The sequence below is a fragment of the Scyliorhinus canicula genome, chromosome 28, assembly GCF_902713615.1.
Source record: "Scyliorhinus canicula chromosome 28, sScyCan1.1, whole genome shotgun sequence".
Classification (NCBI taxonomy): Eukaryota; Metazoa; Chordata; class Chondrichthyes; order Carcharhiniformes; family Scyliorhinidae; genus Scyliorhinus; species Scyliorhinus canicula.
The window spans coordinates 1126196-1192708 of record NC_052173.1 but is presented as its reverse complement, the minus strand read 5'-3'; the positions used below and the strand labels follow the sequence as shown (position 1 = coordinate 1192708).

Below are 66513 nucleotides of genomic sequence, written 5' to 3'. Positions count from 1 at the left end.
GGGGGTTGCGTCCTCAGGCCGTGCTGGGGGGGGGTTTGCGTCCTCAGGCCGTGCTGGGGGGGGGTCCTCGGGCCGTGCTGGGGGGGGGGGTTGCGTCTTCGGGCCGTGCTGGGGGGGGGGGGTTGCGTCCTCGGGCCGTGCTGGGGGGGGGGGGGTTGCGTCCTCAGGCCGTGCTGGGGGGGGGTTGCGTCCTCGGGCCGTGCTGAGGGGGGGGGTTGCGTCCTCAGGCCGTGCTGGGGGGGGGTCCTCGGGCCGTGCTGGGGGGGGGGTTTGCGTCTTCGGGCCGTGCTGGCGGGGGGGGGGTTGCGTCCTCAGGCCATGCTGAGCGGGGGGGTTGCGTCTTTGGGCCGTGCTGGGGGGGGTGGTTGTGTCCTCGGGCCGTGCTGGGGGGGGGGGTTGCGTCTTCGGGCCGTGCTGGGGGGGGGGTTGCGTCTTCGGGCCGTGCTGGGGGGGGGGTTGCGTCCTCGGGCCGTGCTGGGGGGGGGGGGTTGCGTCTTCGGGCCGTGGTGGGGGGGGGGGGGGGTTGTGTCCTCGGGCCGTGCTGGGGGGGGGGGGTTGCGTCTTCGGGCCGTGCTGAGCGGGGGGGGGGTCCAAGCTCCGTCCTCGGGGGGGGGGGTTGCGTCCTCGTGCCGTGCTGAGCGGGGGGGTCCAAGCTCCGTCCTCGGGGGGGGGGGGGGGGGGGGGGGGGAGGTGGTTCCAAGGTTCCGGCACCTGTCCCTGGCACATTGAAAAAAAAACTGCCGGTACGCCACATCAGATATGAGCAATCCCTATTTGCACCTTAAACTGCACAAGGCCTAGAGAAAATATGTTGCAATACTCATAAAGGCTTATACGAGTACATACAACTTCCATTTGCCGTCTCTTCGGCATGTGCTGTGTTTCAGCGTGTTATCAAAGGTATATTGTGAGGTTTCTAGTGCGTTGCTGTCTATCTTACATACATACATACATAGACCATATAGTACAGAAGGAGGCCATTCGGCCCATCAAGTCTCCACCGACCCACTTAAGCCCTCACTTCCACCCTATCCCCGTAACCCAATAATCCCTCCATACCTTTTTGGTTTAAGGGCAATTTATCACGGCCAATCCACCTAACCCGCACGTCTTTGGACGTGTGGGAGGAAACCGGAGCACCCGGAGGAAACCCACGCAGACACGGGGAGAACATAGGGGCTGGTTTAGCTCACACAGCTAAATCGCTGACCAAGCAGGCCAGCAGCACGGTTCGATTCCCGTACCAGCCTCCCCGGACAGGCGCCGGAATGTGGCGACTAGGGGCTTTTCACAGTAACTTCATTGAAGCCTACTTGTGACAATAAGCGATTTTCATTTTCATTTTCAACATGCAGACTCCGCACAGACAGTGACCCAGCGGGGAATCGAACCAGGGACCCTGGTGCTGTGAAGCCACAGTGCTAATCACTAGTGCTACCGTGCTGCCCTGTAACATCAAAGATGTCCAAATTTGCATTTGATATTAGATTTTTTTATAAATAAGAGGTAAATAAATAACATTGGTATGTGAAGTAATAAACATGGGGATTCTTATTTTTTAAATTTAGAATACCCAACTAATTTTTTCCAATTAAGGGGCAATTTAGCGTGGCCAATCCACCTAGCCTTGCACATCTTTGGGTTGTGGGGCGAATCTCACGCAAACACGGGGAGAATGTGCAAACTCCACACGGACAGTGACCCAGAGCCGGGATCGAACCTCGGGATCGAACCGGGACCTCGGTGCCGTGAGGCAGCAGTGCTAACCTCTGCGCCACCGTGCTGCTCCCGTTGCTGTCTATCTTGGTGATGTATTAATTAAGGGGAAAACTGAGGCAGAAGAGCTGAAAAACCTTGAGTCAGCTGCAGCGGTTTTCAGAGTCCGCTTGTGTAAAGTGAAGTGCGTCTTCAATGCAAAGGAGGTGGTATATTTAGGGTACCAGGGTAGCCTCCATCCAGTTGCTAACAAGGTTACAGGTAATCAAGATGGCCCCCACACCACGTGATGCTACGGAGCTTGGTAAATGTGAAGCACAAATGAGGAATGCTGCAGCATCGATCAACAACCTGTCTCACTATCAAGTGAGGAATTCTGATGGCAGGCCCAGGCAACTACATGTAGCTGAATTGTTGATGAAGCTTTAGTTGTGTAACAATATGGATGCAATCTTGGAGGCCGCCCAGGTCTTTGGAAATCTCTCTCGCTCTAAGGAGTGGATAAATTTATTGTCATTTTGTTTATAAATTTAGAGTAGCCAATTCATTTTTTCCAATTAAGGGGCAATTTAGCGTGGCCAATCCACCGACCCTGCACATCTTTGGGCTGTGGGGGCGAAACCCACGCAGACACGGGGAGAATGTGCAAACTCCACACGGACATTATGGGCTGGAATCGAACCTGGGACCTTGGCACTGTGATGCAGCAGAGCTAACCACTGTGCCACTGTACTGCCCATAAATTTATTATCATGACTGTGACATGCGAGAAGTCTAAAATGGACTATATTTATGTGATGTTTGCTTGTTTAAAATTATAAAATAAAAAGAAATGTTTACTGTTAAAAGGGTTTTAGAAAGGGCAGCACGGTGGCACAGTGGTTAGCATTGTTGCCTACGGCGCTGAGGACCTGGGTTCGAATCCCGGCCCTGGGTCACTGTCCGTGTGGAGTTTGCACATTCTCCCTGTGTCTGCGTGGGTTACGCCCCCACAACCCAAAGATGTGCAGGATAGGTGGATTTCCCACACTAAACTGCCCCTTAATTGGAAAAAATAATTGGGTGCTCTAAATTTATTAAAAAAAAGAAAAGGGTTTTAGAAAATGAAGCCATCTGTTTACATTGCTAGTTCATTTTTTCAAGGGGGAGATGTGACGATTGGAGGATTTTAGGAATATTGCCTTCTAAATATTGGGGCAAAAAGGATTTTGTTTTGTTTCTAGGGAATAGCAGGTGAAATAGATGAAGGAATGTGTTTTCAGTCTCGGCTAATGGACTGGGGTTTGACTGGGGAGATCCCAGGGGAGTTAATGTGCTTTTTCAGCCTGCAGAGATCATTTGTTTTTTTAGCTTGGAGAGATGAGGTTAATGCTCATAGAGCTCAGCAAGGCAGCGTGGCAATGAGTTTGGAGAAGCTTTGAGAGAGAGAGAGAGAGGAGCTGAGTTCGGAATGCCTGACTCCGAGTCCACAATTTGTTCCAAGTAGGATAATAAAAAAATAGTAATAATATTTTAAAGCAGAGCAATCTTGTCCGAAGACGAGGAAGAGGCTGAAAAAAAAACCCAGTGGAAGCAGCTATTTGAAGACATTCACCCAGAGTCTGAAGGGGTTTTGAACCAGAGCCAGAATCTGTTGCGTACCGCAAATGTTATTCTATGTCCTGCAGATTTTTAAGTTGAATTGAGAGTTGTATGTTTTTATTTCTTGTTGTTTAACGGGTAATTGAGTGTTATGGGTAATTGTATGTTATTTTTCAGGTGTGAAAGTAAAAGTTTAATATTACATTTATAATAAAGTTTTGTGTTAGCAATACAAAATTCCTATTCTTTTCATGCAATCAGTCCTGGAGCAAATCATTTTTTCCGCATAGTCCTAAAATAGTGGGGTTGCATTGAGCTTTCTAGTCACTGTTGGAGTTTGGCCTGAGATTCTAATAAACCGCTGTGCTCCCTGCTGGTGTAGATACACCCACAGTGCTGTTAGGGAGGGATTTCCAGGATTTTGCCCCAGTGACAAGGAAGGAACAAGGGGGTCACGATTTCAAGGTGAGAGGGGGAAAGTTTAAGGGAGATGTGCGTGGAAAGTTTTTTACGCAGAGGGTGGTGGGTGCCTGGAACGCTTTACCAGCGGAGGTGGTAGAGGAGGGCACGATAGCATCATTTAAGATGCATCTGGACAGATATATGAACGGGCGGGGAGCAGAGGGAAGTAGACCTTGGAAAATAGGCGACAGGTTTAGATAAAGGATCTGGATCGGCGCAGGCTGGGAGGGCCGAAGGGCCTGTTCCTGTGCTGTAATTTTCTTTGTTCTTTGAACTGGTCCATTCTACCACCCCTATACCTGTTCTGCTATTAACACACGCTGCTATCTGACCTTTATGTAACTATTAACACCTGCCTAAGACATTAACACTCCCTTGAAAATGAAAATGAAATGAAAATGGCTTATTGTCAGGAGTAGGCTTCAATGAAGTTACTGTGAAAAGGCCCTAGTCGCCACATTCCGGCGCCTGTCCGGGGAGGCTGGTACGGGAATCGAACCGTGCTGCTGGCCTGCTTGGTCTGCTTTACTAAGCCAGCGATTTAGCCTTGTGAGGTAAACCAGCCCCTTTGTCTCGGGTTCATGACATCTTTCCCTGACCTTTTATTTTGCTTCACCTCTCTACCCCGTCTCTTCAACATTATAAACCCATCACATTTCCACCTGTCTTCTGCTCTGAATAAAAGTCACACAGGCTCGAAACATCTTTTTAGTGATTTTGGTTTTGAGAAACACATTGGCTAGGACAACTCCCCAGTGTTTCTCTGAAATATTGCCACAGGATTTTTTCCATTCCTGAGAGGGCCTTTGCTTAATATCTTATCAGAAAGATATTGCAGCACTCCCACGGTACAGCACTGGAGTGTCGGCGTAGAATTTTGTGCATAGGTCTCGGGAATGGGACTTGAACCTGTTACCTTCTGCAATGAGAGAGCTAACAACGGACCCACAATCTACAGATTAAATTAGTGATGTTGCGAACCCCAAGAACTCAAGCAACTGACCATGTTCTGCATAGCCTCATTTGAAACAAAAAACAAAACTCATTTAAGGTGAAATAGCCAAATCGCTGACTTCAAGCAGGCCAGCAGCACGGTTCAATTCCCGTACCAGCCTCCCCGGACAGGCGCCGGAATGTGGCAACTAGGGGCTTTTCACAGTAACTTCATTGAAGCCTACTCGTGACAATAAGCGATTTTCATTTCATTTCAAAAAGTAGTCCATATTGAATTTTAATAATCGGGGAGAGTTTCCATTTTAACTCAAACATATAAATTAAAGTAAAAAGTCTCTCAACACCAGGTTAAAATCTTACAACACCACGTTAAAGTCCAACAAGTTTGTTTCAATCACTAGCTTTCGGAGCATTGCTCCTTCCTCAGGTGAATGAAGAGGTGGGTTCTAGAAACATATATATAGACAAAGCCAAAATCGCCAAGCAGAAACTTATGGCCAAGTTCCGCACACATGAGTGTGGCCCCAACCGGGACCTGGGATTCATGTCGCATTACATTCACCCCCCACCATCTGGCCTGGGCTTGCGAAATCCTACCAACTGTCCTGGCTTGAGACAATTCACACCTCTTTAACCTGGGGTTACCCCTATCTCTGGATCTGTAAAGACTTAATTACCTGCAAACGCTCGCATTCAAAGCATCTTGCATAGAATCATAGAATTTACAGTGCAGAAGGAGGACATTCAGCCCATCGAGTCTGCACCGGCTCTTGGAAAGAGCACCCTACCCAAGCCCACACCCACACCCTATCCCCATAACCCAGTAACCCCACCCAACACTAAGGGCAATTTTGGACACTACGGGCAATTTAGTGTGGCCAATCCACCTAACCTGCACATCTTTGGACTGTGGGAGGAAACCGGAGCACCCGGAGGAAATCCACGCACACACTGGGAGAACGTGCACACTCTGCACAGACAGTGACCCAAGTCGGGAATCGAACCTGGGACCCTGGAGTTGTGAAGCAATTGTGCTAACCACTATGCTACCGTGCTGCATCTTTGACTTTGTCTATGTATGTGTTTCTGGAACCCACCTCTTCATTCACCTGGGAAAGGAGCAGTGCTCCGAAAGCTAATGTTTGAAACAAGCCTGTTGGACTTTTACCTGGTGTTGTAAAACTACTTACATGTGCCCACCCCAGTCCAACGCCGGAATCCCCACAGCACGTATAAATGAAACAGAAAAACTCTCCTCCTCTTGCGCGAGGCTCAGCCTGATACAATTTAAGGTGCTGCACAGGGCGCACATGACTGGGGCAAGGCTGAGCCAGTTTTTTGGGAGTGAGGACAGATGTGTGAGGTGTTCGGGGAGTCCAGCAAACCACACCCATATGTTCTGGGCATGCCCAGCGTTGGAGGAGTTCTGAAGGGGCGTAGCGAGGACGGTGTCAAGGGTAGTGAATTACAGGGTTAAGCCAAGCTGGGGGCTCGCAATATTTGGGGTGTCGGATGAGCCGGGAGTGCAGGAGGTGAAAGAGGCCGGTATTCTGGCCTTTGAGTCCCTGGTAGCCCGGTGAAGGATTCTGCTTCAGTGGAAGGATGCGAGGCCCCCAAGCGTGGAATCCTGGATTAACAGCATGGCGGGGTTTATTAAATTGGAGAGGGTGAAATTTGCCTTAAGGGGATCTGTGCAAGATCGTGTTTGGCTGGGGAATTGGTTAACGTTTATTTTTTCATTTATGCACTTTTGTTCTTGTTGTTTTATTATTTGTCTAAAGGGGGGGGGGGGGTTCTATTTTTCCTTTCTGTTATTTATAATATGTGAAAAGTTTGAATAAAAATTATTTTTTAAAAAATAAATGAAAGACAAGTTTTCTCTTTTTTTTAAATGCCTTTATGAATTTGGCAGTTACGAAGCTAGACTCATTTGTGTGATAAACATGTCACTCCCAGTCCTGTCCACTATCTCTGGAAATACTTTGCAGTTGTGGATGAAGGTGATATGTATTTATCAACTTTAACAGTTTAATAGATAGGCTATTGATGCCTGACTATTTTGCACGCAAACCGTTTCAATATATCGTATATTTGAGTGTGTTGGCATCCTTATCAAGTCTTCTTCCCTATTGTGAGCAGTTTCTCAAGATCACTTGTGGACCATATTCATTCTGAATCTACAGTAAATTCAGACAATGTTCATTGTGTTAGCGCTACACTTAATGCTTCTTTTGGTTAACCGAATAAGCCACATCAACCAACTTGTGGGAAAAATTAAAAATGCAGTTCCTTAACGGGATACTGCATCTAAGTTAACAGAATCTTAAAGGAAACTTAAAACATCAAAACAAAATGTGCTTCAAGGGGCCAATAAAACACCCCAGTCCCTGCAGTGCCCATGTGGCACAGAAGGGATCGATGGTGCCGACAGACACCAGGGACACCTGGAAGTGAACATAGCCACAGAAAAGTGGCAAACAATCGGGACGGACAACCCCCTTGGCCGCTCACTGCCTGAACATATTAATGGCCAGCTTGGGCTAGGCCCAGGAGCAGGCCCACAGTGAGGTCCTCCTCCCTCCCTGCCCCTCTCCACACTGGGTGACTGATGCGACCATCAATTCACTCAAGACACGAGTAGAAGTAAACCGTGGCTTTAATCGACTTACAACTGAGCCTGCCTGCGACCAGATGAACTGAAGGCAGGCTCGCAAGACCGCAGCACTTTATACTACTGGTTGTGGGAGGAGCCATGGGCGGAGCCATGGGCAGAGCCAAGGGTGGAGCCCTGTACATGCTCCTCATCTCCCCCTGTGGGCAGAGCCGCGCAACGGCTCACAGATGGAGCCAACAGGGACACAGTGACTGCGTTGAGTTGCGGGTAGTCAGTGGCTTGATCAGCGGTGCTGGAGCGGCCCCGTGATGACTGTCCACGGAAATGGTAGTCGTCGATTTGCATATCGGGGATTGGCAAGATGGCGGCCCCCGTTGATTGCACGTGGCGGGCGGTGAGGAAGATGGCGTCCAAGATGGCCGCCCCATTGATCACACGTGGCGGGCGGCGAGGAAGATGGCGCCCAAGATGGCGGCCCCCATGAATCGCACATGGCCAGCCGCGTGGGGGAGGATTGCCAAGATGGCGGCCCCCATGAGTCCCACATGTCGTGCGGAGGCGGAGTCGGCAGACACGCTGCCACATTGCGGGGTCTGCGGGCCTGTGAGTTGGAGGGGCGATTGTTCTGGATAGCGTTCGAGTTTGAGGATTTGGTTTTTGCCAGGCATACCTTCGCAAAGTGTCCTTTCCGTCCACAGCTACTGCAGGTCGCGTTGTAGGCCGGGCAGTGCTGCCGGGGGTGTTGGGGCTGGCCGCAAAAGTGGCACGATGGCGCTCCGTGGTGGGCAGGTGGGCGCGCGGCGCAGGCCAGGGGTAGTCTCTGGTCGGGAGTCCACGATGGGGTCGCGTGGTCGGCTGGGAACGAGTTAACACTTTGAAAAGTGACCTCCAATGATGTCGCTAGCGTTACTGTGTCCTCCAGGTTCTGGGCCCCTTTTTCGAGGAGACGCTGGCGCATGTAATTGGACCAGACCCCTGCAACATACACATCTCGGACGGCGAGTTCCATGTGCTGGAAGACTGTCACAGCCTGGAAGTTACATTCCCATGCTTGAGCTTTTCGGTGGCGCAGGTAGTCTTCTAGCGACTCTGAAGGGTGCTGGCGGCGGGTAGTAAAGATATGCCGCGCGTAAACTTCATTTACAGGCCGCATGTACAGGCAGTCGAGTATCGCGAGGGCCTCAGTGTCCCAGTCGGTACTATCAAGTTGAGTTGAAATGAGATGGCTCACCCGTGCGTGTGGAAGACTGAGTTTCTGCTCTTCAGTAACAGCGGAGGTAGTCGACGCAGCCAGGTAGGCCTTGAAGCACCGAAGCCAATGCAGAAATATTTCCTTCGCTTCTGCGGCCTGTGGATCGAGTTCCAGTCGATCAGGTTTGAGGGCTGATTCCATGGTTGTTTTGTAAGTCGATTAAATTGATGCGACCATCAATGCACTCAAGACACGAGTAGAAGTAAACCGTGGTTTTAATCGACTTACAACTGAGCCTGCCTGCGACCAGATGAACTGAAGGCGGGCTCGCAAGACCGCAGCACTTTATACTTCCAGTTGTGGGAGGAGCCATGGGCGGAGCCAAGGGTGGAGCCCTGTACATGCTCCTCATCTCCCCCTGTGGGCAGAGCCACGCAACGGATCACAGACAGAGCCCACAGGGACCCAGTGATACATAGAATTGACAGTGCAGAAGGAGGCCATTCAGCCCATCGAGTCTGCACCGACTCTTGGAAAGAGCACCCTACCCAAGGTCGACACCTCCACCCTATCCCCATAACCCAGTAACCCCACCCAACACTAAGGGCAATTTTGGACACTAAGGGCAATTTATCATGGCCAATCCACCTAACCTGCACATCTTTGGACTGTGGGAGGAAACCGGAGCACCCGGAGGAAACCCACGCACACACGGGGAGGATGTGCAGACTCCGCACAGACAGTGACCCAAGCCGGAATCGAACCTGGGACCCTGGAGCTGTGAAGCGATTGTGCTATCCACAATGCTACCGTGCTGCGCTGTGTGAATTTATATCAGGGGTGGGGCTAAAGTGCAACCAAAAAGAGAGTAACAGATTTTTTAGAAAACTCAAAAGGGGGTGCAGGCTAGGACAGCAAATATGCATGGTCCATGGGCTCCACAAGGCTACAAAAGACACATGCATCTTGGAAGTCCATGAACCAACGCAAACTACAGTTCTCTGGGACTGCTGCATGCAACATCGTCTACCCCAAGTCCTGATGGTACGAGCACATAAAGAGCCTGTCATCAGGGACCTCCACTGCCGGACAGCATACGAAGGCATGGGGGTGAAAGGTGTGCAGCAGCAGCCCATACAGCAAACCCCTCCATGCTGTGTCGAAGGACATGGAGGGCATTTCCGCAAGGTGATTCAAGGGAGGGTTCGAACTGCCCTTTGTGAGTGCGCTGTTGATGTACTTAATCATCCCATGCCATGCCATGAATGGTGCAGAGGGCAACATTATGCATTAGTTCTGGTGGCTGTGATCTTGTAAATTGTGCACCTTAATGGGGCAACATGGTGGTGCAGTGGTTAGCACTGCTGCCCCACGGCACTGAGGTCCCAGGCTCGATCCCGGCTCTGGGTCACTGTCCGTGTGAAGTTTGCACATTCTCCCCGTGTCTGCGTGGGTTTCGCCCCCACAGCCCAAAGATGTGCAGAGTAGGTGGATTGACCACGCTAAATTGCCCCTTAATTGGAAAAAAAAATGAATTGGGCACTCAAGAACTATTGCACCTTAATAAGGCACCACCTCGACTGTCTTTGTGCCCTCTGGCAAGCTGCCAGTAACACAATGCAGTGCTGCCATGGTGTGTTAGATATAACAACTGAGAAAATGTAATAAGGACAAGGGGAGTCCACACTGAGTAAAAACAAGAACAACATTTTATTTACAATTTAAAAAAAAATTTGTTCATGGGATGTGAGCATCGCGGGCTGGGCCAGAATTTATTGCCCAGCCCTGAGGGCAGTTAAGAGTCAACCACATTTCTGTGGGTCTGGAGTCACATGTAGGCCAGACCAGGTAAGGACAGCAGATTTCCTTCCCTAAAGGACGTTCGTGAACCAGATGGGTTTTTACGACAATCGACAATGTTTTCGTGGTCATCTTTTGACTTTTAATTGCAGATTTCTTTTTTAAAATTCAGATTTCACCATCTGCCATGGCGGGATTTGAACCCCGTAGCCCAGAACCTGACTCTGGGTCTCGTGACAATACCGCTGCTCCCGCTACACTTCCTGTTGGACCCTTACCGGTTCCTCCTCCTTGGTTGGTGCCTTACTGGTTGACCTAATATGCATTGAGAAATTGAGATCTACCTGCCCTAGCGGGGGAGCTTGTACTCTGGAGCACGGGGAAGACAGGCAATCCCACCCTAAACATCCTGTGCAGGCTATTACAGAACACACCAAACCTTTTTTCCCCCTGAGTGCTCTTGTGTTATCTGTCATCTGCAAAGGCCAAAAAGGCCAGGAAGTATGCTACTGTACAGAACCCTGGTTAGACCATACCTGGAGTACTAATAATAATAATAACCTTTTATTGTCATAAGTATGAAGTTACTGTGAAAAGCCCCTAGTCACCACATTCCACCGCCTGTTCGGGTAAGCTAGTACTTGGAATTGAACCCACGCTGCTGGCTTTGTTCTGCTGCATCACAAACCAGCTGTCTAGCCCACTAAGCTAAACCAGTACTGTGTTCAGTTCTAGGCACCACATCTTATCAAGGATTTATTAGCCGAAGAGGGCGCACAGCATAGATTTACCAGAATGATAGCTGAATGCCAAGGGTTAAGTTATAAGAAGAGATTAAGAGGCTACTTCTTAACCCAATGTGGAGCACAAGAGGAGTGCATGTATGGGCAGCACAGTGGTTAGCATTGTTGCTTCACAGCACCAGGAACCCAGGTTTGATTCCCAGCTTGGGTCACTGTCTGTGCGGAGTCTGCACATTCTCCCCGTGTCGAAGTGGGTTTCCTCCGGGTGCTCCGGTTTCCTCCCACAAGTCCCGAAAGACGTGATTGTTAGGTGAATTGGACATTCTGAATTCTCCCTCTGTGACCCGAACAGGCGCCGGAATGTGGCGACTAGGGGCTTTTCACAGTAACTTCATTGCAGTGTTAATGTAAGCCTGCTTGTGACAATAATATAGTTTATCATTATATTACATTTTACGTGGGCAGCATGGAGACGCAGTGGTTAGCATTGCTGCCTCACGGCGCTGAGGTCCCAGGTTCGATCCCGGCTCTGGGTCACTGTCCGTGTGGAGTTTGCACATTCTCCCCGTGTTTGCGTGGGTTTCGCCCCCACAACCCAAAGATGTGCAGGGTGGGTGGATTGGCCACGCTAAATTGCCCCTTAATTGGAAAAAGATATTGAAAGGAAGGTGATATGGACCACTTAGTAACAACACAAAGTAATATTCCAATCAGGAACGTGCAGGGCTGGATGTAACAGAAAGCATTCTGATAAAGAGCCAGAATTGATAGTTATCAATGCCTGATCAAGAAATGGGAGACAGCACATGATTTTATTGATCGCAGGCAGGGTTCGGCTCAAGTGTGATGCCCTCATTGTTGAATTAGCTTCTGTAAGAGTAATGGCCACTTGGTTAGGGACGTATTGGAGGTGACTACTGGCCCCCAGCAGAAGATTTCAGGGGGAGGTGAGGAGAACAGTGACAGGAAATTCTGGGTTTTACTAATAAGTGACAGTCAGATACTTAAAACCAAAGTCGTAATCTCTGGTATCTGACTTCTGTGATAAAGTGAAGTAGTTGGGGAAAGTTAATGATTGACGTCATAAATCAACAGGTGTACTTTCTAATTCTGTTTATAGTTTTATCACTGTCAGCTCTGGCACAGTGAATAGCACTCTTGCCTTGGTGTCAGAGAGTTACAGCTTCAAATCCCATTCTCGGGCTTGAGCAGAAAATCTCATTTGAGAGTCCGGTACAGTACTGAGGGAGTGTTGCAGTTAGAGATGTTGTCTTTCGGATGAGACGTTAAACTGAGACCTCATGCAGGGCCAGGGAGAGAAGTCATGGGCCTTGGTGCTTCTCCTGTTTCTAGGCCTCTTATTTCCCGATGCTCCCTCTCAATTAATCATGATATATTTTTCTCCTTTCACGATTCACCAATCAATTACCGTATCCAAAGGTACCTGTTCGAGAGGGGGTGTTGCACGTTTTACTTGAGTGTAATTCGCGTTTATTGGAGTGTATTAACACGCCTCCGTTTAAAGGCCGTGTGCTTAACACTGCTAGGCTCTGTGTGTGTATTTTCAGCTCGGGAGTCGCCAGGTGTCATATAACACCTCACAAATATTCCAAGGTCAGGTTCAAAGTAATAAAACGATACACCGATTAGTAAGTTCCAAACGATTAGTATTTATTATTACAAATATAATAAATACGCATGCACACGCTAAGGGACTAAGCTACAACTAAACTAAGCGATCAGAATACTTAACTAAACAGGAACAGGCAAGGTCAGGGAGCGAGGCCTTCGTTTCGATCTTGGTCTGTAACCTTCAGAGAGTGTGCTGGTCGCTGGGGGTCTAGTGGGGCTGGTTCGCGTAGCGAGCGTCGTATTGTCACTTACGGTTCGGCGGCTGGTGCTCAACGGCTGGAGTCAGGATACAAGTCGAAGTTCTGGGTCGAAGTCAAAGCCGGAGCACGAAAACAACAGACAGGACCATGTGTGGGGGTCTATCTTTATAGGGCCCCAATGTCCGTGCCTTTTTTGGGGCGGGCTTTCACCTTCAGGTATCGATTGGATCAGATCCCAATCGATATCTTTTGAATTCCCCCAATGTGAGGGTCTCTCCTCGATGGAGGGGGCGGTCTCTATGGTGGATACTTCTGGTGCCGCTCTGTCTGGCCATCCACTTAAAGTATCTATTCAAAACCCAAATGTTGCCATTGTGTGTGCCCAGATCTGGATTGCCTCATTAATATGCAAAGCGTTTTGCTATTAACACCTTTGGTTGAGATCTTCCACCTGGCCAGAAACTAGTTTTGCTGCGTGAAGAATGCTAATCAGTCTTTGCAGACTGCTTGTCTTGGCTAAACTGCTTTTTCCCTGCAGTCTTAGCAATTCTCCATTTTGTTAGCCCAGTGTCCATCTTAGGTGGCTACATTCCCTCCTTGTGATCCTCACAATCAAAAATATTGTGAAGGATCACCTATGCACGTTGCTTCGAGTGCTTCTGGGTGCCTTCTTTGTGTTCCCTGACCTCGGCAAGTTCCTGAGCGTCTACTCTGTCCTTGACTATGGGAAGAAAATTTTTTACCTGACATCTCTACTTGGCGCTATGTCAAAGGGGACATGCATTACCAAAAACCGGGAACCTCTACCTATCACAACTATCCTTATCTTACTTTAAACATTTCATTACAGAATAAACCTCATCCATTCATACCACATCACATAACATTTCCTGACTCGGCAGTCGAGTTCAGGACAATATAATACATGGGTATATTTAATTTATTCACACAGTGCTTTTTATTCATTGAGGAGCTGGGGGGATTGGTGGAAACCGAAGATAGGAGATTGAACTCCATAGATGGTTGAGGGGCAGGAACGGGAGGCTCTCCTCTTCCACTTCCTCAGCCTGAGGGTCTGTACGAGTATGCAGAGGATTGCAATCACTAGCAGTGATTCAATCACGTATGACATGGAGTACCATGTCATAAATTTTGTGCACCAGGTCTGAACCTCACTGATCAGAGCTGAGCACGGGGGAGTTGTTGTGAGTGAAACATTTACGGCGGGGGTTGTGGGGGAAACTTGTCTTGCTTTGACATAAACAAATACAACATTTAAGAGCAATAAGTAGGCTTCCATCATCTTCTCTTCGTTCTTTTTCTCTTCCTCCTGTATGGCTGATCCTTGCTGTGAACCCTTTTTCGTCCTTCGAAAGCTATGGGATCAAGCACAGTATCTGTCAATACAGTTTAATATCCGTACTTGTTAGTGTATCTGTCCTCTAATTCCAATTGACCCATTAAAATGACTGGCCAAGTCACACCCTGTGACTCCCCTCATTTTTTTTTTCAAAATGCGAATTTATGAACCAGAATACACCTAACAACTCTCCTCCTGCGAGCCGTCTCGCAGGCTTTGCTCATTTACCATCCGAATGTTCCTGGATGTAAATAGCATGTGGGATGGCGGCCTAAGGGCTGCCTAACGAAAAATGAAAACAAATTTGAAAGAAAAGGTCGAATGGGTTGCGTATGGGCCGCTACGGGTACGATTTGAATGGGATCCCCGGGTAGGGCGTGCTGTGCCATACCCGAGCTTGGCTGACCAAAGTGGGTTCTCAGACAGGGCGGGTCCTCAGTGCCGTTTGTCCACTGCCTGAGTAACCTGGAGTAAACGGGCAAGAATGTGTTTACCGTGGATTTGCAGCCTCTATTCGCCGAATAGAGGGGCACCTAAAAACAAGGGAGGAGCCAAGATGCTCCTTTTGAAAAATGAGCTGGTCTTCAGATATTGTAGCCGATAAGGTGAGCTGCTCACCATAGAAAGTTCTCAGAGGTATCTGCGGACAAACTAAAGTGCGTGCGAGGTGGTCACAATCTTTTCGGCTGAAAAGATCTGCAATCAAACCCTTAACATATTAACAAACAAACATAAACTGACAAACAAAACATACGTGCAGGTTCCATCAGAAAGGACATCGCTTCCCTCAAGCGGTTCCTATTTTACATCATCTGGACACCTCACTTTTCCTCTGTCTCTGTGAACAGGGTCACAAAGGGGTTGCCGTATCGGGGTTCAGACACCGTGTCGTCCTGCTCTCCCGGATCCCACACCCTTGTGTGGATCAGGCATGAAATCTTTGAATTGTGTGACCGGGGGTCACTTTCGTCGTTGCGGACAAGTCGGTACGAATTGTCCCTGTGCCAGAGTGTTGGGTCCAAAAGTGAATGGGTATTGTCGGGGTCGTCGGGGTCAGGTGGTGGGTCTGGGTTTTTAATGTAAGTGACTTCCATGGGGTCACTGGAGTCGGGGTCATAGTCGCTGCAATGTGGGCTGTAGTGTGGTGTGCTGTGGCTGTCTTCAGAGTCAGTGTCTGTATCGCTGTCTCTGCTGCGGCAGCTTGTGGGCGTTTCGGGGCGTGGTCTGTCGTGGTCAGTGGGCGGAGTCGTGGGCGAGTCCGATGAAGAACTGGTCTGTGAGGGGGATGGTGGAAACGTGTCTCTAGTGGGTGGGGTGAGGTGTTCTGCTGCGTCTAGCAGGACATGGTGTGCATGGTTGGCCTGTGTTCCATATGCCTTTAACTGGTTGATATGGAACCACGCGGTCTTACCATTAGGATATTTTATCCTATAAACTGAGGGGCTAATTTTATCCGAAATTGAATATGGGCCGGAATATTTTGGTGCCAAAAAACTGCTGGGGTTGTATACAGATAGCATTACCTGTTGCCCAACCTGGAATTCTGTGGGGTGTACGGTCTTGTTAAAGCATGCTGTGCGTTGTCTACGCCGTTTCCCTAGCTGAACTGCGGCTGCGATCTGTGCAGACCTCACAGTCTCAACCAGGTCTTTAACTGCCTTTTCATGTGTGAGGGCCGTCACTTCGGGGCTAGTCATGTCCAGTCCTAAAAGGAATTCTGTACCTTTCATAGGGCATCCGGTCATGAGTGTGTGTGGTGTGTATCCTGTGGAAGTTGAAACTGTATTTCTGATGAACATGAGTGCAAATGGGAGCACTGAATCCCATGTGGAGTTGTTTTCTTGTACCATTTTTCTAAGTGTGGATTTTAGGGTCCGATTCATGCGCTCTACAATCCCGCTGGACTGTGGGTGATACGCAATATGAAAGTTTTGTTTTATGCCAAATATTGTCAGGACGTTCTTCATGACCCGTCCTGTGAAGTGAGATCCCTGGTCCGAATCAATACTTCGGGGTAAACCCCATCTCGTGAAGATGTGGTGGGTCAGGATCTTTGCAGCTGTCTTAGCTGTATTCGTTCTAGAGGGGAATGCCTCTACCCATTTGGTAAAGGTATCGATTACCACCAGAACGTATTTATAGCCATTCCTACAAGGGGGCAATGGTCCTATAAAGTCAATCTGGAGGTTTGTCCAGGGGCCATTAACTGGTCGAGTATGCCGAAGTTGTGCCTTTTTAGAATACCTCTCCGGGTTATTCTGGGCGCAAATAAGGCAATTCTCGATGTAGTGACTTACATCTGTCCTTAGGTTAGGCCACCAACAGAGCTGCCTGAGGTGCCTCGTGGTTGCGTCGATCCCTTGATGCCCGTGCCCATCATGGAACAAAGCAATCATTTCATTCCTGTCCTGCTGCGGGACCACATAAAGCTGATCCTTTATGATCACACCCTCATGTGTGGTCAGTGCGTGTCTGAACTTGTCGTACTGGGGCACAAAGTTGCCTTTGAAAATCTCCCTGAGATCCTCATCCTGCTTCTGTGCTTCAGCTAAATCCCTGATATCTGTTTGTGAGACTTGAACTGCGCTCACAGGGGCGCTAGCTGGTGCGCTAGCTGGGGGTGTCCACAAGTGTCCTCGCCTGGAACCTGCCTTAGCCAGTGCGTCGGCTTTTACATTCCCAGGGGGGGATGACCTATGGTGGCTTCTCACTTTGATAATGCCGAAGGTCCTGTCCTTCGCTTTCTCTAAAATGTGTTGGAGTAAAGGGGCTGATGGAAGGGGTTTCCCATCTGCGGAGACAAAACCTCGTGTCCTCCACAGGGGCAGAAAATCTGTCAAACTATTGCAGACATATAGACTGTCCGAATATATATCCGCTGGGCTGGGGAAAGAATCGGGGTGGTCCACTATGTATGCTATGGCCGCGAGCTCTGCTGCCTGCGCGCCTAAGTGTCCTGGCAATTTTAATGCTATCTCTTCGAGAGCGCGCCCCTGCGCGTCCTCGACATAGATGCCGCATCCTGTGATACGCTCACCTTCTAAAACCGTGGATGAACCGTCTACGTATATCCGTAGTGGTCCACACGTTTCTGTGTGTTGGGGGCTTTGTCTGGGGTTCCCTATCTTCCTGGGGGGTGTCTTCGCTATAAAGGGTCCTGTGTTGTGTAGGGGTGCTACAATTTCACAATCATGGGGCTGTCCTGGGTATTGGAGGTTGTCAGCTAAAAATTTGTGTGTGCGTGTCCGTTTTACTGTAATGTCCCGTCCTTGTAAGAGTAGTGTCCACCTAGCTGCCCTAATCTGGCTAACTGAACCGTCCTTCAGTCGACAGTCTAGGAGTAACTGTGTGGGGGTGTGCTCGGTCAAAATGGTGATGGGGTTGAGTCCGGTAATGTAGGAAAAGTATTGTACTGCTCAGAAAACTGCAAGGAGGTGCCTCTCGCAGGCTGAAAATCCTTGTTCCACTGGGTCTAACAGTCGGGAGGCATAAGCCACTGGTCTTAGCTGCTCGTGCCGTTCCTGAAGTAACACGGCCGAGAGGGTCAGATCTGTGCTCGCTACCTCTATTGCATAGGGGGAAAGTTGGTCTGGGACTTGTAGCGCGGGTGCTGCGCTAAGGGCTTTCTTTAACTCTTCCACAGCCTCTGTATGCTGCGGAAGCCATTCCCAGGGGGCTCCTTTCTTAAGGAGGTCTGAGAGTGGGGCGGCTTTTGTCGCGAATCCGTCGATGTGGTTCCGACAATAACCAACCAGTCCTAAGAACGACCGGAGGGCTGAAACATTCTGGGGAAGGGGCAATTTGACAATCGAATCAATTCTTTTGAATTCGATCTCGCGTTTGCCGTGTGTGATGACTGTTCCCAAATACATCACTTTGTGTTCCAAAATCTGGGCCTTTCTTGGGTTAACTTTACAGCCAATTGAGGTTAAAAGTTCCAGGAGTTCGGCCAGAAGCGTAATGTGCTCTGCCTTTGTGTCTGTCTGCAGTAGTAGGTCGTCCACATACTGTACCAGACATTCGGGGCGGGAAAATTTTTCTAAACCATTCGCCAGCTGTCGGTGGAAAATGGAGGGGGAATTGTGGAATCCTTGTGGAAGGCATGTCCACGTATACTGTTGAGCTTTGAAAGTGAAGGCAAATTTGTACTGGCACGCCTTTGCCAATGGTATTGACCAGAAGCCATTGCTAATGTCCAATACCGTGAAATATTTGGAGTTGAGTCCCTGCTTGAGCATGGTCTCGGGACTTGTTGCTACCGTGGGGGCTACTGCTGGGGTTACTTTATTGAGTTCCCGATAATCAATGGTCAGACGCCATGATCCGTCGGGCTTTCTCACTGGCCAAATAGGGGCATTATTGGTCGAGGCTACTGTTCTAAGCACACCTTGCTCCAATAAGCTACCTATTACCTTCTCTATTTCTCCCTCTGCTTCTAGGGGAAATCTGTACTGTTTCTGTGGTCTGGGGTCAGGTCCGGTAACGTGAATTTGTCCAGTCATTCTGCCACAGTCGTGCCGGTGACTGGCAAATGCTGTCCTATGTTTGTTTAATACTGCCTTAACTTGTCTGTCCGTGTTTAGTGTAGTCAAGTCAAATGAATAGTCTCCTACTGCGCTAATCCTATTAGCGTAGTCTCCTACTGTGAGGGTAGCGGGTGCTCTGTCCGATCTTGCCATTCGCCAGACACACTGGTTCACTGGGTCGAACGACAGGCTATGTGCATTCATGAAATCTATCCCTAGGATGTGTTCTGCTGTCCGGGGAAGATTTACTAATACTACTGGGTGTCTGGTGGAAATGTTCCCTAGCTGGATTGCTACGGGTGCTGTAATGTGTCCCTGCTGCGAGTGTCCTGTGAAACCGCTAAGTGTGATGGTGGAGGTGGTCGGCCACGTGTCTGCCTGTGCCGTGGTGGTGGAGTTAATTGTGGTGCGGGACCCTCCTGTGTCCCAAAGTAACTCTATGGGCTTCCCTCTTACCTTTGCCGTGACTACCGGTCTTCCGGATGGATCCCATAGTGTGTCACAGACCCAAGTGGGGGAGCCCGAACACCGTCAGTTTGTTCCGTCCACATTGGTGGGTCCTGACTGTACGCCTATACTGTGAATTGGTTTGACTTTATTGCGATTCAGAGTGCCTGTCTGCTGGCCTCTCTGTGATCTCTGGGGTGCGTTACATTCTTTTGCCCAATGTCCTAACTGTCCACAGTTGTAGCATTCCTGCGACTTCTGTGGAGGGCTGCTCTTTCCTTCATTCACCCACGCGGGGTTTTGGTGCTCTCTCACTGCCTGTATGTCTGCTGCAGCCTGAGCTTCTTCTGGGGATTTCACTTTGCCTCTGCCCTGAACTGATTGCTCCCAAGCGCGGGACAATCTTTTCAGGACCCACTTCTCATTATGGGCCTCTTCTGAGGGGTCATAGCTGTTGCAAGCGCTTTGTCCTGCTTCTGTTGCATGAGAAATTATGGTGCGCGTCCATTTAACCATGTTTTCACGGTTCAAATGGGCTCTATTTAAATCGCCAAATACTGCGTTAAAATGGATCCACAGCCTTCCTGCAAATGCTGTGGGGTGCTCGGTTTTCTTCTGTCGGCACTTATTAAGTCCTTCTACGGGGTCACCTCGATTATACCCTATGGCATCTAAAATGGAGGTGTGCATTTCCTCTAGGGTGCCTCCGCCAACGTTCTGTGGGTCGGGGAGGGCTGCTACAACCGATGGGTCTAAGCTCAGAACTGTGAGTTTAACCTGCTCTCTCTCGTCCAGGCCGTACATGGTTGCCTGTTGCTTTACCTTTGCGAAAAACTGGTGGGGGTCTGTGGTGGGGAGAAACGGAGTGATCTTTTCACACGCGTCCCTTAGTTGGGTTACAGTTAAGGGGGTGGTGTAAGTAATATCGGGTGCGCCTTCTGTGGTCGCTTTCCGTTGGGTGGTGACTGGATTCATTGGTACGGTAATTATCTGATCTGTGGGGGGTTGGGGTGCTTGTCTTTTCTGCTGCGCTGCTGGCGCACATGTTCCCTGAACATAACGCTGCGCTGTCTCACTTAACTCTTTCCAGTCTGGGGCATTCTCCTCATCTAACTGCGTTCCAAAGGTGCTTTGAAACCCATTTTGTACTGAAAGCAGCGATTGCAGCTCCGCAATCTGCTTCCTGCATTTCGCATGGTCTACAGTACTCTGTCTTTGTTCTGTGGTGGCAGCATGGAGTGCTCTCAAAGCTGCTTTAAGGTCAGAGCATTGCCTCTGCAAAGCCTCTACCTGCTTCTCTGATTCTTCTCTTATCAGGACGGCACGTTGCACGTCCTGATAGGCCTTTTCGTACTGGGTCTGGGAACTGCTGAGATGGGCTAGACAAGACTGATGTGCCCTCTTGGCATCATCCACCTCTCTACCTTTCTCTGCCAACTTCCCTCTAAGATCCGTATTCTCTTTCTCGATGTCCCTGACATCCACTTTACTCATTCTATTTCTCTCCTCTAACTCTGCCCGGAGCGTCTGAACGACCTCCTCTGTGCCTCGCAATTGTGCCAAACAGGACACAATCGCCATCGGCTTACGTGCTTTACTCATATTTTTCTTGTGAATTTGAGAGAGGTTCTCCCACCAAGTATGTCCTATACTTCCGGGACCTGTCTCCTCATTCAAACAAAACTCTTTCCAAAGGGGCCATCCCTTTCCTTGCAGATACTTGCGGAGTTCCAGCTCCCACACGGGACACTGACCTACTCGGCTACTGCTGGTCGCTGCGACCACAAACCGTCCTGGGTTCATGAGGCGTTCCATTGCCTGCATGGCCATTTTTCTGACTCACTTTAATTTGGAACAGGGGGTGTTGAGGTTATGTCTCACGAAACGGGTAAGGCTTACGCTATGTTCCGTTCACAAAACTACCGAAAGTTTGTCGCAACAAAAATGCTTTCAGGTTTTCCTTACAACCCTGTTAGTACGCATGCACTAAACACACTTCCGAATTACGTTTATTCCTTTGAACACCTTGAATATTTGTGATTTCTTTCCTTTTTCTTTACCAGATTTCTAATTCAAATTTCAGGGTCCTCGACGGAGTGGGGGTACCACTTGTAACCGCGTCCCGTCAGGATGTCGCCACTAAATGTTGCACGTTTTACTTGAGTGTAATTCGCGTTTATTGGAGTGTATTAACACGCCTCCGTTTAAAGGCCGTGTGCTTAACACTGCTAGGCTCTGTGTGTGTATTTTCAGCTCGGGAGTCGCCAGGTGTCGTATAACACCTCACAAATATTCCAAGGTCAGGTTCAAAGTAATAAAACGATACACCGATTAGTAAGTTCCAAACGATTAGTATTTATTATTACAAATATAATAAATACGCATGCACACACTAAGGGACTAAGCTACAACTAAACTAAGCGATCAGAATACTTAACTAAACAGGAACAGGCAAGGTCAGGGAGCGAGGCCTTTGTTTCAATCTTGGTCTGTAACCTTCAGAGAGTGTGCTGGTCGCTGGGGGTCTAGTGGAGCTGGTTCGCGTAGCGAGCGTCGTATTGTCACTTACGGTTCGGCGGCTGGTGCTCAACGGCTGGAGTCAGGATACAAGTCGAAGTTCTGGGTCGAAGTCAAAGCCGGAGCACGAAAACAACAGACAGGACCATGTGTGGGGGTCTATCTTTATAGGGCCCCAATGTCCGTGCCTTTTTTGGGGCGGGCTTTCACCTTCAGGTATCGATTGGATCAGATCCCAATCGATATCTTTTGAATTCCCCCAATGTGAGGGTCTCTCCTCGATGGAGGGGGCGGTCTCTATGGTGGATACTTCTGGTGCCGCTCTGTCTGGACATCCACTTAAAGTATCTATTCAAACCCAAATGTTGCCATTGTGTGTGCCCAGATCTGGATTGCCTCATTAATATGCAAAGCGTTTTGCTATTAACACCTTTGGTTGAGATCTTCCACCTGGCCAGAAACTAGTTTTGCTGCGTGCAAAATGCTAATCAGTCTTTGCAGACTGCTTGTCTTGGCTAAACTGCTTTTTCCCTGCAGTCTTAGCAATTCTCCATTTTGTTAGCCCAGTGTCCATCTTAGGTGGCTACAGGGGCAACCACAGGGGATTCCTGCACTGACTGCCTTCCCCTTCTGGTGGTCACTACATTTACAAAACTATTCAACTCTGTTGCTGAAACAACTTCACCATTCTGATTTCTGGCACCAGTCCACAATATACCATAAATGGTATCTGCTCCTTTTATGATAGCAGTAAGAAGTCTTACAACACCAGGTTAAAGTCCAACAGGTTTGATTCAAACACGAGCTTTCGGAGCCCAGCTCCTTATGATAAGGATGCTATCCCCAGTATTTGTCAATCAGACATCTATCAGCAGCTCTGGAAAAATGTAGTTTGAATTGTTGATTTGAATGATACATGATACATAAATTCAGTATGGTCTCAACTTAAGAACAGATTGTCTCCCCTTGCCCCAGAAACTGTCATACAAATTACGTTGTGCACTGTGAATTTACAGACTATATGGGGTGAACCTAGGATGGTGGAGAGATTTTCAAAACCTTTCTTTCAGTAATCTTCTAATGACAAATAGGGAGTTAATTCCCAGTCAACACCCTATTTTGCATCAATCCTGTTTTTTTGTTTCTTACATTTATTTTGATGAGGGGCAAGATTCTGAAGTCTCTAATAATAATAATCTTCATTATTGTCACAAGTAGGCTTACATTAACACTGTAATGAAGTTACTGTGAAAAACCCCTAGTCGCCACACTCTGTTTGGGTCACAGAGGGAGAATTTAGAATGTCCAATTCACCTAACAGTGCGTCTTTCAGGACTTATGGGACCCAGAGGAAACCCACGAAGACACGGGGAGAACATGCAGATTCCACACAAACAATGGCCCAAATGGGAATTGAACCCAGGACCCTGGCGCTGTGAAGCAACAGTGCTATCCACTGTGCTACTGTGCCACCGATATGACTTGCACAGGATTAGGTCACATGCAAAATAAGACATTGTTGAACATTTGCCATTTTGCCACTGCAGTTTAAGTTATTGTAATACCTGAGGACAGCTATGATGACATAGCTGCTGCACTGTGCCTACGACTGGTGAGGGAACTAAAGGAAGAAAAAACCTACCAGACCTTGTCTTGACCAATCTACCTGCCACAGATGCATCTGTACATGAGAGTGTAGGTAGGAGTGAGCACCACAGTTCATGTGGAGAGGGTCGTGACTTCAATCTGAGCATACCCTTGATTGTGCTGTGTGGCACTAGAATCATAGAATTCTTGTAGTGCAGAAGGAGGCCATTTGCCCCATCGAGTCTGCACTGACCCTCCAAAAGAGCACCCTACTGAGGTCACTGCCCTGTCCTACCCCTGTAAACCCATCTAACCTTTGGACACTAAGCGGCAATTTAGCATTGCCAATCCACCTCATCTGCACATCTTTAGACTGTGGGCACATCTTTAGACTGTGGGCGCACCCGATGGAAACCCAGACAGACTTGGGGAGAACTCCACACAGAAGTCACCCAAGGTTGGAATTGATCCTGGGGGTGCGATTCTCCGCACCCGCAAAAAATCGCGAAATTGTCGTAAAAAACAGGCACGTTTTACGACGGTCGGGAAGGGTCCATTTCCCGACGTATTCACTTCCGGGAAATGGGCTAGTAACGCGGCCGCGTCAATCACGTGCGCGATGACGACGGAACGCGGCGACGACACGATCACGCCCACGTGACGCCGCCCGACGCCGTAAAAAGGCACGGGCGAGCACAGAATCTGTCGGCCATGATGTCGGAGCCCAGGAGAGCTGCAACTCGTTTTGTGGAGGCTGATGTGGATACGCTGCTCGATGCTGTCGAGCAGAGGAGGGGCATCATCCGCCCGCGGAGAGGGCATCGCCAACCTGCCAGCGCGGTACGCCAGGCCTGGCGTGAGATGGCCGCTGCCGTCAGTGCTGTGGGGCAGACCCCTCGCTCTGCAGAGCAATGCAGGAAAAAGCTTCACGACCTCACCAGGGCTGCCAGGGTAAGGGCCAAGAGGGTGCCCCCTGGTCACAACCATCCCTCCCCCCTTTACGTAATCACCCACCTCCCCCCCCGGCACGGGAGGGGGGGGAGGGGGATTGGGGCAGAGTTATTTGAGGGTGGTTCACAAAGTTGTCACAGACCCAGCGCTCTGGCCCCGTGGAGAGATGCAATCGTCTTATAACAACCCCAAACTGTGCCAGTATCTGAACGGACTGCTGATCCCTGCCGTATTGTAATGATCTACCTATGTCCCCTTCCCCCAACAGGCCAAGTCCGCTCACAACACCCGTGAGCGGCACAAGACTGGAGGGGGTTCGCCCAACCTGCACCCCCTCACCACCTTTGAGCAGAGGGCACTGGACCTTGTTGGGGGGTCTGCCACCCGGGATGTCGCGCTATGCGAGGTTGGCGGAGCTGCAACAAGTGAGACAACCCTCCTTGACAAACACCCACCCCTCCCCCATCCTCTGTCCCTTCACACACCCTGCCCACTGGGGTACCTCCCCCATCCTCTGTCCCTTCACACACCCTGCCCACTGGGATACCTCCCCCATCCTCTGTCCCTTCACACACCCTGCCCACTGGGATACCTCCCCCATCCTCTGTCCCTTCACACGCTGCCCACTGGGACCGTCCAGCGGCCTGCCGAGCAAATCTAAATAACCCGTCTCATTCTCTTCCCTAGGACGTGATGCCGAACGACCAGGGCCGTCTGGCTGCAGACGGACACAGGCATCTGCCGCCACCTCACCCGGGGCCGCACGACAGAGGGTGCCCGATCAGCGGGGAGTCCCATCCTCCCCAACCCAATCTGCGGATCAGGACGCCCAGAGGGTGGCGAGAACACAACCCACGGAAATGGCCAGCGATAACCCTCCGGACTCTGAGCAGCCCCACACCATTGAGGAGGCGCTAAATTGCGACAACATCGGGCTTGCGGCACTGCTATCTCCCACAACATCCATCATCCCAGAGACACTCACCCCGGTTGGGCTATTTAGTGATGAGTCTCCTGGGTCACAGTCTGGGTCGCACATCACAGCTGAGCAGGTACAGCAGGTGGAGGTCGGAGCAACCGAGGGCCCGGACTCGCGGAGGCCAGACCAGGCCAAGGATGCAGCTGGCTCCCAGACGTTTTCGGAGTTCCTGGAGTTTCTCAACCCACCCGCACAGCCGATGCCTCAAGAAACCCAGGGAAACAATGACGGGATGAGGGCTGTCTTCCAGACTCTGCAGACGCTGTTAGAGGAGTCGAACCGCGTCCACGAGCAGGGAGTGGTGCCGCTCATGGCAGAGACCCAGTCCGACACCACACGGATGGCATCCGCGGTGGAGGCAATGGGTCAGGTTATGCAAGGCGTTGGGCTTAATATGCACGCGTCATCCTCGGCCCTGGACAGGGTTGCCCTCTCACAGGCAGCAATGTGCCAGAGGCAAAACGACATTGCCGGCGCCCTGCAGGCCTTGGCCCAGTCTCACCAAGTCATTGGCCAGTCGCAGCAGTCAGTCGCCGAGAGCATCAACCGCCTGACACATGTGCTGGATGGCGTTGTGCACTCACAGGTTGAGGTCGCACAGTCCCTGGCGGGAATGTCTAACTCCCTGGACTCCGTGTCTGCAAACCTTCGGATCCTGGTGGATACCGTTGCAGGCCTCCAGGACTGGCAGCGCCAGGTGTCGGTGGCGCGACGGGGCACCTCCCCGCTCGCACCTCTGTCCCAAAGTGAGGCCCGGGGGCCACCGGGCTCCCCGAGGTAAGAGGAGGTTTCGGGGCCCGTCCCATTAACTCCATCACGGGACGTCCCGGAATTCTCGGCCTCCCCCCGTCCCATCCCTGGTGCATCGGGTGGGCAGCAGGCAGAGCAGGGTGGCACAATGTCACCCGAGACGCCCGCAGAGCAGCCTGGCCCATCAAGGCCGGGTCGCCCCAGGAAACGCTTGGCCAAGGAGAGACGAGTCGAGGGGGGCGATTCGCAGCAATCCTCCTCCACTCCTGCTGTATCATCTGGGGACTCACGTAGACGTAGTGTTAGGGCCCGTAAGGCAACTAAGATAGACACTGAGTAAGTTGGCACGGGTGAAGGGCACAGTTTAGTTGTAGGGGCTAGGGCACCTGTAAATAATTGTTAACATTAAACGCACTGTTCCACCTTACTTGTAATACCGTGTGATTGTTCCACAGCCACAGGAATCGTGATGGTGACCGAGTGTCGCCGGGGTTGACGAGCGGTGAAACTTCGGTGCCGGGTGTGCAGTCCCTGCCCCTACCCCCTCCCACAGCTAGCCCACGCGGGCACGTGATAGAGTGTCAGTGACGATCTCAGCGGCCACCAAGGTGGATGGTTCAGCTATTGCCATGGGTCAGACTATCTCTAACGATTCTGAGCTCACAGCTCTTCGCAGAGCGGGCTGTCATCATTCCACATGGCACTGATCACACCCGCTGACACAGCCATCAATGTTGTGCCATACCGTCTGGACCCAATGGTAAGGGTGATGTCTAAGTGGAGCAGTGTACACTGAGAGGGGGTTGGGGGGGGGGGGGGGGGGGGGGGGGGGGGGGGGGGGGGGGGGGGGGGGGGTGTTGTGGGTGGAAGTTGTGTTTGACCCTCTGCTCGACTAGCGATGCAGGTGGTGGTTTGGTGTTCAGCGGGGACGTCACATGCGATGCGTGAACCGTGCTGCCACCAAGGCGTCGCGTGCCCGCCGTCCTCGCCGGGTCTGTCGTGCCGCCTCCTGGACATCACCAGCACCTGGGTCGTGTCTGCGTGCTGCGCCTGCCACTCCGCCAGCCTCCTCCTCCTCCTCCTCCTCCCTCTCATCCTCCTCCTCCTCCTCCTCTGTGCTGGCACCACTGCCACTGGCTTCTCCCTCCGCCTCCTGCAGCAGGTCATCTCCCCTCTGCATCGCGATGTTGTGCAGTGCACAGCAGACCACAACAATGCGAGCGACCCTGTCGGCCTGGTACTGCAGGGCCCCTCCGGAGCGGTCCAGGCACCTGAATCTCATCTTCAGGAGGCCAAGGCAGCGCTCCACCACACCCCTGGTTGCTGCATGGGCCTCATTGTATCGTGTTTCCGCATGTCTGAGGCCTCCGTATAGGCGTCATCAGCCAAGACCTCAGCGGATAACCCCTGTCGCCTAGCAACCAGCCCCTCAGCCGGGGGGGGGGAAGTCCCTCAAACATCGCAGGGATGAACGACTGCGCCGTTATGTAGGAGTCATGCACACTCCCTGGGAATCTTGCAGAGACATTCATGATCCTCATGTGGGGGTCGCATACCACCTGGATATTCATGGAGTATGTCCCCCTTCTGTTTGTGAACACGTCCCTGTCCCCTGCAGGCGGGCGCATGGGGACGTGAACACAATCGATTGCCCCCTTGTTGCACGTTTTACTTGAGTGTAATTCGCGTTTATTGGAGTGTATTAACACGCCTCCGTTTAAAGGCCGTGTGCTTAACACTGCTAGGCTCTATGTATGTATTTTCAGCTCGGGAGTCGCCAGTTGCCGTATCTAGACAACTCACAAATATTCCAAGGTCAGGTTCAAAGTAATAAAACGATACACCGATTAGTAAGTTCCAAACGATCAATATTTATTATACAAATATAATAAATACGCATGCACACGCTAAGGGACTTAGCTACAACTAAACTAAGCGATCAGAATACTTAACTAAACAGGAACAGGCAAGGTCAGGGAGCGAGGCCTTCGTTCCGATCTTGGTCTGCAACCTTCAGAGAGTGTGCTGGTCGCTGGGGGTCTAGTGGGCCTGGTTCGCGTAGCGAGCGTCGTATTGTCACTTACGGTTCGGCGGCTGGTGCTCAACGGCTGGAGTCAGGATACAATTCGAAGTTCTTGGTTGAAGTCAAAGCCGGAGCACGAAACAACAGCTCAAGCCGGAGCACAAACAGACAGGACCATGTGTGGGGTCTATCTTTTATAGGACCCCAATGTCCGTGCCTCTTTTGGGGCGGGCTTTACCTTCAGGTATCGATTGGACCGAATTCTAATCGATATCTTTTGAATTTCCCCCAATGTGAGGGTCTCTTCTTGATGGAGGGGGCGGTTTCTATAGTGGATACTTCTGGTGCCGCTCTGTCTGGACATCCACTTAAAGTATCTATTCAAACCTGAATGTTGCCATTGTGTGTGCCCAGATCTGGATTGCCTCATTAATATGCAAAGCGTTTTGCCATTAACACCTTTGGTTTGAGATCTTCCACCTGGCCAGAAACTAGTTTTGCTGCTTGCAAAATGCTAATCAGTCTTTGCAGACTGCTGTCTTGGCTAAACTGCTTTTCCCTGCAGTCTTAGCAATTCTCCATCTTGTCAGTCCAGTGTCCATTTTAGGTGGCTACAGTGGCTACATTCTGCACCCTCGGTATCCCGGCCACGCTGGCAAATCCACGAGCTCGTGAGTCTTGACTTGCTTGGTCCTCGGGAAAGGTGATGTAGCGGTCCGCGATGGCATAGAGGGCATTGGTCACATCCCGGATGCACCTGTGCACCGATGACTGGGAGATCCCGGAGACATCCCCGCTCGGAGACTGGAAGGAGCCGGTAGCATAGAAGTTAAGAGCGACCGTCACCTTGATGGCAACCAGGATCGCGTGTCCTCCCCCGTTCCACGTGGGGTGAGGTGCGAAGGAGTTGGCAGATATGTATCACCGTCTGCCTACTCAGCCGGAGTCTCCTCCTGCAGATGATGTCCGTCATTGTTAGGAAAGAGACCCGGACACGGTACACCCTCGGCCTTGGTCGTCGCCTCTGGCGCCGTGGCTGCACCCTCACTCTCTCCTCTTCCTCTTCTTCCTCCTCCTCCCCATGCTGCTCGATGACTGGCAACCCCTCGGCCCTTCCCTCTGCTGCTGCAGCTGGCCCTGCATCCACTGCGGGTTGTGGGTGTGGATGCTGCTGCATCGCCACATGCAGTGCAGCGGCCCCAACCACTGCGCAGAACATAGCCGTTCTGTTCACATACATTGTGCTAACCTACAGAAGGGTGGTGGGGGCAGAGAAACGGGACATGTTAGACGGAGGTTAGTCGACAACTCGGCAGCCGCCTGCCACGGGATACCTGTGTGTCCCGGTGGCCTGGTCGCGCTGCTGACACGCGGGCAGCCTAACCCCTGGTCACTTTCTGCATCCAACGGCCAGTAAACTATGTCCTCCTCACCGGTGTGTCAGTGGCCTGTGGCCGTAAGCCACAGGGGAACCAGCGGCCGTGTTCTCGTGACCGGCACGCCATGGCATGGTGGCAGACATTTTGTTACGGGGTTGGACGGCTCACTCTCTACCTAACCCCCCCCACTCCATCTCCCCCACTCCCCCCTCCATCTCCCCCACTCCCCCCCCCTCCGTCTCCCCCACTGCCCTCTCCGTCTCCCCCACTCCCCCCTCCATCTCCCCCACTCGCCCCCTCCGTCTCCCCCACTCCCCCCCCTCCGTCTCCCCCACTCCCCCCCCCTCCGTCTCCCCCACTGCCCTCTCCGTCTCCCCCACTGCCCTCGCCATCTCCCCCACTGCCCCCTCCATCTCCCCCACTCCCCCCACGCTCTGGATCCCCCCCCCTCCCGTTCTCAGGGATGCCTTCCCCGTTGTGGCCAGACTCGAGCGGTGCGCTGAGCGGTGCGCTGACGGTGCGCTGAGCGGTGCGCTGAGCGGTGTGCTAACCTCCTGGAAGCAGTCGTCAGCCAGCACGACTGGTTGACGAACTTAAAAAGCAGGTGTGTTTGACGTTGTGTAAACAGTGCGCGATGACGTCGGGACTTCGGCCCATCCGGGCCGGTGAATAGCGGGGGGGGGGGGGGGGGGGGGGGCAATTTGTAGCGATTCTGGTCGTGTCGGGGGCGTAATGGAGGCGTTTGGCGGGAATGGCGACTCGGAGTTTGTGCGGGGTTCGGAGAATAGCGGGAGGGCGTCGGACCAGCGTCGCCGTAAAAATTTGCGACGCCCGCTATTCTCCGACCCGTCGTGAGTGCGGAGAATCGCGCCCTGGGTCTCCGGCGCTGTGAGGGCAGCGATGCTGACCACTGTGCGAAAATGGGAATCGACTCCGAACTGATGTGGCGGCTCACATATGGGACCGGTGGGGAGTATCAGCAGCTGCATTCCCCCATTCCTGCTCTGTCCACATCAGTGTGGGAGGAGGGTGGACAATCAGAACTGCCAAGTGGAGTATGTCAGTGCAGAGACTCCCCACTTGGGGCTGAGGTGGAAAAGCAGCGCCATTGCCCTGACAGCTGCTCTAATGACGCTGCAAATTTCCCGAAAGAGAGAAGCGCCAGGCCATGGCCGGCTGCCACGCATGCGCAGCACTGCCACCGGCCAAGTCGAACAACACGTCGAGTGGAACCGTGAGGTAAAGAAGGGGGTAAGAGGAATGCAATTTATTTTCGCATCCGAAGTCGGCGACTTTTTAAAAAAACAAATAAAATGTGAATGATTTCTAATGGCTGTCGGGTAGCGGGCGTCACTGTTTAACCGCGGCTGATGGAAATTTGAGACCGCGGGAAGTTGTTTGTTTTCTGCTGTCCGTCTCCAGCGTGAACTTCTCCAAATTATTGCCATTTAAACTTTATTGGCTTTTTGTTTTTGGCGCTCTTGTCCTGCAAAATCTCGGTCTGGGTTTTAATGAGAAACTTAAATCAGTCGGCTGAAAAAAATAATTGTTTTTCTCTCTTCCCCCCCCCCCCCCCCCCCAACACAAATATCATGATTAACCTCTTCGATTTGATCAAATCTTGAAAGTTTTTCTTTTCTTAATGTTAATGTCAGGTTCACGGCTGAGGAATTCTTAACGATTACGTCGAGTGCCAAGGACGTTCAGGATCTCCGCTGCAAGTTGTCTCCGTGCGAGGGAATTAAACATTTGTTCTGATTGTCATTACATTTTTCCCCTTCCTGACACTACTTGTTCAGTTAAGAAAACGAATGCAGTTTATTTTTGAGGAAAAGTGTGTCGTCGTCCCCCGAATTGTTCAATTAGACACCCTGCAATTGGTGTCAATTAACCATGCAACTTTATATTTCTGTAGGATCTTTCATGGCCTCAGGACATCCCCCAAACGGTTTAGAAGCAATCAAGTAGTTTTGAAGAATAAGAGATAGGTTGCCCCTCTAACCTGCTTCCCACCGTTCAATGCGATCGAGGCTGATCATCAATTCGCTACAGTGTAGAATGAGGCCATTTGGCCCATCGCACTGACCCTTCAAAAGACCACCTTGCCCAACCACAATTCCCTGCCCTATTCCTGCAACTCCACCCCAGGGACAATTTCCCTGAGAGACGTCTGTCCCAACCTTAAATATATTCAACAAACCCTTTCGAATAAAGAGATTTCTCCTCTCAGTCCCAAATGATCAGCAGTGTTCTAGATTTCCCAGTTGGGGGAAATGACCTCCTTGGTATAAAAACAGAAAATGCTGGAAAAACTCAACAGGTTCAGCAGCAACTGTGGAGTGAGAAATGGATATGGACTTGAAACTTTAGCTCTGTTTCTCTGTCCACAAACATGCTGAGATTTTCTAGCATTTCCTGTTTTTCAGATTTCCAGTACCTACAGTATTTTGATTTGATTCTGTATCTAGAGTACTGTGTTCAGTTCTGGGTGCTGTACTTTGGGAAGGATATTGGCTTTGAAGGTGGTACAGATTCAACAGAATGATACATTCGCTAAAATACTTAAATTATGAGGACAGGTAGTGTAGAATAAATTTGCATTACTTTTCAGTATAGAAGATTAAGGGGTGATCTTGTTGAGATGTTTGAAATTAATTTTTATAATGTTTCCAATTTAGTGCGGCCAATCCACCTACCCTTCACATCTTTAGGTTGTGGGGGTGAGACCCATGCAGACACGGGGAGAATGTGCAAACTCCACATGGACAGTGACTTGGGGCAGGATCGATCCTGGGTCCTCGGTGCTGTGAGGCAGCAGTGCTAACCACTGTTTGCTTCCTGTAGATGCTGACTCCATTCGTGCTTCAGAAATCCTCCCATCACCCTTTGCTGGAATAGGTGGGACGTGCTCTCCAAGCCTCTACCGCTACTTCCAATCTTGTAAGCTCCTTGGACCAGTTCCCTCAACTAGACTACATGGATTTGCCCTTTATTGTCTCCCGAATCCCAAGGTTTCACTTTCTCAGTCTATGGGTTTCATTCTCACTGCCCCTCTGCTGGTACACTGAATTTGCTATGGCCATTACTCGCCTCTGATAGACCTTGTATCAACCTCCGCTGGCTACTGAGCAAATAGTGCACCTACTGATACTTTGCCCCAAAAACTGCTCCTGGAGTCATTTGCTCTCCACAACTGATTCTAAGCCTGTACATCAGCTCATCAATTCTCCAAACTATACAAATTGATATTCTTCTTGGGTAAAGGATTGGAGGATGACTCAAACTCCTGTAGTTGGACCTGAGCAGGGAATTGTATTGGGGTGTGTAGTTACAAAGGAGACAGATTGAAATGTGAGGAAAATACAGACTATTTCAAACCTCATCTGAAACAAAATTAATATTTTTCTTTCTACCCAGGTACTGTGATGTCATTCCTTAGGTGCACAAGGCATCTGGGCATCTGGCGGCTACGAAACAGGTATTGGTCATCCCATCTTTCAGTCATTTTGAGTAGAGTAACACTTATTTGGTGGCTCCAAAAATGATTCCGCTTCAAAATGTTTTGTCCACACACTTCTGAGAAAGTAGTGCCAGCTGTGGTTCACTTGGTGACAGTACTCGCAGGGAGCGTGCAAACGATCAAAATGAATGTACTGCTGAGGTTCCTCTTCCTGTTTAGATCATACCGATCTTCATCCCCAAGGCCTTCTTCCAAAACATGGACTGCTTAATTATGGCGTTGGGGGGGGGGGGGGGGGGGGGGGGGGGGGGGGGGGGGGGGGGGGGGGAAGAATCCAAGAGTGCCCAAACCAACACTGCAAAGGAAGAAAATTAAGAGTGGCTTGGTATTACTGAGCCTGCAGTACTACCACTGAGCAGCAACAGCGGAAAGAGTGAGGGGTTGGGTACACGAACCCAACTCTGAGTGGATGCGGATGGAGGAAGCCTCCTGCAAGGGGACGGCTCTCCGGGCCCTAGCCAAGGCAGGACTCCCATCCCCCTCGGCAAAATACACATCCAGCCCAATGGTAGCGGCCACACTGAAAACGTGGAACCAATTAAGGCAACACTGCGGGATAACAAGATGGTCCCCATCTGCGGAAACCACAAGTTACCACCAGCCATGCTAGACACCACCTTTTAAAAAATGGAGACAAGACAGGGGAATGCTGACAGTTAGGGTCTTCTACATAGAAAACGCTGAACGAACTAACGGCGGAATGGGAACTACCAACAGGACAGGAAATGAAAAAATGAAATGAAAATCGCTTATTGTCACGAGTAGGCTTCAATGAAGTTACTGTGAAAAGCCCCTAGTCGCAACATTCCGGTGCCTGTTCGGGGAGGCTGGTACGGGAACTGAACCTGTGCTGCTAGCCTGCATTGGTCTGCTTTAAAGGCCAGCTATTTAGCCCTGTGCTAGAGACAGTAGGATACCCGAGGACCCCGTAGACCACACTTTTGTTTTATAAATTTAGAGTACCCAATTAATTTTGTCCAATTAAGGGGCAATTTAGTGTGGCCAATGCACCTATCCTGCACATCTTTGGGTCGACATCATCAAAACTGATTATCTGGTCATTATCATATTGTTGGTTGTGGGATTTTGCTGTGCATCAATTGGCTGCTGCATTCCCTATCATGCAACAGCGACTACACCTCAAAAGTACTTTTGAGTGGAAAAGCACTGTGGGATATCCTGAGGTCCTGAAAGCTACTATGGAAATTGGAGTCTTTGACGCAGTGTAGCCAAAACGGAAATACTTTTAGATGTGTTTGTCTATCATTGCCTGGAAGTATCCCATCAACTTGCAGCCGTGGCCTTGAGTATGATCATGTATTGGATGCATCACATAAATTTTAACTAAATTAAAATTACTTATTTCAGCCTTGCTTTATTAATTGAAGTCATATTTGGAATATTGGAAAAAAAGAATTTGGTACTCTAAATTTTAAAATAAATAAATTTAAGAAACGATTCCTTGCTCAGATCCAACTCCAGCAGTTTGAGCCATCCTCCAATATTGCAATGTTGGAAAAAAGAATTGGGTACTCTAAATTTTAAAAAAATGAACAAAGTCGATCTGCTACCGTGAAGGGAAGTTCCTCTAGGATTTTAGTTTAATCATTGTTGATCCAGTGTTTTAAAAAAAAATTAGAGTACCCAATTATTATTTTTTTTTCCAATTAAGGGGCAATTTCACGTGGCCAATCTACCTACCCTGCACATCTTTGGGTTGTGGGGGTGAAACCCACGCAAGCACTGGGAGAATGTGCAAACTCCACACGGACAGTGATCCAGAGCCGGGATTCGAATCGGAGTCCTCAGCACTGTAGTCCCAGTGCTAACTACTGCGCCATGTGCTGCACTGATCCAGTGGTTTTAATGGCAGGTAGCCACCTGTTTAGCCGATTTATGGCTAATTCATGCTGGTTGTTTGCTGGATAGTTCTTTTTTTTTTAAATTTAGATTACCCAATTATTTTTTCCAATTAAGGGGCAATTTAGCGTGGCCAATCCACCCACTCTGCACATTTTTGGGTTGTGGGGGCGAAACCCACGCAGACACGGGGAGAATGTGCAAACTCCACACTGACAGTGACCCAGGGCCGGGATTGAACCTGGGACCTCAGCGCCGTGAGGCAGCTGTGCTAACCACTAGGCCACTGTGCTGTCCTCGGATAGTGCTTTTAACCTTCAATGTGTTCAGTTGACTCCTGCATATGTATAAATTAGTGCAAGGTACTTCATTAATAACAAAAAATGAAGCTGTAGTGGCACAAAGGACCTATATTGATTCAGTCTGTTCTTAAACTTTGTCATTTATGGTTCAGCTATTGGTGGAATAGAATCGATCTGCATTCGCATGTGTGTACATCAAAGAGATCAATTAATTTACATGTTCGTTCTTTTAAAAAGGACATTCGCTGTCTAGTCCAATTTCTATTGCATTCAATTTAATTTTAATCCCTGTTTTTGTCTATTTCTCTGTCCCTCTTTCTTTGTCCCACTTTCTCGGTGTGTGTAAATATATCATTGTTATGCTATGTATGACTGGTGAACAGAGCATCATAGAATTTACAGTGCAGAAGGAGGCCATTCGGCACATCGAATCTGCACCGGCCCTTGGAAAGAGTGCCCTACTTAAATCCATGCCTCCTCCCTGTCCCTGTAACCCAGTAACCCCACCTAACCTTTTGGACACAAGGGGCAATTTAGCATGGCCAATCCACTTAACCTGCACATCTTTGGACAGTGGGAGCGGAGGAAACCCATGCAGTCACTGGGAGGAAGTGCAAACTCCACACAGACAGTGACCCGAGGCCGTGTCCCTGGAGTTGTGAGGCAGCAGTGCTAACGTTTCAATCGTGATATAGAATTTAGAATTAACAGTGCAGAAGGAGGCCATTCAGCCCATCGAGTCTGCACCTGCTCTATGAAAGAGCACCCTACCCAAGCCCACACCTCCATCCTATCCCCATAATCCAATAACCCGACCCAACACGAAGGGCAATTTTGGACACTAAGGGCAATTTAGCGTGACCAATCCACCTAACCTGCTCATCTTTGGATTGTGGGAGGAAACCGGAGCACCCGGAGGAAACCCACGCACACACGGAGAGAACGTGCAGACTCCGCACAGACAGTGACCCAAGCCGGGAATCGAACCTGGGACCCTGGAGCTGTGAAGCAATTGTGCTAACCACCATGCTGCCCTATCTCAACCTATCACTGTTTTGGTGACTGCTGTTTGTAGCAGTGATCTTTACACTTGGTTGGTTCTGTTGCCTCAAATATGAGGAAATACCTTTTTATCTGAAGTCCCATGTTTGCTTTATATTAAAGCGGCCTTGCACTTGCAGATTATTTGTTGTTTTGTGCCAAAAATATGAAAACTACTGTTAGAAAACTTCTGATTGAAGCACCCCCTGCAGCATTGCCTCACTCTTAGAGCATCTGCTGCCCCAATGTCTAAAATATAATGTCAGTTGCCGAAAACAAAACTCTGCTTTCTTTGCTCTGTACCAATAGCTTTCTGCAACAAAAAACACGTTAGTAAGTCAATGAATATAGAATGCAGAATTCTAAATTTTTGACAGCATGCTGTGTCTGGAGTATGGTAGTGTAGTGCCTATTACCGGACCAGTATTCCAGAGGGCTGGACTAATAATTCAGCGAATGTAAATATAAATCTCACCAACTGCCGTGAAATGGCAACTTATATTTATATAACATCTTTTATAAAGCAATGAAATGTCCCCAAGACGCTTCACAGGAGCATTATTGAAAAAGTATGACACCGATCCACGTGAAATATTCGGTAGGATGACTAAAAACCTGGTCAAAGTGGTAGGTTTTATGGAGTGACATAGACATAGAACATACAATGTAGAAGGAGGCCATTCGGCCCATCGAGACTGCACCGACCCACTTAAGCCCTCACTTCCACCCTATCCCCGTAACCCAATAACCCCTCCTATCCTTTTTGGTCACTAAGGGCAATTTATCATGGCCAATCCATCTAACCTGCACGTCTTTGGACTGTGGGAGGAAACCGGAGCACCTGGAGGACACCCACGCAGACATGAGGAGAACGTGCAGACTCCAGCGGGGAATCGAACCTGGGACTTTGGCCCTGTGAAGCCACAGTGCTATCCACTTGTGCTACTGTGTTGCCCCATAAGATAAGTGCCATAAGATATGTGTGGTGGAGAAGTGCAGGGAGGGTATTTCAGCGCTTTGGCCAGGCAACTCCAAGCACGGCCACAATGATGGAAGAATTATAATTTGGAATGCAAAAAGAAGGAAGAAATCGAGGAGTACAGATATGTCTGAAGATCGTGGGACTGGAGGCGATTACAGAGGGGTGAGGCCATGAAAGGGTCTGAAGATGAGAATATGAATCTTAAAATCAAGACATTGCTGGACTGGATGCCAGCGTGGGTCATTGAACCCAGTGGTGATAGGGAAACTGGACTTGCTGCGAGTCAAGACATGGGTCAGCAGGATTTTGGATGACCGTAAGTTTACAGAGGGGAGAACATGAAAGACCAGCCAGGAGAGCATTGAAACTGTAAAGTCTAGAGGTAATGGCGGCGTGGAGAAGGGTTCATAACTGATGAGCTGAGATAGGGGCAACATTTGGTGATGTTATGGAGGTGGAAGTAGGCAGTCTCAGTGATGGCACGAAGGTAAGTTTGGAAGCTAATCTTGGGATCAAATGCAACACAAGTTTGGGAACAGACTGGCTTAATCTCAGACTGTTGTCACGGAGAACGATGGAATTAATAGCTAGGATACAGAGTTTGGAACAGGGGACCAAAAACTGGCTTCAGTCTTCCCAACATTTAATTGGAGGAAATTTCTGTTCATCCAGTACTCGATAATGGATAAGCAGTCTGATAATTTAGCCAGGTTAAAGTCCAACAGGTTTGTTTCGAATCACTAGCTTTTGGAGTGCAGCTCCTTCATCAGGTGAATCAGCTGATGAGTGTACCTACACCACATGGACTTTCAGTGATTCAAGAAGGTGGCTCACCACTACCTCGGGGGCAGTTGGGGTGCGGCCAATGATGCCTTCGAATGCCCAGTGAGTCCCATGAATTAACTTTTAAAATATCCCTCTCAGGGCAGCACGGCGGCGCAGTGGTTAGCCCTGCTGCCTCACGGCGCTGAGGTCCCAGGTTCGATCCCGGCTCTGGTCACTGTCCGTGTGGAGTTTGCACATTCTCCCCGTGTCTGCGTGGGTTTCACCCCCACAACCCAAAGATGTGCAGGGTAGGTGGATTGGCCACGCTAAATTGCCCCTTGGGTACACTAAATTTTTTTTTTTTAAATCCCTCTCCAGAGTTTTGATTTCTTCTGAGATTCTTTTCCTCTGGATCTCTGTATACCCGAGTTTCACTTTCCAAATGCAGTTTCAAATCTTCGGCCATGTGAACACTACTGCTCCAGAAGCCTGCAGTCGGGAGCCACCAACCTTCGGCTACCTCCTCTGATCTGCGGAGCTTCTCTCTCGAGCCCATTTTTGCTTAATTTAGCCTGTTCCCTGCAGCCCTGTCTTTAATTCGCAGCCTATTTCTCTGCTTGTTTCATTCAACTTTACTCCTGGGACCTTTTTCTGTACCACTCTCTGGTTTGGGACCTTCTCTCTGCGTCTTGCTCCCTGGGGCACCTTCCTTCTATAGGTGTTCTGATTCAGGTCACCTGGCATTCAGTTTCATGGCATTTCACTTCCGTTTTTCTTTTGCACATGCATAAGACCGATTCTTGGTCTAAAGAATGTAAAAGCCACTAACTGCGCATGTGCAACCATTTCCCGACAGGTGTATGCATGGAAGGACCGAAGATGTTGGGGACAAAAACCCGGACTGCCGATTTAATAAAATAAATCAAGCTAAGCATTTGCGTTTGTCACAATTCATTCAGTGACATTTCCGCACCATTGCCTCTCTCCACAATCTATTGTTCTGAGAATTTTGGTTTATCAAGATGTGTTCTCACCACTTTTTGCTTCCTTTTTAGAGTACAGATCGAAACCTCTGCAGTGCTCCCACAGGCCAGCTCAGTATGTGGATTTGTACGATCGAAAAATACGACTGCTAACCATGCCAGAAGTGAGGACTACCAGTTCTCTACCACACAATGGAGACACATGGTTATTGGAGTCCTGGCAGGTACAGGTGCTGTCCTAGTTTATGGCATATACAGACAGCAGGTATGAAGAAATAGCTGTAGCTTCCTTGCTAATAATTTTATATCACTTGTTTCATTAAAGTGTGCTTAGCAATTTTTGTTTTTAATTGGTGGATGGTGTGATGAATGCAAGGCATTGGTATATATTTTGTATTTTTTAAAACATTTTTTTTTCAATTGAGGGGCCATTCACTCTTGCCCTCTCCAAGCAGTCTTTCCAAGAATTCTCTATCCAGAGGAGAGCAAGTATCCCTGTGTTAGCTAACTTTATTTATGAGCGGCTTTTAAAAAAAAATAAATTTAGAGCACCCAATGATTTTTTTTTCCAATTAAGGGGCGATTTAACCGTGGCCAATCCACCTACCCTGCACATCTTTGGGTTGTGGGAGTGAAGTCCACGCAGTCGTGGGGAGAATGTGCAAACTTCACACGGACAGTGACCCAGGACTGGGATTCGAACCCGGGTCCTCAGCGCCGCAGTCCCGGTGCTAACCACTGCGCCACATGCCGCCCATAAGTGGCTTTTGACCTGTGATGGACTTTGCTTAATTGGAGATAGAGATAATATCAGTTGGAAGTTAGTGTTCTCTTTTTATTGTTAAGAATTATTTAACTGTTAATTGTAAGTTATTTCTGTGATGTAAATATTAATCCCATGTTAAGAATAAAGTTTGTTTTTTAGGCAGGGGGTTTGGGTCTCCCGAACCTGATGTACTGCTACTGGGCGGCGAATGTGGAGAAGGTGCAGAGCTGGGTCAGAGGGGTTGATTCCCAGTGGGTCAGAATGGAGGAGAGATTGTGCAGGGGGTCGGGACTGAAAGAACTAGCAACAGCGCCGCTCCCAATAGCTCTGGGGAAATACTCAGGGAGTCCGGTAATAATAGCTTCATTGAAAATCTGGAGGCAGTTTCGCCAACACTTCGGGTTGGGGGCAGGGTCAATGGAAATGCTGATTCGGGAGAACCACAGATTTGAGTCAGGGAGGTGGGATGGAAGCTTTCGGAAATGAGAAGGGGATTAAGACGCTAAAAGATTTGTTTCTTCGGGGTCGATTTGCAGGATTGAGGGCGCTGGAAGAGAAGTATGGGCTGGAGCAGGGAGAAGTGTTTAGGTATATGCAGGTTCGGGACTTTGCCAGGAAGGAGAATGTACAGAGCTTCCCGGAGGAACCAACGTTGCTGGAGGAGGTGCTGACGGCAAGGGGACTGGAGAAGGGGACAGTGTCAGCGGTATACGGAGCTATGTTGGAAAAAGATAAGGCACCACTGGAGGGGATCAGAGCGAAGTGGGAGGGAGAGTTGGGAGAGGTTATAGAGGAGGGGGTCTGGTGTGAGGTGCTCCGGAGAGTGAATGCCTCCACCTCATGCGCGAAGTTGGGGCTGATACAGCTGAAGGTGGTGTACAGAGCGCACCTCACGAGGGCGAGGATGAGCCGATTCTTTGAGAGGGTAGAATGATGTGTGTGAGTGTTGCGGGGGGGGGGGGGGGGCTAATCACGTTCATATGTTTTGGTCCTGTCCAAAGCTTGGGGAGTACTGGAAGGAGGTGTTTAGGGTAATTTCCAAGGTGGTGCATGTGAAACTGGACCCGGGTCCCCGGGAGGCCATATTCGGGGTGTCGGACCAGCCAGGGTTGGAAACGGGTGCGGAGGCAGATATTATAGCCTTCGCCTCGTTGATCGCCCGAAGGTGGATCCTGCTGGGATGGTGAGCGGCCTCTCCACCCTGTGCCCTGGCGTGGCGGGGGGACCTGCTGGAATACTTGGCCCTTGAGAAGGTTAAGTTCAAACTGAGGGGAAGCTCAGAGGGGTTCTACAAGTCATGGGCACTATTTATTATGCACTTTCAAGAATTGGATAACATCGAACATTAGGTGGGGGGGGGGGGGGGGGGTTGGTTTGGGGGGGGAGGGGGGCTGTGTTTATTAAAGATGGCTATGGGTAATCCATGATTCCTTTTTTGTCATTTGTTTATGTAAACATGCGGGCTGATGTTTGGTGGGAGGATGGGATCGTTGTTATTGTTATGGGGTTTGACGTATTTGTTGTTTATTGTTTGTTGTTGGTGGGTGTAAATTCGGGAGAAAATGTGAAAAAGGAGGAGAATAAAAATTATTTTTTAAAAAAAGAATTAAATTTGTTTCAATATAAAAGCTATCTATTGGGTGGTGGAATCACTTCTGGAGCAAAGTAGCCTTTCCTCAGTTTTACAAATTTAAAAAAAGAAGTGTTTGGGGTTCTTGTCTGGCATCCTAACAAATGTTGGGGGCTGATCCAGGATCTTAACAATGGAATTCCCTAGTAAAGAGATTGGGTAGTACACCTTGTTACAGATCGTTTCTACTCTTAACTCTCACACCCCACTCAATTTTCTCCTGAAGGTGCTCACATTCTAGGGTGTATTTCTCAGCTTAGCAATCATTTTGTTCAATGTATTTTATTACAAACATGTATTAAAACGGGTTATAGCAAATAAACACCCCGGGAAACATCCTTCCCAGCAGTCAACTATAGTCTATAAAGATTTACTCCCTTTTTCAAGCCGCCCCCCGCCCCGGGCAACGAATAGCTCCTCAAAACACGGTCACAAACATCCCCCACCTTTCCTCAAACACCCCTGCAGAGCCGTTCGACTCATATTTTATCTTCTCCAACCGCAGGAAGTCGTGCACGTCACCCAACCAAGCCGCTACTCCCAGTGGCGATGCCGACCGCTACTCCAGTAAAATTCATCGCCGTGCAATCAGAGAGGCGAAGGCCACGACATCGGCCTTCCTCCTCCACAAGCTCGGGCTTCTCTGAAACCCCAAATATTGCCACCAAAGGGTCTGGGTCCACCACCTCCTCCACTATCCTGGCTAAGACCGGGAACACTCCTCCCCCCCCCCCCCCCCCCCCCCCCCACGCTCATCTACCCCCTGAAAGAACCCACTCATTCTCGCCCGAGTCATATGCACCCTGTGCACCACCTTAAACTGTATCCATGATGTGGAGTTATTAAACTGTATCATCCTTGCATAAGGGGAGGTCCCATTTACCCTATGTAGTGCCTCACTCCATACTCCCCAATTGATCTCCCCTCCCAACTCCGCTTCCCATTTCTCCTTTATCTTCACCACCGCTTGCCTCCCTGCTCCCCCAGCCGCTTGCATATATCCCCAATTCTTCCCTACCCTTCCACATCCAGAAGCAGCAGTCGCTCAAGCAGGGTGTATCCCGGCAACCTCGGGAACCCCTCCAGACCTTTTGTGCAAAGTCCCTAACATAAGAACACAAGAACTAGGAGCAGGAGTAGGCCATATGGCCCCTCGAGCCTGCTCCGCCATTCAATGAGATCATGGCTGATCTTTTGTGGACTCAGCTCCACTTTCCTGCCTGAACACCACAACCCTTAATCCCTTTATTCTTCAAAAAACTATCCATCTTTACCTTAAAAACATTTAATGAAGGAGCCTCAACTGCTTCACTGGGCAAGAAATTCCATAGATTCACAACCCTTTGGGTGAAGAAGTTCCTCCTAAACTAAGTCCTAAATCTACTTCCCCTTATTTTGAGGCTATGCCCCTTAATTCTGCTTTCACCCGCCAGTGGAAACAACCTGCCCGCATCTATCCTATCTATTCCCTTCATAATTTTATATGTTTCTATAAGATCCCCCTCATCCTTCTAAATTCCTATGAGTACAGTCCTCAATGAGTACTCAATCTCTCCTCGTAATCCAACCCCTTCAGCTCTGGGATTAACCTAGTGAATATCCTCTGCACACCCTCCAGCGCCAGTACGTCCTTTCTCAGGTAAGGAGACCAAAACTGAACACAATACTCCAGGTGTGGCCTCACTAACACCGTATACAATTGCAACATAACTTCCCTAGTCTTAAACTGCATCCCTCTAGCAATGAAGGACAAAATTCCATTCGCTTTCTTAATCACCTGTTGCACCTGTAAACCAACTTTTTGCGACTCATGCACCAGCACACCCAGGTCTCTCTGCACAGCAGCATGTTTTAATATTTTATCTAATCCCTTTTGCTGGTATTCCTACCAAAATGGATAACCTCACATTTGTCAACGTTGTATTCCATCTGCCAGACCCTAGCCCATTCACTTAACCTATCCAAATCCCTCTGCAGACTTCCAGTATCCTCTGCACTTTTCGCTTTACCACTCATCTTAGTGTCATCTACAAACTTGGACACATTGCCCTTGGTCCCCAACTCCAAATCATCGATGTAAATTGTGAACAATTGTGGGCCCAACACTGATCCCTGAGGGACACCACCAGCTACTGATTGCCAACCAGAGAAACACCCATTAATCCCACTCTTTGCTTTCTATTAATTAACCAATCCTCTATCCATGCTACTACTTTACCCTTAATGCCATGCATCTTTATCTTATGCAGCAACCTTTTGTGTGGCACCTTGTCAAAGGCTTTCTGGAAATCCAGATTTTACACATCCATTGGCTCCCCGTTATCTACCGCTCTGGTAATGTCCTCAAAAAATTTCACTAAATTTGTTAGGCACGACCTGCCCTTTATGAACTCATGCTGCGTCTGCCCAATGGGACAATTTCCATCCAGATACCTTGCTATTTCTTCTTTGATGATAGATTCCAGCACCTTCCCTACTACCGAAGTTAAGCTCACTAGCCTATAATTAACCGCTTTCTGCCTACCTCCTTTTTTAAACAGTGGTGTAACGTTTGCTAATTTCCAATCCGCCGGGACTACCCCAGAGTCTAGAGAATTTTGGTAAATTATCACTAGTGCATTTGCAATTTCCCTAGCCATCTCTTTTAGCACTCTGGGATGCATCAGGGCCAGGAGACTTGTCTACCTTTAGCCCCATTAGCTTGCCCATCACTACCTCCTTAGTGATAACAATCCTCTCAAGGTCCTCACCTGTCATAGCCTCATTTCTATCAGTCACTAACCTGCAGCTACCTGAACACGCTGCCCCTCGGCAGCTCTACCCTCTCCGTTAGCTCCTTCAGACTGGTGAACCCTTCCTCCAAATACAGATTCCTCACCTTGACCAGCCCCACTTCCCTCCACCTCCTGTGTACACTATCCATCCCCCCAGCTCAAACCCATGATTCTCGCACAGCGGCGTTAACACCGACATCCCTTCCACCCTAAAATGCCTCCTCAGCAAATTCCATATCTTCACCGTGGACTGCACCACTGGGCTCCCTGAATACCTACTCTGAGCCATTGGCAATGCTGCCATCACCATAGCCCTCAAACTAGACCCTTTACAAGATTCCTTCTCCTTCCCACCAGCACTGCACCTTGTCCATATTTGCTGCCCAATAATAATGAAGCAAGTTCGGCAATGCCAACCCCCCTGCTGCCTCTGCCTCTGTAGCAGGGTCCTCCCCACCCTCGGCACATTCCCTGCCTATACAAAGTCTGAAATTATCGTGTCCACTTTCCGAAAAAAGGCCTTTGGTATAAAGATCGGGAGAGCCTGAAAAATAAACAAGAACCTCGGCAGAATATTCATTTTCGGCGGCGCAGTGGGTTAGCCCTGCAGTCTCACGGCGCTGAGGTCCCAGGTTCGATCCCAGCTCTGGGTCACTGTCCTTGTGGAGTTTGCACATTCTCCCCGTGTTTGCGTGGGTTTCGCCCCCACAACCCAGAGATGTGCAGGATAGGTGGATTGGCCAGGCTAAGTTGCCCCTTAATTGGAAAATAATAATTGGGTACTCTAAATTTTTTTTTTTTTTTTTTGAAATCACTGTCCCTCATTCACTGGGAAAACCTCGCTTTTCCCTCCAGTTTGTACCCCGAGAACCCTTCAAACCTCCCCAGCAGGCCCATAATCCTTCCCATACTCTCCAATGGATCTGAAACATACAGCAAGAGGTCATCGATACCCGAGGCTTCCTTGGTCCCCTCATAATCCCCCGCCACTCTACTGACCCCCTAAGAGCCATCGCCAACGGTTCTATGGCCAGCACAAACAGCAATGGCGATAGCGTGAGCTTAGCAATCATGGTACCCTTACCGAGTGACTATTGTTTCTGTATGGATCTTGAAACGAGTGCCAGTGAGTGCTGATCATGGCTGAGGATGATTCTGTGCTTGCCTGACATCCACAAGCTTGCACCCAGCATCCGGACAGCAGTCAGGAATGGGAGCTCTGGCTGACTTTTACTTTAATTCCACTCAAACCCAGATACTGAGATTAATTGCAGCACCTTTGAGGTTAATTTGATAATCAAAAGCTCAAATTACAGGATTTTATTTGTAAATGTAAGCTTATGGTCTTTTATTTTGTCTTCTAGGTGCAGCAAGCAGAGCCGAAAAGTATCACAGAATTGACCAGCCTAACTGTATCAGCGCGAGACAATGAGGTTAAACAAACTTACCCAATTTTTACCAGGCAGGATGTGACCAAGCATAAAACTATGGCAGAAGGGGTATGGGTCACCTACAAATCTGGCGTGTATGATATTACGAAGTTCATTGATCTGCATCCTGGGGGAAAGAAGATCATGCTTGCTGCTGGAGGTGCCATTGAACCATTTTGGGCAATGTATGCAGTCCATAATCAGGAACATATTTACGAGATGCTTGAAGAGTACAAAATTGGAGAACTGAGCCCAGAAGACCAGAAGGTGGCAACCTCCGATGTGAGCGACCCATATGGGAATGAGCCACTGAGACATCCTGTTTTGAAAGTGAATAGTTTAAAGCCATTTAATGCAGAGCCACCATTGGAAATCCTGTCTGATAATTATCTTACTCCAACTGAAATTTTCTTCAAAAGAAACCACCTGCCCGTCCCAGAAGTTGATCCAAAAAAGTTCAGATTGGAGATTATGGGAGAGGGGCTGAAGTCCATCCAATTAACCCTCAACGACCTCAAGACCAAGTTCACAAAGCACACAGTTACTGCCACATTGCAGTGCGCAGGTAATCGGCGCTCTGAAATGAATGCTGTGCGTCAGGTAAAGGGACTGAATTGGGGGATGGCAGCAATTGGTAATGCCAGATGGACAGGTGTCAAACTTTCCGATGTCCTTCAGTATGCAGGGCTCCCAGAGAACACAAATGCTAAGCATGTCCAATTTGAGGGACTTGATAAGGATGTGTCTGGGTCCCCCTATGGGGCCTCTATTTCTATTCGCAAGGCCCTGGCTAAAGATGGTGATGTGCTACTTGCCTACGAAATGAATGGTGAAGATCTATCCAGGGATCATGGCTTTCCACTCCGTGTTGTTGTGCCAGGAGTTGTCGGAGCACGTAATGTCAAGTGGTTGAGCAAGATCATTGTAAGTAAAGAAGAAAGCAAGAGCCATTGGCAGGTGAATGACTATAAAGGGTTTTCTCCCTCTGTAGACTGGGACACTGTTGATTTCAGCACTGCTCCAGCAATTCAGGAGCTTCCCATCCAGTCTGCCATCACAACACCTTGCAATGATGACCATATCCCTGCAGACGATGGTGAGGTCACAGTGAAAGGCTACGCGTGGAGTGGAGGTGGCCAAGAAGTAATCCGAGTGGATGTCTCACTAGATGGTGGGAAGACTTGGCAGGTGGCTGAATTAACTGGCGAGAAGCAGGATGAGGGTCAGGTGTGGGCATGGAAACTGTGGCAGCTCACTGTGCCATTGCCGAAGGGCCAAAAGAACGTGGAGATAATCTGCAAAGCTGTGGATAACAACTATAACGTGCAACCTGATACCGTTGCGCCCATCTGGAATTTACGAGGGGTTCTCAATAATTCCTGGAGCCGGGTGAAAGTTACAATTGAACCTGGCAGTAGTTAGAAACTGCAACTGAATCTCTGGGATTGTAGCGGAACCTTGAGCTTTATACAGTTGTAACAGTAATGAATATTGTAGCAATTGTCAGAATTTGTTCTCTGCCTCCTTTTTAATTGGTTACTGCCATATGGCCTAGCTCTTGCCATCATAGCAGTAACTACATGTACAGTCTACTGCTCTTAACTGGAAGATACTTAGTTTGAATTGCCGGATTCAACTTTTAACCAGCGCAAAATTCCTACTGTGCAATTTAATCTCTGATTGATTTGAATTACTTGACAATTTCAGCTGAGAGGGTTAATGTTCAGAAGTGAATCCAGACATTTATAGACTTAGTTTAAAAAGTAACACAAATGCAGTGGCCTCTGTTCTGTATTTGTATCAACTTTTGTTTTAGTTTGTGAAGGAGATAATGCACTGCTTCCATGGCAATAACACTTTTTTCAGAATATTAATCTGCAGAATTTTCAGACATTTAACAAGATAATGAACATTTGTTTATTACATTAATGACTGCTTCACCTGGATGTAATGTGTTTTGGGATGTCCAGAGGTGGTGAACGCTGCTATATGAATGCACCTCTGAATTGTTTTCTTAAACTAATTTTTATATTTTCCTTGGGCACAACTTTTGAACTACTTATTACTAAAGCTGCTTATGACCTTGTTGCTGTGCTGTCCCTTTTTTTCATGGGATTATTTGAAATCCCTGATGCTCAGCAGCTCATTGGTTTGTCTCGATCATTCTTCATCTCGGGCACCTTTTGGGTGAGATACTGAGACCCCCGTCTGCCCCCTCAAGGTCCTATGACACTATCAAAGGAATAATCAGGATGTCCTGGCCAATATTTATCTCTCAAACAACATTACTGCTCATTCTCACATTGCTGGATGTGAGGTCTTGCTGTGCGCAAATTGGCTGCTGCATTTCTGCATTATAACAGTGATCGCACTTCAAAATACTTCAGCTGTAAAGTATTTTGGACATCAAGGTCATTAAAGGCACTCCATAAATGCAAGTTCATTCATTCATTCCTTTCTTGAAAAATGTTGCCACTCGTTTGAGAGTGAGCCTGAGAAAGGATTAATCATTCTCATAGAATCTTGCAGTACAGAAGGACACCATTCAACTTGTGCCTACGGCGGTTCTTTGAAATACCTATTCAATTAGAAGACCTATCCACTGCCCCACTCTTACCCATTGCACTGCAGATGTTTCCCTTTCAAGTATGCATCCAATTGAAAGTTACAATTGATTCTCTTTTTCCATCACTCTTTGAGGCAGCGCATTCCAGATTGTAACTTGTACGTTTAAATAAAAATTATTCTTATTCTCATCTCTCATTTGGTTCTTACATAATTACCTGAAATCTGTATCCTCTTCTAGTTACTAACAGTTCTGTTGCACTGCAGACCATATGAAGGTTCTGTTTGCAGTCACATGGGTTGATAGGTGTGTAAATGGCATATGTAGACGCATTGGAGACTGTTCACTGGTAAAGGGCCGATGAGTCCATGGCTTGCTTTGTCAATCAAAATAAAATTGTCAAGCTTTTCTTGCCTTGCTGTGTAGCTTCTGATTATGAACAGAATGTTGTCTACAACAAAAGAAGCTCCATTCAAGAGGTGCGGTGAATAAAACGAATGATGTTTTCACCATGTGAACTTGGAAGAATAGTGTACTTAATGACTTGCACCAAACTAAGATTACATAAGTGTAGGGTTAAGACTGAGAGCTGAAATAATTTGGTGCCTGTTTTTGTTTTGAGTAGGACTTCATCTAGAATGTCCTTCCTTGTTTTCTTGCCTCCATCTTCCCTTGCCCCTATGGTTTTCAGGAATCAAGTAGTTGGGTAAGATTTCCCAGGTCTCTTCCTGGGCTACTTTGAAACTAACTAGTGAAAGCTGCACCAGTGTACTGAGGATGTCTTTGCTCATTCAGCAGGTAAGTCCTCAACTTCAAGTTGTCAATTTCCCCATGGTGGCACGACTGCGATCAGCAATTAATGTTTGGAGTACGTGGTCACAAGTCTGCATCACATCACTTTCTGTGCACTCCCTGCTCAGCGGTTCTCTGGAATACTTTGTGATAGAGAAAGTAATCTCTCTTCTGGCTGATATGGAGAAACAAATATATTTTTGCATCCAGATGGTTAAGCCAGGGTCATGAGTTGTATGTTCCACAGTCTGTTCTGGGTGACTGCAGGTACACTGGAGAGTTTTTGTGCATCAAGTATCTGCATCTGCCATGTTTTGTGTATACACCATTTAGGTTTTCTCATTAGGTTTACCACTCGTTTTTTTTTTGTGACCTCAACTTGGCTTTCCAAGCTTTCAGTGTTGGCGTTGCACTGTTGAGAAAGTTAAACGTGAGGTCAAAATGCTTGTGCAATTTCAAGTAACACTGAAGAACTTTGGCGCCTTGAATGGGGAGATGTTCATCTTCCTCTATTTGCTAGGTTTCTGCAGTGCTGCAATTCTCTGGGGTAATGGATGGGGAGTGATGTGTGATTGCACAGGCACCTAGGTGAGTCAGCCTGAGGGTTGCAGTCTTGTATCGCATTGCATTGTTCAGTTGAAGATGTGTGCCTTGTACTGGTCCACAGTACTCAACTGATGCCTAGAGCAGTACTTTTTATGCTCCCCAGCTTGTGCTTCCCAGTTTCTGGACCAGGTTGACCCTTGTGTTCATTTTGGTGGCTTTCTTAAGGTGGTTATGATGTGGTCCAACTTAACTCCACTATAGGTCACAGCAGGATCATGTCACACTGTATTAGCATGGAAGGTCATTTTTGGGTGTGTTTCGTGTTCCTGTTATCAAGATGGAATCCAATGACTGGTTTGGTCATGGTTTAACTTGATCTTGCATTTCTGGAAATACTTCTCCATAGGGTTTTGATCCCTGTTCAGCATGGACTTGATGTCGTTGAAACCTACTTGCCGTGATAGGGTCATCTGCATGTGAAAAATTGCGCAACTTAATCGATGGCATGCTGCTCATGTATACATTGAAAGACATCAACGCAAGTAGTAAACCTTGTATTAGTCCACTGTTGAAGAACAGTGGCGAGTTAACTTCGTTATGCAAGTGAACACATGACCACCTATTGCTCAGCATTGTCCATAACAGATGTCATGTAATTCGGATTGTCATGAAGGCTGATGACTGATTTACAAAGGCTGCACCAGTCTTGGATTTCTTTTGAAAATGGGTCTCTGTGCGCTGCAAAGGCAAAATCTTGGTCGCAAAATCTGCAATTGGGCTGGAACCCTACTTCGTCTGTGGTGGCATTCACTGATTTGACCAGGCTGCAAATCCTGCAGAGAATTATGCATTCCAGTAATTTGCAGATGACATAAATTATGTCAGCCTACAGCTTCCCGGGTTGTGGATCAGCTTTCCCAGCTTAAGTACGGCCTCCTGTCCTGTGTTTTAGAATGCTCCTACCAGCCATTGGAGTGGAAGATGGCAGCCTTCACGCGGCCCACTCTGTTAAGTGAGCAATCACAACTAATGCCATCGACCCAGCAACCAAATGTCAATGAACAACTTCCCAGTCTTCAGAGCAGCAACTTAAGCCACCCTAATATGCCAGAAGTCCTGCAACAAGAATTCTCCCAACACAGCACTGAACAACTTTCCCGGATGAAGTGCAAGTATTTCCTGAATGTTTAAAGACATAACCTCATCGCCTTCATGCTCCCAAAAAGTCACAGGTCCAATGGTCAAAAGGTTGCTATTATCGTACTCGGGGATGCAGGCTCACGAGTAGCCACTGCCCCCCAAAATATGGTTTGGCCATACATGTGATTTTAGCACCTTGATTTTGTTGTTTTTTCTATCACCCCAGCAAAAGAAGAAACCGCTGGGGAGCTGCATATTGCCAATTTGCAAAATGTCCCGAGTATGAAATGGCCAAAGCCAGTGCTTCCAAGTGCATTAATCCCAACCTTGTGCATTGGTGACTTGGAACAGGCACCATGCTGCGTGGAGCTAAGAAGCAGATCAAGTCAGTGGTGAAGACCTCACCAACTGAATGCTCATGCAAGCGCTGGCGTTTGGTTCCAAATAGCAAGAAACCTTCCACTCTGCTTGCTGGCAACAGAACTGTGTCAAGGCAAAGAATGCTTTATGCATTCCACAAAGTAATTCCCAACTTCTCTCTCTTCTCCATTAACCCCCCCCCCCCCCCCCCCCCACACACACACACACACACACACAGCCAGCATAGGCCCATCAGCACCATTCCCACAAGGAACCTGGCCAAAGCTAACTGGGACTGCTCTAACAAAGTTGTCAAAATTGGTGACCGAAATTCCTGCAATGCCAGAATGTTGCTACTGGTTGGTTGGTTGGTTGGCTTCTTTATTGCTGCTGCCAAGAAGAGCATCTCCTTGGGCTTCTGGGAAGAATACACCCCAGGTGGGCAAAAGAGGAATAAAAAACAATGGTGGTTGGGGGGGCTGGTCCAGAGAGGAAATTATGTTTTGTAGCTGGAATCTGAATAAAGTTGTATTAAACTTGTCTCAGCTGGAATTGTTTCAGTGACTGGAATGTTAGTATTGACGGATCCATCATTTGTTTTCTCAAATTTGTATGATATGGCCATTTCCATGGTGAAGAGATGTTCAACTTCTTCCTAGTCTTGTAGACATGACCCAGTTTGTGTACGACTTAATTTTTATATAAAGGAATATTGGAACACTTCATGTTTACTGAAAGGATAAAACAATCTGTTCCTTGTGTGTATTTTTTTAAATCTCCTAGAAGTATGGATATCTATGGATTGATATATTCTATAAATGTTGGACTATGTATATATGGGATATTATTTTAATATCCCTGTCGCCTGAGGTGTGGTGACCCTTTAGTAAAATCACCACCAGTCAGCTCTCAAAGGGGAGAGTAATCAATGGTCCTCTGGGACTGTGGCAACATTTCCATACATATGAGGTGGAAGAAAAGGTTGCTAAGATCTAAAAATTAGAGATTTGAGTATTTATTAATGTTCATGTGATCCTGACATCCCCGCTGAAGGATATCAAACAACGTAATTATTTCTTCCTAGGAATTTCTGCTGGTGGACCACGGGTTCTGCATGAAACACTTTACAATTTCCAGGCCCAACCATCATCAGTTGCTTCATCATTTATCTTCCTTCCACAATATCAACAAACAATGTTCACCCTTTGCGATTCTTCATATCTGAAGCAGTCCATGTCCACATGCAGCAAGACCTGGACAGTATCCAGGCTTGGTCTGACAAGTGACAAATAGTATGTGGGTCAGACGTGCCAGGCAATGACCATCTCCAAAAAGAGAGAATTTAACCATCGCCCCATGACATTCAATAGCATTGCCATTGCTGAATCCCCCACCATCAACACCCTGGGGTTACCATTGACCAGAAACTGAACTGGACGAGCTATATAAATGCTGTGGCTACAAGAGCAGGTCAGAGGCAAGGAATCCTGTGGAAGTAACTCGCTTCCTGACTCCCCAAGGCCTGTCCATCTACAAGGTACAAGTCGGGAGTCTGATGGAATAATCTTACCTGGATGAGTGCAGCTCCAACAACACTCGAGAAGCTCAACACAATGTGGGACAAAGCAGTCCGCTTGATTGGCATCCACAACCATTCATTCCCTGCACCATTGAGACACAGTGGCAGCCGTGTGTACCATCTGTAAGATGCACTGCAGGAACTTACCAAGGCTCCTCCAGCACCTTGCAAACCCACAACCGTTGCCATCGAGAAGGACAAGCACAGCAGACAAATGGGCACATCACCGCCTGGAAGTTCCCCTCCAACCCACACACCATCCTGCCTTGGAAATATATCACTGTTCCTTAATTGGAACTCCCTAACATCACTGTGGGTGTATCTGCACGAGATGGACTGCAACAGTTCAAAAAGGCGGCTCACCACTCGAGGGCAATCAGGGTTGGACAATAAATGACGGCCTATCCAGTGGTGCCACATCCCATGAATTAATATAGTGAGGCTAGGAATAGAAAGATAGTGCAACTTGGGGCAGCACGGTGACACAGTGGTTAGCACTGCTGCCTCATTGCGCTGATGTCCCAGGTTCAAGTGGATAGCTTCACAGCGCTAGGGTCCCAGGTCCCTCTGGGTCACTGTCTGTGCAGAGTCTGCACGTTCTCCTGTCTACGTGGGTTTCCTCCAGGTGCTCCGGTTTCCTCCCACAGTCCAAAGATGTGCAGGTTAGGTGGATTGACCATGATAAATTACCCTTCGTGACCAAAAAGGTTAGGAGGGGTTATTGGGTTATGGGGATAGGGTGGAAGTGAGGGGTTAAGTGGGTCGGTGCAGACTCGATGGGCCGAATGACCTTCTGCACTGTATGTTCTATGTTCTAATCTAATCTGGCCACTGCGGCAGGACTGGTGGTCTGAAATGCATTTGTTTCAAGGCGAGAAGTATAACAGGTAAGGCAGATGAATTTAAGAGCTTGGATTAGTTCTTGGAACTATAATGTTGCTAATACAGAGACTTGGTTGAAAGGGGGAGACAGGATAGGCAGCTAAATATTCCAGGATTTGGATGCTTCAGGTGAGATCACAGCTGCACTGAGGGAGAATGCCTCGAAGGGCTCATGCAGCGAGGTAATATGGGTAGACTCGGGAATAGGAAGGGTGCAATTACAGTGTTGGGGGGTTTACTACAGGCCTCCCAACAGCTAGCGGTCATAGAGGAGCAGACATGTAGACATATTTTGGAAAGATGTAAAAGCAACAGAGTTGTGATTGATTTGAACTTCTACATTGACTGGGACTCACTTAGTGCTTAGAGGCTTTGATGGGGCAGAATTTGTAAGAAACATCCAGGAGGGTTTCTTGAAACTATGTAAATAGTCCAAAGGGGCAGCATGGTGGCACAGTGGTTAGCACTGTTGCCTCGGCGCCAAGGACCCGGGTTCGATCCCAGCCCCAGGTCACTGTCAGTGTAGAGTTTGCACATTCTCCCCGTGTCTGCATAGGTCTCACCCCCACAACCCAAAAAGACGTGCAGGGTAGGTGAATTGGCCTTGCTAAATTGTCCCTTAATTGGGGGCAAAAATAGAATTGGGTATTCTAAATTCATTAAAAAATATATATAAATAGTCCAAATAGGGAAGGGGCCATGCTGGACCTGCTATTGGGGAATGAGCCTGGCCAGGTGATCGAAGTTTCGGTTGGGGGGCATTTTGGGAACAGTGACCATAATTCTGTAAGTTTTAAGGTACTCGGGTGAAGGTGCTAAATTGGGGGAAGGCTAATAGGCAGGAACTGAAGCATTTAGATTGGGGGCGGCTTTTGAGAGTAAATGAACATCTGACATGTGGGAGTCTTTAGAACGTCAATTGATTACAATTCCGGACCGGCATGATCCTGTGAAGGATAATTATGGCAAGTTTCGGGAACCTTGGATAACAGGATATTGTGAGCCTAATCAAGAAAAAGTAAGCATTCATAGGTCTAGAAGGCTGAGAACAGACAAAGCCCTTGAAGAATATAAAGAAAGTAGAAGGACTTAAGTAAGGAGTTAGGAGGGCTAAAAGGGGTCATGAGCATTACTTGGCAAACAGGATTAAGAAGAATCGCAAAGCATTTTAAAGAGCGAGGGTAGCCAGGGAAAGGGTTGGCCCACTTGAGGGGGAGGCAATCTACGCGTGAAGCCAGAGGAAATGGGCGAGGTACGAAATGAGTACTTTGCATCTGTGTTCATCAAAGAGAAGGATTTGGTGGATGATGAGTCTGAGCAAGGACTTGTAGATATTCTGGATCATGTCGGTACCAAAAAGGTGTTGAGAATCTCCTTTTTTAGAAATAATTTTTATTGAAAAATTTTGTATTTATACAACATCATCGAACCATAATAAAATAACAATAATAATAGCAATCATAAACATTCGCCCCTCCTCAATGAACAACACACCATGTTGTTAACACAATGTTAAGTTACATAACCATAGAAAGCATCTCTTTTTTTTCAAATATAAATTTAGAGTACCCAATTATTTTTTCCAATTAAAGGGCAATTTAGCGTGGCCAATATTCGTAGTACATATAAATGATTTGGAGGAAATGTAGTTGGTCTGATTAGTAAGTTTGCAGACGGCACAAAGATTGTTGGAGATGCGAATAGTGAAGAGGATTAGCCGGATATAGATCAATAGGAGACTTGGGCAGAGAGATGGCAGATGGAGTAAATCCAGACAAATGTGCATTTTGGAAGGTCCAATACAGGTTGGAATTATACAGTAAATGGCAAAAGCCTTGGGAGTATCAACAGAGATTTGGGCTTACAGGTCCACAGATCACTGAAAGTACACAAGAGGTTTACCAGGATGTTGCCTGGTCTGGAGGGGTTATGAGGAGAGGAGGGGTGGTGCAGTGGTTAGCACTGCTGCCTCACGGCGCTGAGGTCCCAGGTTTGATCCCGACCCCGGCTCACTGTCCGTGCGGAGTTTGCACATTCTCCCCATTGTTGTTGAAAACTCACCACTATTCTTAGAATTCTCCCTATACCAAAAAGGGGCGACATTCTAAATGGTGAACAGGGATTCTCACTCACTGACTCCGATGCAGGCTTCGGTGGGTGCTATTCAGATCAAACTATATTTTCAAGTTATCCCCCGGTATTACCCATACCTTCACCGAAGATTTCATCTACTCAGTAGCATCGATCCTGGGTCCCGCATTGCTAAGTAAGTAAAGTAGACTTAGGAATAACCACTGTTTCAGGTTAAATTAAGTTATTTTATTATTAGATTTTTTCTTTTAAAAGCTGCAATCACTGTCCTTACAGAAAGGTAAAAAGATCTTGCTTCTGGATCCTTCTGGTTGGTTGAAAGGACCTTCAGGCCCAACTTGACAATCAATCTTCTTTAAAGTCTGTTCTTCTTTACATGTATTCGCTGGTTAGCTCAGTTACTATGTCTTGTCGATCCCATCTACTGAGCTATGAGAGCTGACTCTGCCTCCTCTTTAAATTCTAGTCATCCTTAGATGTATTTGCTGTTTTAGCTCGGCTGCTATGTCTTATCTTTCCCATGACCGAGCTGGCTGTAAGCTGACTCTGCTTGCTTCTCTTGTTCCTTCTCTCCACCTCTGAGTTCTGGTTCTGGTAGTTCCTGCCCTGGTCTCTGGGTTTATATTCTCTTTCTAACAGATATTAAGTTTTTATGACTTTATTGTAAAGTCACTATTATTTCACTTTGATTGTAAAAAGTATCTTTTATCTAAACATTCTAATACAACTAAGTATTCATTTTGACATGACATCACCTCTCAGGTCTCTGATAACATTGTTTCCTTTGTGATAATCAAAAATACTTTGGTTTCAATAGGTGTTACTTTTCATTCCTGTCATTTCTATAGTTTTATTTTCCAATTGTGTCCCCAGCTCATAATTCTGACTTTGATTTTGGCTCTAAATTATGTTTCTCGTAGACTGATAGTCTCCAGTTTTCTTTAATTTACTTGGTGTTAGCAGAATTTCACACCTAGAATTGTCACCAAATTCAACTGAACTTCATCCTTTCCTTTCCAGCTGCTTACTAAGAGAGTTAATTTCAATGAAAGTGTGAAACATTGTTTTTAGCTGTATGCTAAAATCCACTTGGTTATAACTTGAAAGGTTTACATTTATCACTTAGCTCAACTGTAACTCTCATCCATGCTTTTCCAGATGATTACTATGATAGTTACTTTCAATGGAGGTGTGAGCCATTGTTTTTAGCTTCATACAAAAATCCTGTTTTGTTTGTTTGGGAGAAGCAATCTACATTTTATAATCCTGCTCTTTGCAGCTGTTGTTAACCCTTTGTGGGATCTTTCCCTGTATCCTCTCATGTTTCTCTCAGACCGGATATTGTCAGACTTCTATGTTTCAAATGAAACATCTTTCCATATTTTCAATTACACCATGTATGCGTGGGTCTCACTCCCACAACCCAGAGATGTGCAGAGTAGGTGGATTGGCCATGCTAAATTGCCCCTTAATTGGAAAAAATGAATTGCTACTCTGATTTTTTTTTTAAAAAAGCTATGAGGAGAGGCTGGATAAACTCAGATTGTTTTCACTGGAACGATGGAGGTTGAGCTGATAAGAGGTTTACAAAATTATGAGTGGCATGGACAGAGTGGATAGTTAGATGCTTTTTCCCAGGGTGGAAAAATCAATTGCTGGGGGACATAGGTTTACGGTGTGAGGAGGGCAAGTTCTTTGTGTAGAGGTTGGTGTTTGCCTAGAATGCGCTGCCGGGGGAGGTGGTGGAAGCAGATACGATAGTGACGTTTAAGAGGCATCTTGATGAATACATGAATCGGATGGGAATAACATAGAACATAGAACAGTACAGCACAGAACAGGCCCTTCGGCCCTCAATGTTGTGCCGAGCCATGATCACCCTACTCAAACCCACGTATCCACCCTATACCCGTAACCCAACAACCCCCCCCCTTAACCTTACTTTTATTAGGACACTATGGGCAATTTAGCATGGCCAATCCACCTAACCCGCACATCTTTGGACTGTGGGAGGAAACCGGAGCACCCGGAGGAAACCCACGCACACAGGGGGAGGACGTGCAGACTCCACACAGACAGTGACCCAGCCGGGAATCGAACCTGGGACCCTGGAGCTGTGAAGCATTTATGCTAACCACCATGCTACCCTGCTGCTAGAGGGATACGGACCCCAAACATGCACAAGATTTTAGTTCAGACAGGCATCATGATTGGCATAGGCTTGGAGGGCCAAAGGGCTTGTTTCTGTGCTGTACTATTCTTTGAAATATCTGGCTCCAGCAACACTCAAAGCTCAACACCAGGACAAAGCAATCCATTTGATCGTCACCCCATCTGCCACCTTAAACGTTCACTCTATCCACCACCAGCACACAGTTGGAGCAGTGTGTACCATCTACCAGATGCACCACAACAACTCATCAAGGCTCTTCCAAATTACAATCTATTATTAAGAAGGACAAGGGTAGCAGACATGTGGGAACAGCATCCCCTGCAAGTTCCCCTCCAAGCCCCACACTTGGAATTATATCGGCATTCCTTCACTGTTGCTGGATCAAATCCTGAAACTCCCTTCCTAACAGCACTGAGTGTATCTGCACTAAGCCCACGGTAGTGGTTCAAGAAGGCGGCTCACCGCCTTAAGGGCAGTCAGGGATGGGCAATAAATTTTGGCCTTATTTTGCTCGCATGCTGTGAAAGAATTATTAAACTGTGTTGCGTTGTGGTTTCGACCAGTTCAGACTTGATGTATTCTTCTATGTAAAACACTAACAGGAGTTAAGTAAATGATCTAATAACAAAAGCAGTCCAAGTGTAATTTACAATCAAAAGCACTTTTACAGTGAGAGAATGTTAATGGCAAGCATGTGATTTTCTCACTGTTGATTGCACCCGCTTTTAATTGATTTGACATCTGAGGGCAGCAGAGACTTGCGTTTTGTTGAGCTTGGATGCTGTTTCCCAATTCACTGCCTCCTGTGTTTGCTAAAGTGCAAAGTTAGAAAAATGCATCTGCTTTTTGTGTCTCATTATCGCATTTTTTTATCATGATACAAGTATATGCATATATGAAACCAGATGCATGTTAATTCTCAAGCCTGGGCAGCACAGTGGTGCAGTGGGTTAGCGCTGCTGCCTCACGGCGCCAAAGTCTCAGGTTCGATCCTGGCTCTGGGTCACTGTTCGTGTGGAGTTTGCACATTCTCCCCGTGTTTGCGTGGGTTTCGCCCCCAAAACCCAAAGATGTGCAGGGTTGGTGGATTGGCCACGTGAAATTGCCCCTTAATTGTAAAAATGAATTGGGTACTCTAAATTTTAGAAAAAAAAAATCCCCGGCCTGCCCTTCGAGAGCATAAGGGCATTGCTGATCCGACTTCTTTAAAACTTTAAGGGCAGCGTGGTAGCATGGTGGTTAGCATAAATGCTTCACAGCTCCAGGGTCCCAGGTTCGGTTCCCGGCTGGGTCACTGTCTGTGTGGAGTCTGCACGTCCTCCCCGTGTGTGCGTGGGTTTCCTCCGGGTGCTCCGGTTTCCTCCCACAGTCCAAAGATGTGCGGGTTAGGTGGATTGGCCATGATAAATTGCCCGTAGTGTCCTAAAAAGTAGGGTTAAGGGGGGGGGGGGGGGGGGTTGTTGGGTTACGGGTATAGGGTGGATACGTGGGTTGAGTAGGGTGATCATTGCTCGGCACAACATCGAGGGCCGAAGGGCCTGTTCTGTGCTGTACTGTTCTATGTTCTATGTTCTAAACCGATCGCGAGAGAGAATACACTTTCATTCTGTTCAGGAAATAACAAAATGACTGAGATCCTAAATATAATGCTATCATTTAATCATAAGCACAGGCAGCCATTTTGCAGTACTGTTAATCAATTTCTATATCAAGGTTTGAGATGAGAGATTGGAGGATACGTGGAGTTGGACACTAAATGCGAGAAAGATTGTTGATCAAGTGACCAACTATTTGAGGGGGTGCTGCAAAAGTGAATATGGGAACAGAAATTAAAAACTTGATTTAACTTCTCTTCAGCAAATATGAGGGGACTAAGACTTCACCCTGTATATATTTTTTAAAGAAAATATAGATATCCTCATGACTCTAAAATTTTAAGAACTGGAAAAATCCTTTAAAATGGCTGAAGCAACGTGACCCAGGAACAGAAGGGATTTTCTGGTAATTTTGAAGAAAATACACAGTGTTATCTCTGAAGAGACCCGAACGATCACATTGGGCTGCAAAGACCAAATTCAGAGAGAACTATACAAAGGCAATCGACATTTCATAAGCCAGGCTCGTCAACCAGAGTCTATTTGTCTGCGAGGACAAACAACCTCACAACATTCCTTTCAATTCAAAATAGTTTGAACATTTAACCATCTCTGGGACCCTGACAGGTGATACACACCCTTTGGCAAAGACACTGAAGAAGTGAGAGTCATGTGACATGGATCTCAAGCTTACGTATCCAGTAATATTGTCTTGCTGTACTGCAAACCTCAGTCTGCCATTTTACCATCTGACCAGCAGCAGCACGGAAAACTGGCTCTGCCTAGGCTAAGTATCTGGTCCCATAGTGTTTCTACTGTACCTTCTGTACCATCGCCTGCAAGACTGATTCATCTCTATGTGCCTATCTCATTGTGTGAAGTCAATTCTGCTGGAAAGTGAATTATACAGCATCCATTTTCAGTTTGTCCATGAAGGAGTACCTCATTGGACTTGGTTCACCCATTTGAAATAATGATGATTTTCTATGTGAGCTTGCCGTATAAATCTTTTTTACAGTATGAGTGCACAGGAGGCAATGTGGCAACCCCACTCCGACAGTTTTGAAAGTATACAAATAAAGTTTATTGTTGGGATATTAAGAGAAAATTGGATTAGACCAAAACTAAGTTGTGAAATACACCACCGCTTAAAAAGGGGAAGCAAATAAAACCACTTTCCTCTGTTTACGGGGTGCGAGAAGAGAAATCAGAGTTAAGGCAAAATTGGTTTCTTTGAGGCTGCCTTGAAGATATGAGTGAAGCCATTAAAGGTGAGAGTAGTTGGCTGCATGTGCAAAAGATATGAAAACACTTGGTATTTTCAACAAGGTTAAATGGAGAATCTTTGTTCAACAAAGTTTTGTATCACTGCACTATTAAACACGAATGAATCCTGGGAATTAATAACTTTAACTATATCTCTGGCTTCACTACAAATTTCGAAGTAATTTTTTAAAAAATGTCATCATCGAATTAAATCAAATCCTAATCCAATTAATTGTTATCAATGGGCCATTCTGGTTTTCCTGTTATACTTGCAAAATACTCTTTGATTTCCTTTTAAAATATGCTCCTTGTACTCCCTCTTAGTCTTATTATCCCACTTTTAACCCTTTGTTTCTCATTCTGCTCTTGTTTAAAATTATTCTTATACTCATCATAAGTCTTCAATTTTAATTGGTTTTCACCTTTTTAAAACAATAGCATCAGAGTAATTTTCTATATTTTGAGTGTATTTATTCTGTACCTTTAAAATTCGACTTTTAGAAGCATTCCCGGATGTGGTACGGTTCTGTGCGCTAATTTCTATTTCCACCTTGAGTTTCAAAAATATAGCTGAATCCAATCTGGTGGATTCCTCTTTCACCCTCTGTCCATTTGGATCATTTTACACATGCAGAATTTATATCTACAGGAGCTAGAACACCCCTGCGGCAACTGGAGGTACTGCAGCAATATTCCAGCATCAACCTTCCGAGAGGGACAAGCCTCTGGAAGGGAAAATCTAACAATGAATTCTCCTCACGTTTTGGTGAATTCTTTTTGATTACTTTCTGCATGGATCGAAGAACTTCAAGAGGGTGAAAGGCTGGTTCTCCACTGGTGCAGAGATCCGCATCATATGAAAGGTAAGTAACGGACGCTTAGTCTACATGGCCTTCTTTACTGGTTTTGATCACTGCCATGCACCAACCTGAGTACCGGGGAATTCTGCAGGGAGTAACTCCCCAAAGCCTGCCCACCATCTACAAGCCACAAGTCAGGAGTGTGATGGAATACATCCCACTTTCCTGGGTGAGTGCAGCTCCAACATCACACATGCGCTATTTTCCAACCTGAAGGGATTTTTCAGAATTAAAATGAATGCAGTAAATTTCAAATTATATTCACAGTCAATAATAAATTCTCCTTTCCAGTTGTAATAACAAATTCAGTATGTTAAAAATTATATCTGGACACCATTTTCCCCCCCATTATAAATTCCTATGTCCATATTTATAATGAAAACTGGCTATGTAAAATTAACATATCTGCCATCAATGAAGATGCTGCAGTGTGCCAGCGACAGGAGGGTGTAACTTCAGCATGACAAATTTGCTGATGTGGACACAGAAAATTGTGCAAATTGTCATGACAGAGTACCTTTAAGAAATGGGTGTTTATCAGTGATGTCAGAGTGTGGGTGGAGCTGGGCTGTCTGTCAGCTTTTTACTTTCGTTTTTAGGCTGTTTGCTGCAGGGTGTGTTTTAGTTTCATTTTCAGTATTGGGTAGCTGCAGTCACAGCCAGAAAGGGTATTAGTCTCTCTCTCTCTCTCTCTCTCTGAGCCGGGCCGGTTTTATCCTGTGGAATTAACAAACCCATTGATGGGCCTCCACCCCTCAGCAGGGGAGCTTGTGCTGGCCATTCGTACAGGTGCAGTGGTGTGGCTGGCGGATGTTTCTGATGCTCCTGGCATGCGGTACATTATTGGGCCAGTTGTTCGATCTTTCCACCCAGGCCTGGCCAGCTTCTAAGCAGTATCTTCATTTTCGACATCCCTGGGTGTCTGTTGTGCAGGCTCTGGAGTATGGCCCATCTGCCCTGCTTGGAATCAAAACGCGAGCCCCTCACAAGAAGATGCCATCTTCCACACTGCACTCCCGCACCTTGGTGAACTCCTGCCTGTAGTTCTTTAGGCAGCTTCCCTTGCTGACCTCCGTGCAAGACGATGTGGCGCATTTTTGCCAATACTGAGTCCTTTTGCATCCAGCTACGTATCTGGACGGTGGTGACCAGCAAGGTGTCCATAAAGTTTAGTGTTGAAAGGACCTCATTAGCCCTTGGTGGGGATGGGGGTATGTTGGAGCACATCCGTATTCGCGATCTGTTTGCTTGAGCGATTCTTGAATACGTTCTCATAAGCCGCTAGCAATAGGACCCATTGCTTAATCTGGGCAGACCTTATTGACGGGATCACCTTTTCCTCTTTAAAAAGCGCTAGCAGGGCAGCACGGTGGCCTAGTGGTTAGCACAACCGCCTCACGGCGCTGAGGTCCCAGGTTCGATCCCGGCTCTGGGTCACTGTCCGTGTGGAGTTTGCACATTCTCCCCGTGTCTGTGTGGGTTTCGCCCCCACAACCCAAAAATGTGCAGAGTAGGTGGATTGGCCACGCTAAACTGCCCCTTAATTGGAAAAAATAATTGGCTAATCTAAATTTTAAAAAAATAAAATAAATAAAATAAAAAGCGCTAGCAATGACTTGTCCGTCTCGATGGTGAATATTGATAAAATTTCTTCACTGCAAAGATGACGCCAGCAATCCTTCGATTTGGGCGTAATTGCATTCCTCCGCGGCCAAAGTCCTTGATGTGTATACTAATTGGCCTCCTGTTCATCACCCATGCAGTGGAATAATACTGCCTCGACCTCCGTAAGGCGAGGCATCGCACTTCACCAAAACGGGCTTGGACGGTTCATAATGGGTCTACAACCCCGACGACATTAGCTGCAGCTTTACCCTGGCGATGACTTCCTCCTGAGGCGCGCTCCACGCCCATTCTTGGTGCTTCTTTAGCAATGCGTGTAGCGGTGTGAAGGTGTCGCCAGGTAAATTTCTGGTAGTCGCTTACGAGATCTACGAACGACTGCGTTTTCCAGAGTGAGGGCTTGTCTTATCGCTCGCGCCTTTTCCTTAACTAGGTGCAGACTGTCACAATCAACTTGATACCCCAAGTATGTGACTTCCTTGGTGTGGAAAACACAATTTTCTCCTCTTGAGGTGGCCGCCCGTCTCAGAAAACTGGCAGAGAACTTCCTCCAGCTCGCTCAGGTGTTCCTTTCCCATGGCCCAGGTGACTAGGACATTGTCCAAAAAGACTGTCACACGTGGTAGCCCTCTGAGGAAGTTCTCTATAACGCGCTGGAAAATTGCACAAGCCGATTGCACTCCAAACGGCAACCTTGTATATTCATTGAGGCCCCTGGGGGTATTGATGGTCACATAACTTCTGGAATCGGCGTCCAACTCCAACTGGAAATGGGCGTGACTCATGTAAAGCTTGGAAAAGGAATAACCACCAGCTAGCTTTGTGTAAATGTCTTCTATCCTTGGTATTGGATACCTGTCCAGAAGAACATAGAACGATACAGCGCAGTACAGGCCCTTCGGCCCACGATGTTGCACCGACAGGGGAAGTCAAAAACTAAAGGCCATCTAACCTACACTATGCCATTATCATCCATATGCTTATCCAATAAACTTTTAAATGCCCTCAATGTTGGCGAGTTCACTACTGTTGCAGGTAGGGCATTCCACGGCCTCACCACTCTTTGCGTAAAAAACCTACCTCTGACCTCTGTCCTATATCTATTACCCCTTAATTTATGGCTATGTCCCCTCGTGCTAGCCACCTCCATCCGCGGGAGAAGGCTCTCACTGTCCACCCTATCTAACCCTCTGATCATTTTGTATGCCTCTATTAAGTCACCTCTTAACCTTCTTCTCTCTAACGAAAACAACCTCAAATCCATCAGCCTTTCCTCATAAGATTTTCCCTCCATACCAGGCAACATCCTGGTAAATCTCCTCTGCACCCGTTCCAAAGCTTCCACGTCCTTCCTATAATGAGGCGACCAGAACTGTACGCAATACTCCAAATGCGGCCGTACCAGAGTTTTGTACAGCTGCAACATGACCTCATGGCTCCGGAACTCAATCCCTCTACCAATAAAGGCCAACACACCATAGGCCTTCTTCACAACCCTATCAACCTGTGTGGCAACTTTCAGGGATCTATGTACATGGACACCGAGATCCCTCTGCTCATCCACACTGCCAAGAATTTTACCATTAGCCAAATATTCCGCATTCCTGTTATTCTTTCCAAAGTGAATCACCTCACACTTCTCTACATTAAACTCCATTTGCCACCTCTCAGCCCAGCTCTGCAGCTTATCTATGTCCCTCTGTAACCTGCAACATCCTTCCACACTGTCTACAACTCCACCGACTTTAGTGTCGTCTGCAAATTTACTCACCCCAACCTTCTGTGCCCTCCTCTAGGTCATTTATAAAAATGACAAACAGCAACGGCCCCAGAACAGATCCTTGTGGTACGCCACTCGTAACTGAACTCCATTCTGAACATTTGCCATCAACCACCACCCTCTGTCTTCTTTCAACTAGCCAATTTCTGATCCACACCTCTAAATCACCCTCAATCCCCAGCCTGTTTATGGTCAACTTATCCCAGGACTACCAGTGCTGTCCAATCGGCAAAACGTATCAGCCGGATGATCCCGAGACCTTCCAATTGGCTGAGCTTATCCTCTACTTCATCAGCAATGCATAGCGGACCAGGCGGGCCCTGAAGTATTTAGGCTGGGTCTCGGTGTCCACGTGTATCTTGGCCACGGCTCCCTTAATTTTGCCCAGGCCCTTCCTGGAAGACCAAATACTTCCCCAAGGCTTAGTAAAGCCTCTGGCGTCCATCCAAAAAATCCGTTGCCAGTTCAGTCGGAGACCTTGTAGCCAAGCACGGCACAACAGACTCTCTCTGGGGCCCCGAATTATTATTAACGGTAGCCTAACGGACTGGGGTCATAGTCGTGCCTGCTATGGCTAGGGGGTTCCCCCGTGTGAGTTGCTGGTCTTGCTTTGGTGTTCCACAAACCCAGCTGTTGAATCCCTGTCCTAATTTTCCTGAATGTCTGGCTCCCTATTACTGAAATTGTGCCCTCCCATGTCTAGCTTCATATCCAATAGGCGGTTGTTTACATGGGCAGTTATTTGGATGGGGCCAACCTGCAGCACGGCAATGCAGTTTAATTGCATGCACTCCTCTTCAACAGGCTATTCCAGGTGGAGAGTCCTGGCTCTGGCTGGCGTCTCCTTCGGATAGGGAAGCGGGTTTGCTGACCGACCTCTGGTTTCCTATCTCTGCGGTTTCACCAGCCACAAGTGCTGCACCGCTGCAGATCATCCTCCATCAACTCCAGGGACCAGTCCTGCCTGGTTACAGTGGCCCTCGGCCACCAGGCCTGGTCCCGATGGTGTTCAAGTCAGGTGGGGTTCCAGGGGTCCCACCCTTGGGGGAAAGCACTGTGCATCTGAATGGGGGTGGAGGGCGGCATCCGGCCTCTATCCTGGACATCCCCTGGAGTTCCTGGACTCCTTTCTCTGAGCTCTTCCGTGAGAGGATAGAACTTGACGGCCTTTTTCAGGACCAGCAACAACTCGACCAGAAATTTCCACTGGGTTGCCATTTTATTTACTCCGCATACAATGAGCTCCCATAATATTTGGGGCAGAGGTGGCCCATGGCCGCAATACTCTACGAGGCTAATTGCCAAGGTCGCATCTTAACAAAGGGTCTCTTGTGGGGTCATCAATAATTTTTATCTGTGAGTGGGTGGTTTATTATTATGCTAAAAAGGTGAAAGCATGATTGGCCTTAATGCCACGTGACAATTGAGGTCAAAGTAGAAGTTTCAATATTCTTTGCGCTTGTATGCAATGTGCACCAACGCCTCGTCAGGTGCAAAATGTCGTAGCAGGTGATGCCCATTCGGGAAACACCCTTGGAAATCTTGCGCGTGGCGCACTTTTGAGCTGATGTCGGGTAGCAGCAAGTCCAGCCGAGTCTGGAGTCAGCGACCCATCAACATTTTGGCTGGGGCCAACCCTATAACAGTATGAGGAGTCGTCCATATGAGCAGAGGATACGTTCCAGCCTGGTATCCATAGAACCTATGGTTTGCTTCTTCAGGCCGTGCTTCACTGTTTGTACAGCACGTTCCGTCAATCCATTCGATACCGGATGATATGGTGGGTGCCATTCG

At 47.9% G+C, this 66513-nt stretch overlaps 1 protein-coding gene across 9 annotated transcripts; it reads left to right on the top strand.

The window, feature by feature from the left end:
- Positions 1 to 30556: 30556 nt before the first annotated feature.
- On the top strand, positions 30557 to 51593 carry suox (sulfite oxidase). Of its 9 annotated transcripts, none has more exons than XM_038786411.1 (5): positions 30557 to 30652; positions 31069 to 31130; positions 32831 to 32891; positions 38939 to 39131; positions 45401 to 51593. In XM_038786411.1, exons 1-5 carry the CDS (start codon positions 30582 to 30584, stop codon positions 46886 to 46888), a joined length of 1875 nt encoding a protein of 624 aa, XP_038642339.1. In that variant the 5' UTR covers positions 30557 to 30581; the 3' UTR covers positions 46889 to 51593. The 9 variants fall into 9 exon arrangements, with proteins under 9 accessions (XP_038642339.1, XP_038642338.1, XP_038642341.1 ...); XM_038786410.1 differs by having other exon boundaries at positions 31069 to 31160; XM_038786416.1 differs by having other exon boundaries at positions 30579 to 30664; positions 31069 to 31143.
- The last annotated feature ends 14920 nt before the right edge of the window (positions 51594 to 66513 follow it).

Bases quoted from the DNA above. Each gene is read 5' to 3' on its own strand.
- suox (XM_038786410.1), top strand. From the start codon at position 30,582: ATGGCCGGCTGCCACGCATGCGCAGCACTGCCACCGGCCAAGTCGAAC. The intron at 30,653-31,068 runs GTAAAGAAGGGG...TGTTAATGTCAG, and splicing joins ACGTCGAGTGGAACCGTGAG to GTTCACGGCTGAGGAATTCT. The intron at 39,132-45,400 runs GTATGAAGAAAT...TTTGTCTTCTAG, and splicing joins ATGGCATATACAGACAGCAG to GTGCAGCAAGCAGAGCCGAA.